General features: G+C 45.4%; 4 protein-coding genes and 1 pseudogene across 6 annotated transcripts in view; 1 reads left to right on the top strand and 4 right to left on the bottom strand.

Moving 5' to 3' along the window:
- Positions 1–9,932: 9,932 nt before the first annotated feature.
- On the bottom strand, positions 9,933–26,245 carry sdc4 (syndecan 4). Of its 2 annotated transcripts, none has more exons than XM_076746273.1 (5): positions 25,969–26,245; positions 13,947–14,187; positions 13,808–13,851; positions 13,445–13,637; positions 9,933–13,292 (listed from the first exon to the last, which is right to left on the bottom strand). In XM_076746273.1, the coding sequence occupies exons 1-5, from the start codon at positions 26,020–26,022 to the stop codon at positions 13,141–13,143; spliced, it is 684 nt and encodes a 227-aa protein (XP_076602388.1). In that variant the 5' UTR covers positions 26,023–26,245; the 3' UTR covers positions 9,933–13,140. The 2 variants fall into 2 exon arrangements, with proteins under 2 accessions (XP_076602388.1, XP_076602378.1); XM_076746263.1 differs by having other exon boundaries at positions 13,947–14,190; positions 25,969–26,154.
- Positions 26,246–42,540: 16,295 nt separating this feature from the next.
- LOC143331411 (zinc-binding protein A33-like) lies at positions 42,541–43,847 on the bottom strand (annotated as a pseudogene).
- Positions 43,848–46,982: 3,135 nt separating this feature from the next.
- On the bottom strand, positions 46,983–48,359 carry LOC143331207 (nuclear factor 7, brain-like). The gene has a single exon (XM_076747883.1). The coding sequence runs from the start codon at positions 48,357–48,359 to the stop codon at positions 46,983–46,985; it is 1,377 nt and encodes a 458-aa protein (XP_076603998.1).
- Positions 48,360–59,857: 11,498 nt separating this feature from the next.
- LOC143331316 (E3 ubiquitin-protein ligase TRIM39-like) lies at positions 59,858–62,445 on the bottom strand. 2 transcript variants are annotated; one of them, XM_076748047.1, is made up of 2 exons: positions 62,426–62,445; positions 59,858–61,223 (listed from the first exon to the last, which is right to left on the bottom strand). In XM_076748047.1, the coding sequence occupies exons 1-2, from the start codon at positions 62,443–62,445 to the stop codon at positions 59,858–59,860; spliced, it is 1,386 nt and encodes a 461-aa protein (XP_076604162.1). The 2 variants fall into 2 exon arrangements, with proteins under 2 accessions (XP_076604162.1, XP_076604171.1); XM_076748056.1 differs by lacking the exon at positions 62,426–62,445 and having other exon boundaries at positions 59,858–61,234.
- Positions 62,446–64,554: 2,109 nt separating this feature from the next.
- Positions 64,555–66,310, top strand: part of gdf5 (growth differentiation factor 5) — a 6,813-nt gene continuing 5,057 nt past the window's right edge. The window contains exon 1 of the mRNA XM_076748910.1: positions 64,555–65,566. Within this exon, the coding sequence (XP_076605025.1) occupies positions 64,690–65,566 (877 nt within the window). The 5' untranslated portion in view covers positions 64,555–64,689. The remainder of the gene's footprint in view (positions 65,567–66,310) is intronic.

Here is a 66,310-nt window from a genome sequence, read left to right as displayed (position 1 = left end):
GCTCAGACGTTAATCATTGTTGTGTAAGGAATGAGCCGTGAACCCACTGCGCAACAGTTTCAGTTCAAGTTCAGTCTGATACTCAAATACCTCCATCGTACAGGAAGTACAGTCGTAAGTTTTCACTGACTGTAGGTTGATTTTCATATAACAGTAAATTATTATTATTATATATTATGTCAAGTTCTATTATTAATGAGCCCATGACTCAAGAGTTACTACAACAGTACAAATACCATTACTACTTCTACTACAACTACTCCTATAACCAGAGAGGGAAGAAGAACTCAGTAGTACTAAGTGCAGAAATGCAAGTTACAAAGGTCATGCATTTAAAATTTTATTTAGTACAAAAAAGTGCAATAAAGTACTTTTACTGTACTGTAAAGCAAGTAAAAGCATCAAAATGTACTTAAAGTACCAACAACAGTACTCCACAATGTGTTCATTACTACGATGCACCTGGTGAAGGTGGAAGTATTCTTAAATACTTGATATACTGCTTGGTGGCACGGTGGCACGGTGGCAACACTGTCGCCTCAGAGCAAGAAGGTCCTGTAAGAAGGTCCCGGGTTCGATTCTCGCTGCGGGCACTGGGATGTGTCCTCCACCATGCCTTCAGTGCTGCTGCTTGAGGAAAAAAAAGGGCCTTTCTGTGTGGAGTTTGCATGTTCTCCCCGTGTTCACCTGGGGTATCCTCCGTAAAACATACCCCCACTAAAAACATGCAAGAAGATCACCACCTGACCAGTGGTGACAAAACGGAACTGGGTCCCCGGGCGCCGCTTGGATGGCAGCCCACCGCTCCTGGTCTGCCGTGGAGGAAGGACGACCAGGATGGGAGAAATGCGGAAGCATGTGCATGTTGTGTGATAATAAAGGGGAATGTCTCCCCCTGATTCTTCTTCTTCTTCTTCTTCTTCTTGGTAGCTTCATCTGTAATAATATATCATACCTGATTAACTGATTTATATTTTGTATTAGTAACTATCGTTGTCATGTAAATGTAAAAAGCACAGTATTTGCTTTCAAAATGCAGTGTAACATAAAAGTAGCATGAACTGGAAAAATGAGGTAAAAGTACCTCAAAATCAAAGTGAAGTCCGGTACTTGAGTAAATGTACTTGGTTAAATGGCCTCAGAGAAAGTTGCTGGATTCATACTTTGAGTTCTTCAGCAGAAAAAGGTCAAAGGAGACGAAGCCGAACAGGAGCTCCCAGTTATTCAAGTATCCTCTGAAACTGGGTTAACTGGCCGAGCTGTCGCCTGTAAAGCTGCTTTAGTGTTTGAGTGAATACTGAAATTTACATGATGTACAGTTGTCCTGTCATCAAAATACTTGACTTTACTCTGTGCTGCTGTAAAACAGAAACATGTACCTGCCTATAGCTGGGTCGTGTCTGCAGGTATCGGCCTGTACCTGCACTGTAACAGCAAGACGGGGAGCCACGCTGCTGTTCGCACTTTAATCTGACACATCTGTGGTTTTTAGCATTTTAAACCTCTCTCTCATTGCTGAAGATTGCACTATATTTCTGGTGTTTTGAGGTCAGAAGCTGCAGATTTTGATACGGTGAATGGAAACATTAAAACATGAAGCTGCACAGAAGTGCTGGACAGACAGTTGATGATCATTTTTACATGTTTGTTTCTCAGTGGGTGAGATAACTTGTTGGTTATTGAACGTCAGAGCTTTGCAATGAGCCATGCTAGCTGTTTCCCCCTGTTTCCAGTCATTATGCTAAGCTAAGATTATCACCTCCTGATGCTAGCATCATATTTAGCATAAAAACATGAGAGTGGTGTCAGTCTTCTAACTCTCAGCAAGAAAGCAGATTTGCTTATTTCCCCAAATGTGGAGCTATTCTTAAATGAATGCATCCACAGTTCTGATATGTTCTCACGCATCTCCTCAACAAAGCCTTGTTTCTTTGTTTCCTTTGAGTTGCTGCGCTGCTCTCCTCAGTGATGATACGCAGCGAGACAAAAACAAAAGTAAAGTCAGGTGCCTTTGAAAACATGTAGTCCTTTTGTCCTTGGCTCATGTGGGGGGGTGTGTGTGCATTATGGGAACACACACCGCAGCTGCCGGCCTCCCTGACTACCAGCCGCCGGACAAAAAAAATTCTTTTCAAAACCAACCTCAGGAACCAGCAGAGAGATGATTAAATTCTCCATGCGAGGAGTTCAAAAGCAATAAAAAATGAAATGAAAACATGGGCGGTGTGCAACACAAAGACCTCATTGTTGCTGGGCAAAGGAATGTGTGTGTATGTGCATGTGCGTGTGTGTGTGTGTGTGTGTGTGTGTGTGTGTGTGTGTAACTGTGGGCAGAGGCAGGGAGGAATTTGAGTTTTTGCATGCAGACAAAAGGTGGCCTATGACGGGGAGAGAGGATGAGGCACAGAGAGGGAAAGAAAGCAAGAAAGAGTCGGACAGACAGAAGCTGTTTCCATTCATGGCTCCAAGCTAACTCATTAGCATACACTGTGTTAGCATTTAGCAAAGTACAGTGACTCGTCTCTAGAACTCCACCAATGAAAGCTTTTTATATCAACACTGACTCACATGGGTAATGTGGAAAAGGCCATTCACAGTGAATTAGGACCTGACTCTTCAACACTACAAATCTTTTTAGCGTCTTTTCGCTCATTGTTTTGGTTTTACAAGCTGTATTTACTGTATGGTTTAGCTCTCGTCGAGCTAACATCCATCTGCAAATAGCTGGATTCAGTAAAAAACGTGACTTTACGAGAGTTTACAGCCGTGTTAGCAGGCCTAGCATGGCTGTTTGTATGCTAACACTTGCTAATCAGTGCTAAACTCAAAGTACATCTGGTGTTAGTCATGTAACAAACTATAAACATGACTGTAAACTGATGTTTCATAATTCCACCATTGATAAAAAACACATTACCTCTGTTTCGGATTGTTTTATTACTTTTCTGCATGTTGTGTTTTAAAAGGACCAGAAAAACATACAGATTTAAACATTCAGCAGTGGGACCCAAACAATGAGGACGTAAAGCCAAAGTCAACAAACCAGAAGCGTGGACGGGAAACAAAGCAGAAAATGAAGATGAATGAGGATCTGAGAGCTTCAGCCTGAATGTGGACGTTACGGGGCAGTGATCGAGTCAGGTATAGAAACACACACACTTATCCATCAGCCTACAAAGTCTGAGCTTGAGCAAACACACACGTACACACGCCCTCATTTCCTGTAATCCCTCGTCACCTGACCTCTGACCTCTGTGAGGGTGTTGACAGATTTAAGACCCCCGACTTCCTCTGTGTCAGTGTGATGTGATTTGTAAAGGTCTCATTCCACAGTTTTGTAAAGACACTTTAAAGAACTATTACATCAAATTAAGCACTAAAAATGTCATGAACATCATTTCTTCTTCTTCTCCTTCAAATATATAAAGGCCGATGGCTCTAAAGTTGTCTTGAGTTTCATGTGACAGGCTGTTTCATCTCCATGAGGAATACCCAAAAACAGAAACACCAAATGTTCGCTCAGTGGAGTGAACAAGCAAATGCAAATTTGGCCGCATATGAGTTATCAAAAACACGGTAATTTGCGATAACAAAGGTTTGACAAAGTCTGAGTTTCCTCTTTAGAGAAATGTGGTCGAGAGAGGACAGCATATTAAATTTATCTGGATTTCCACTGACGCTACTTCCTTTTACTTCATCCTAATACTCAAATAAGAGGAGCAGGAAGAGGGACGACATGTCCAGATACAGTCAAAGGTACAGGAAGCAGTCAAAGTGATGCATGCTGGGTACTTTCTGATGGCAGTGAGGTTAAAAATAGTTTTCACTTTGAAGGGCCGGCAGAACGTTCAACAGGACTGAACTTGTCTGATCCCCAAAAGTGCTTCCAATTCTGCAAAAGAAGTGAAGAAGATGCAGGGAAAAGAGTCGCTGAAGGAGTCTTTAGACTGAACGCAGTGCAAGTCTTTGAGGTGGACACAAACAGGTGGGCTCATATGTGGTTTGAACTGAGGCGAGGATAGGGATGGGTACCTTTCACATCTGAATCGATACGATACCGATACTCGGTACCTGCGAATCGATACCGGTATTTTTCGGTACCTGTTTTTGATACTTTTTTGGGGGGGGATATGTGTTTGGTAATTAAAGTTATTTTGTATATTTAAAAAATAGTCAAAACTTCGGAATTTTGAACGTTTATTCTTCAATAACATCAAGTGAAATAACTCCAACATAGAACTTGAGAAAAATGTGTGTGGGGATAAAGCAAATAACTTAAAAATAAATAGATTCAAAATAAATAACTGTATAAAATGTTTCACATTTGCACCTGCTGCCTGTACAGTAACAAACAACTTTCAAAATAAGTAATCATAATGAGCTAATTGAAGCTGCGTCGTCGTGGTCGTGGTCGTGGTCGTGGTCGTCTACCTTTTTAAAAGGGGCGGTTGTTCTCCTTCCTCGAAGCTGGCTGCAAGTGTCGAGCCGCTGGCTGCAGCAGGCTTGCTGGCGGTAACGTTTAATGCTGACGCCGGGCGAGTAGCTGTGGTAACGTTAGCCTGTGTTTTTAAACTGTCAAAAATCGTGCACTCCTCCGCCTTGAGGAATATTTGGTGTTTAACCAAGTGCTTCCTCAAGTTGGACGTGTTTCCTTTGCTGGCTTTGCACTTCGCATCACAAATGTTGCTCCGCGCGTTGTCGGCATCCAGCTTGGTAAAATGAAGCCAGACTTCGGAGCGCTTGCGGTCCACTGACGTAACCGCGTCACCGAGTCGTCCGCTCTCGCCGACGCATAACGTCATGGTGCGTACAGGGTAAAAAAAAGAAAAAAAAAAAGGTGTGTTCAGGTACCGAAATGTGGTACCGACGGATTTCCCGTGAATCGATACTCGGTACTTCAGCGGGAATTCGGTCTGTACCAAAAAAGTAGCAAAATTCGGTACCCATCCCTAGGCAAGGACACGTCTGCACGCGTCGAAAACGTTTCAGCATGAGTCAAGCTGAATGAATCCACCTTGTGAACTGACAGAGATGTGAGGACACTGTAGCGAAAAGAGAAAAATACCAGAAACTTGAGTTCCTGGTTGAGCTTTTACACTGAAGTCTGACCTGTCACAGTCTGGGTGTCTGCTGTTACTCACCAGCTGCAGCTACCGTCTGTGGTTGTGTTGGTACATCAACTGTTTGTGTCAAATAAACAGCATCTGCAGAAATACACGTGACCCACAGACAAAGAATGACAGTCAGATGATGTCAGAGGAAAAAGCTAATTACCTGGTTGGTCGAGTTATATCAGGCAAACATTTAGAGTCTTACACACGGACATGAAACTCTATCAGCTAAAAACCAAAAATGAATTCTTATTCAAAAAGGTGGAAGCTCAAAATGGAGAAAAATGGCTAACGTTAGCACAGCGGTAAGCTCCCATCGAGTCTCACGAACTTGCATTTTTGTGTAGTTCTAGAAACTTGGCGATGACGTGACTACAGGCCAACTGGTGAACTACCGTGACTGGCAAGCTAACTGCTAACATGCTAGCCCACTGGAACATGATAGTGCTAGTCAGTCATAGTCAGCACTCTGAGTTAGCTAGATTGCTAACAGGAAGAAGAAGTTCACACAGTTTACTGAACTGAGTCTTAGGCTGCTTTCTGCAAACTATCCCGTAAACCATTTCTCCTTTTCAAGCCTTTTATACTCAGAGAAAAGTGGATGGAGCAACATAAGCTAAGCTAATAAACAGTCTTGGATTCTCTGACAGTTTGTTGAGGGATTCGTTCTTTAGAGTACAGTCAGGTTTAACACTAACCCAACCACAGCCCAAAAAACACACACAGAACTAACCTCCTTAAAACATGAAATAATTTCATTTAGTTTGGTGCAGTTTGTTTTTGTAACTTTGTCGGGTTTGCTGTGTGAATCCAGTGCCCGGGGCCAAACCTTCCTCCATGTTTTCCTCGATATAAAGCAAAGAGAAGCAGAGATGAAGGCTGATAAGGAGACACGTTGAAATGTCCTTTGAGATGCTCGGCGGATAAAAGAGAAATGATGGAAGAGCTCAAGGAAAAAACACTCTGCCTGGTGAAACATGTTTTGGAAATTCCCCTAAATGTGTGCGAAGGACAGTGTGTGAACGTGTGTGTATGTGTGCGTGAGCACATGTGAACCGTAAGCCAGAGATTGTCAAAACAAACCGAGATAAGGGAAGAATGTGTGTTGACTGTATGTTAACAGACAGGAGGCTCAGTGTCGATCCGTCCAGTGAAACGACTCAGCAGCTACTGGATGAACTGTGGTCACTCGTGGTCCCCAGAGGATGAATCCTGCTGTCTTTAAGTGATCCTACGATTGTTCCTCTAGTGCCACCTGCTGGCCAAAGCTTTACCTTGTCCAGAAAAATACCTCTATGGACTGGAACTTAGTTTTGTGCAGACATTCATGGCACTCAGAGGATGAATCCTGGTGACTTTGCTGATCCTTTATCTTCATCTATGAGGTTGAAATTTTAGGTTTCTCATTAAAAGTCTTTATAACTGATGGATGGATTATCATGTCATTGGTTCAGACATTCAAGTTTCCCTCAGGATGAATTCACTGGCACACAAATAACTTTCCCCTAATTTCTTCACTGGCACCATCATCAGGGCAAAATCTTAATTTGTCTTAATTTTCTGAGCTGTATTCACTGTGTTTCATGCTAATTAGCAAATCTTAGCACACTGACTGTGCGTTCACACCAAAAGAGGCAAAAGAGGCAAGGACGCCGGAAGTTAATACATTTTCAATGAGAGCCCGGCGTCCTGAGCGGCCAAAGCGTAGCCGCCGTCAGCCGCGCGTCTAGAGCGTCCAAAGCGGCTAAAGCGTCCAAAGCGGCACCAGATGAAAAGTTGAAATTCGGTTAACTTTATGGTAATTAGCTATGACGCGGTTCAGCGGCAACCGGCGGCAACCAATCAGAGTAGAGGTGTCCTTCGCTCGAGCGAGCCCCAAAGAACAACGCATGTAACTTTGTTTCCTAGTTCCGTCATGGATGCCGAGAAATTGATCACTTGTGTGCGGGCACAGCACACATCACAGCGATGTCATCCAAATCCATGATGAGTAGATATGATTTTGAGGGTTAAACGCGCATATTTATAGTCGTCGCAGACCATGTTGATGATACAATAATAACAATTATGAGCGGGAGTTAATTTAATTCGCTAACGGCCTCACCCCATTTCCCCCGTTCTTCCAAAAAAGGAACACTCTTTGGCCACACACACACACACACACACACACGAACTTGACGAACTTGTATGACACCAAACGAAAGACAAGCAGACAACACCACATGCGTAATTGTGCACAGAGATGCTGCAGCTGAGACGTAAGGAGCGCGCATTTGCACCCGTGTGTGTGTGTGTGTGTTAATTAATTAACACAAATGTGTGTGTGTGTGTTAATTAATTAATTAATTGCTTCCTCCTCAATACGTCAATCCGCTCGTGACTAGATGGTGATTTTGATTTATGTTCATGCTCAGAGATTTTTTTTTTCTTCTGTATTTAATGACACACAAAACCTCCCATGCAACTAGGCATGCTTTAAACTGAAGGTGAACAACAGCAAGCAGCACTATGCCGCTGTCAAGAAGTCTGCTTTGCGGCTCCTTTAAATGACTAGCGCGATTTAACTTTGACGTCAGTCACGTGAAGAGCGACCAAAGCGGCTAAAATATTTTGCCGCTTTGGAAGCTGTCCTGTTTCTCGCGCAGCCTCGGGCGTCCTTGCCTCTTTTGCCTCTTTTGGTCTGAACGCACAGTGACACGCAAAACTAAACTGCATGTTAGCATTGTCCTTGTGAACATGCTAGCATGCTGGTGTTAGCATTTAGCTTAAAGTACTGCTGAGTCTAAGTTTCGCAGTGACTCCAACCTTTATTCTTAACCTGAAGCTAAGTCCATTTTAAACTCTGAAGTCGTACCATTAAATAACCCGGTGAGGACCAGATTGTTGGCTCTGCAGAGCCTGAACGAACAATGAGTCCACGGCAGAGTTTTCCCCGTCTGTCCCTCAGGCCAGTGTGGCTCAGCCTGCGGTGGAAGAAGTATTCAGCTCAGTAACAATACCATCCTGCACAAATACTCAAGTAAAAGCTGTTACTGAAAGCACAGAAATAAAATGGCAGTGTGTGTGTGTGTGTGTGTGTGTGTGTGTGTGTGTGAGAGAGCGAGAAATGGGAGTGAAAGACGACATGTGAATATGTGTTTGTGCTGGAATGTATGTGTGCTGTATTCGTCAGTGTTTGGCATCACCTGTGGGTGTGTTTTTCCCCTCAGCAGAGGCCGACAGGCAGCGGCTTGTCTGTTAGCTCAGTATGAATGTCAACAACACACACACACACACACACACACACACACACACACAGAAATCTGGGCCATATTTTTGTTTACTGACCGTATGTGCTTCAGTCTGCTGTACTCTGACTCTTAGGTCTGTGGATCCATCACCAGACGTTCTTCCACCTTTAACTCACAGCTCTTTTCCTCAGGAGCAGCTCGTGTGGTGGAGAGGTTTGATATTCCCTCGTTGTTGTGATCTTTAAAATGTTAAGGATAAACTGTGATTGGTGACTCAGTGTCTTTCTCATGAAAACACGTTTCATATCACACGGAAACAAAAGCTGCTTTTAGCGGTGAACATAACAAAGTACATTTACTCTGAATACTTGATCCTGAACTTTTTACTACGTTTATTTTAAGTTACTCCTTCTATTTTTTACGATCAAACATATGAAGGCTGGATATAATCATTTATTTTACTGCAGCGTTTTTCTGCTGTTACTTTCAATACTTTAAGTACTTTTACTTATAACAGGGTGTTTTTACAGTGTGGATCGGTTATTTTCCTTAAATAAGGGGTCTGAATGCTTCCTCCACCACTGACTGCTTTGATAACCTGAAATCAAAACCCTCCTGTACTTCGTACTGTGTATTTCCACTAAAGGTCCTTCTCTCTCCTTAAACTCAGTTTCTTCTTTCATCGCGTTCGACTTCTGCTGCTGTTTGTCTCCTGTCCTTCTTTTGTGTCCATGACAGCAAACAGCAGACAAAAGGACGCAGGTGAGTCCGGGAACGAGGGACAATGGAGGAAATCTGACACCTGGGATGCCGTCAAAGGGCCTAAAAAGTCACGATGTGGCTTCATACGCTTCGATACTGAGGTTCAGTGGTGGAAGGGAACAAAGTGCGTTCACTCAAGTACTGTGCAAGTACACGCTTGAGGTACTTTACATGAGTATACATTTATTTTAAAACTGTAGTAACTAGTTCATTTGCAAATTTATATAATTAAGACAAAAAAAAACAACAACACAGAAAGCCAAATTTGCTTTAGCCTCATTAGCTTTTAGCTGCTTGTACTGCAGAAGAAGGGAAACATGACATTGTAAAGGCTCGTACAGCCAGTGGTCTGCTAGCAGCAATCATGCTAACAGATTAGCTCACTGGCAGTAGTGCTAGCAGTCGCATGACCCCACACAGGAGATCCTGCTAATGCTAACACGTTTCCTACTGCTGCTGCTTCACATTAAAACACTTCAACTGGACAAACGTGCGGTGGCTTTTATTGTGAAGCTGCCGCAGGATGCAGTGTGTTTTCAGAATGGTGGTTTTGGTCAGTTTGACCATGAGCAGCATCGCCGCGTTAGTTTACGTATAACCAACATAACCGACTGCTTTGAAACTCCTGGCTGAGCTTCATCAGACAGTCTCAGTTTGTTTGGCTGCACTGTGAACCGGTGTTCGTCAGATCAACCTGGACTAAAATGTTGAAGCTAACTTCCTGCCATTTTCTCTCAGCTGTATTTTTTTTAACTTCTAACAAGTCATATGATCGAGAGGCGCTCGGGCGACACAGAACATGAAAACAAATGGACAAAGACGGCGCTTTGAAATGTTAATGTGCATAAAAATAGCTTTATTTCCAATAATAAATCAGAACCTGCATGCAGAAACCAATGATTCATTGGCTTCTCCACTCCAATGGTGATTCACATGTGGTGTTTGTGACATTAAGCAGCAGAACATTCGATTCTCTCCCATGTTCACTGAGCAGACCTGGAGCTGACGACCACCTGAGACGCTTTTAACCTTTTTTCTCCAGCCTGGAAAAATTTCAGTCCCCGGAAAAAGACATATTTAAACAGATAATGTCAAATCTAATCGGAGTGACTCTTCTGAGGTCGAGGTCAGCTGATACCCGCCGACACCCTTCAAACAAGTATCAGTATTTTCTTGATTGTTTTGTTTCTTGGGAGGTAACGACCTTCAACCAGCGTCCAGGCGTTTCAGTGACTGAGCCACTGAGTGCAGGGACCTTGAAAATCCAAATACGTGGTAGCTAATTTATCAGGCTTCATTTCGGCTACAAAGAAATGATTCAAAAAGCAAAAGTGAAGCAGCTCGGGCCGGTAATGAGCCCAGGTCTGCTGCTGACGACATGGCTCATCAGCACAACATCCCCTGAACAACGAGATGAACACCAAGCAATCCTTCTACAGACACAAACACAACAAAAACATAAATACAAAAGCAAAAAAAGTCTAAAAAGATAATAGAAACTCTTACAAAATAAAAAGTTCCAAAACTATTTGCCTCTGAAAATCTCAAACTAGTGTATATAAAACTTTTAAAATCACATATACAACAGCTTAAAAAGGGGGAAACACCCCAACCTGAAAGAAGGCAATAAAATAATTTGACAGTTAAATTAATACCAAAAAAAAAGGGAACAAGTTGATCTACTGAGGAAAAACCCACGATGAGAGGAGGCGAGTTAGTATTAGCATTGGTAGTATCAAAACAGTCTTTTACATTTACAGTAAATCACAAGAACGTTACTGCTGGAAAAACAACAACAAAACAGGAAAAACAATTTGGCATTTAAATATTTGGTAGATATTTCTTGTTGCCAGGATGTGGCTAAGTACCAAGCTAACCTTTTTTTCAGTTTTTTATGTTTATGTGGCGACTATGTACAAATCCTTGGTAGATCAGTGTGTGCTGCTGTGTTCAGCTACGAAATGTGAGCATCAGAGCGGTTCGCCGTGGCTTCAGTGAGTGCTCGTAGACCCCGTCATGAAAATCTAAACTAACCACAAACTGTTGGCGTAGCTTATTGAGAAAGCACCGACCCCACGACTAAAAAAACAACAGAAAGTACTGAGACTACCAGTTTCTCCGATCACAGAGCTTAAACGTTTCACTGGAGCTGTGAATTTAAAGGTTAACGAGGAAGCGTGCACGAGCCTCCGCCGTCAGCCTCGGAAAACAGGCCGAGCTAAAGGGAAAGTTCCACATTTTGGGAAACACGCTTCTTTACTCTCCGAGGATCGACGCCGTCCGCTGCATCAATCAAACAAACGAGATCATCTCGGCTAATTGGTGAGCTTAAAGCAGGACTCAGGTCACATACGTGTCATAGTTTAAACTCAATTTTTAAAGTTGTGACTTTGGCACTTTGTGACATAAACGTGCCTGAAAGTGAATGTAATTGAAAGTGTTACATGTAGTGTTATATTGTCTCTGTGCTTTAACTCTCACAGGGTCAAATCAAAAACCTTATGCTAAGCTAAGCTAAGCTAAGCTAAGCTAAGCTAAGCTAGCTGCAGCTTCATATTTCTCAGACATGAGAGTGGAAAGCTTGTTTCCCAACATGTGGAACCTCCTTTGAGCTCGAATGTTACTGTGAAAGAGGGTCAGCAGCTGCAGCTGAGGCGGCGTTGAACCTTCGCTCGCCTCACACGACCGTGTGTGTGTGTGTGTGTGTGTGTGTGTGAGGAATGTAGGTGTGTCACCTTGTAGGAGCATGTTGGTTTGACTCCAGTCGAGTTCACCATAATAACAGAAAAACAAACCCTGGAGGCACAGCGGTAATTATTATAGTGGTACAACATCTTCCAGGCTTTTGAAGTACTCTCCAAACAGGCAGCAAAACACAACACTTTGCAATGCAAGTGTGTGTGTGTTTGAGTGTGTGTGTGTGTGTGTGTGTGACCTGGGTCATGCAGTATTTGCAAATTCTTCTCCCAGATTAGTTTAGCTTACTTATCTGGCGCTACGTGCCAGACTGATGAGGAGACACAGAAACACAGCAGGAGGTGTGCAGAAAAAGTCTTTTCAGGTTGTTTTAATGAACTCTGCTGCAGCTGAAGGTCACAGGACACCAAGCGGAGGCCTGACAGCGTGTGATCGGCACTTTGTGCAGACGAAAACAGGCAGAAACAGTGATTTGCAAATACTTCTTGACCCTTGTTTGACTGTCTCTTCTCTCACTGTGATTTAGAACAGCGTGAGGATAAAAATTCACGAATATTTCAATTATTAACGTCAGTTCTAACGGATGACACAGCAGAAAGCCGCACAGCATTACACAGTGACGCATGATGTTTCCAATCCAAATCAATTTGAACAACGAACTCAATTCTTTCCCATCGTGAAGGGATCTTTAATAGAAAAAACTCAAATCTCTCTGCGTTACAAGGAGCCGTTTTTTAAAAAAATCTAATAAAAATGTTCACATAAAAGTCATTTGCTACAGCGACGTGAGAAGCTTCAGTCCAAGAGACGGTTCAGAGGACGAGGAGGAGGACAGGAGGAGGACGAGGAGGAGGACAGCAGAGCGGGAGAATAAATAACTGGACTCTAAACGTGTAGCAAACATCATTGCACAGTGTTAGTGTTTTAACTGAAGGCGGGGAAAGGAAGAGGGAGGCGAGGAGACGGAGGAGTCCAACGTCCTCCACGTCCTCCGCGTCCTCGCTTCTGCTGTTTTTCTCTTGACATGGGGACAAAATAATAGAAACACCAGGTGATCGCCGTGTACCGCAGCTGAAAGAGGCTGCTCCAAAGCCTCTGATTGGTTAAGAGAGCACCAATAATATGAGCAGACATCAGGTAGGAGGAGTCAGTCGTCGATTGTGTCGTCGGGGCGTCTCTCCTGATTCGTTATCGAGCGTCACTCCGCTGAAGAAAAGTGAGGAGGAGGAGGTATGGTGATGAGGATGATGATGATGAGGCACTGCTCGGGTTTCAGGGATCGGGGAGTGAGGTGTGTGTTTGTGTGTGTGGCGGTGGGGGAGGGGGGAGGAGGTCAGGGTCTATGCGTAGATCTCTGTGGTGGGGGCTTTCTTGTAGATGGGCTTCTTCCCCAGATCGTAGCTGCCCTCGTCCTTCTTCTTCATGCGGTAGATGAGGAGGAGGATGAGGAGGACGGCGAACATCAGGCCGACGGCGCCGCCCGCGATCAGAGCTGGAAGAGAAGAGGGAGAGCGAGGTGAGACAATGAGGATCAGGACCAGGCGGATCCGGTCACACCTGAGAGGGTTTACATCAGCCAACATAAACCTGATCACACGCGCGGCCACCCAAAACCAGTACGACCAGTTTCAGACTCCCACTGACCTGCCAGGACCTCCGTCTTGTTGAAGATGCTGTCCTCGCTGGCGTGGGACATGAGGACGTTGGACGGGTGCTCCTCGCCGGCCTCGTTCCTCAGCAGAGGGATTTCATTGCTGTTCCTGATGACGTCCACCTCGTTGACGGTCGGCCGCACCGGACGCTCCAGCTCCGGGATCTTGTTGTCGTTCACGTCGGGCTGAGGAAGACGAGGAGTTTGAAAACAGGTCAATGAACTGAACCCTGAGCTTCAACTCAAATACACACAGTGAGAAAGACTTTGATTCAAAGAGCAAAGAAAAGCTCTGACGGCACTGAATGTCGACTGCAGTTCAGTCGGTCAAACCTCAAAATCTGGACGTTTCTCACCTTGACGGACGGCTTGGACTCTCTTCCAGGCGACGCCGTTGTTGCTGTGGAGAGAAGAGTTTTCATTTGATTGTTTTGTCTAAAGATTCGTGAAGAATGTCTCCGCAGCTAAAAGACTTTAATCTGTGTAAAGACCGACCTCCGTCACCAGATCCGGAGAACTCCTCGTACTCGTCCTCGTCGTCGTACAGCGTGTCGGTGTAGTAATCGGTGTCGCCGCCGTCGTCTTCGTCGTACATGTCGTTCTCGTCTTCGTCGTCCGTGAAGCCGAAGTCGGAGCCGTTCGGGGCGTCTCCCGATGACTCCAGGTTGTCACGGTGTGTCAACATGGCGACCGCCTTCGTGGTCTTCATGGGCATCCATGTCTCCGTCTCCCTCACCTGCTGGGACACCAGAGACAGAGTTGACGGGGTTAGAGGGATCACCAAAGTCATGACCATGCATCTTCTGAGCGCCGTGGATCTACGCTCTGAAATTCATGGAAACCCAAACAGTCACTCGCTGACATATTTAGTTCTGGACTAAAGCGGCGGAGCAAACGATGCCTCCCCACGATCGCGTTGGAGAGTTCCTCTGCTCCACCAGCCTTAATAACTGGTAACCGGTCCCCACCTGGAGGTGAAACCACAGGTGAAACCACAGGTGAGACAACAGTCTGCGGTCCTGATCAGCTGCTCAGAGACGCCATCATCTGAATCGCTTTCCAGCTTCAGAGGAAATGATTTCAATTCTTTACCTCAGTGCCGCTGTCAGATATGATGATGGGAAATAAAGACGACCTTTCAGTGACCATGAATCTACACAACGTGAAAAAGATCTGAGAGAACCACGTTTTGTCCGACCAACAGTCCACAAATATTCAGCTTACGATGAAAGTGAAACACGTGAAAACACAAATGTTTCCACCTGAAATGAATGATTAATGAATCAATTAAAAAAGGTTCCACATTTACTAATAACTCAAATAATTGTTAGTTACATCACGAGGGGGGCTTCTCTGAAGCTGCTCAGGGCGCCGCCGTCAGCATGAGGCTGGACGTGACGAGGACGCATCAGCCTCCTTTAATCACATTACAACACTTAATTTCATTGACCATTTGCTCAGTAAGCAGCGTGAATGGGATTAACACACACACACACACACACACACACACCTCCATCAGCCTAATTACACACACACAGTTAATCAGCCACACTAAGCAGAGGGACGGGGAGGTGAAGCGAGGTGAGAAAAGCTGAACAGCAGGTCTCAAACGAGCAGAGCAGCTTCAAAGTCTTTCTGATGTCCAAGGTTTTTTGTCCACACTGAAACGTCCACCTGAACACCTCACACACATCGATCTACCTCAAAGTGCGACAGCAATCGCACAATTCTGGGGGTTTTGGGCTATTGGACAGACAAAACAAGACATCTGAAGACATCAGCTTGAGCTCTCTGAACTTGTTTTTGACTGTTTGTTGATCCATTGATTGAAATAAATGAGCGACGGATGAAGTCATGAAAACAATCATTAGCTGAGTCCACGTGATCTGGAGACCGGACGGATCCCGTGTGGACAGACAGACTGACGACTCGCCGGGCGAAGGAAGACGAGGATCGAGCTGGAAACAAGCCCAGGCGTCCCACCACACACACACACACACACACACACACACACACACACACACAGTCCTCCTCATAATCACTTCCATCTGAGTCTTGTCGGGTCTTAATTTGAAGGGTTAGCTGGCGGCTAAGCCTGCCGACGGCCTCTCACCATTATGTGTGTGTGTTCTCAAATACTTGGCAGAGTAACGCTGTGTGTTTGAAGGTAACCCCCCCCCCCTTTAAAAAGCAGCCGATATGACTGAAGGGAGGGGAGGGGATGCCCCATTGTAGCTTCAAACGGGGGGGGGGTACTTTCCTGTGATTCCTCAAACAAGGTGGGCTCTCGTTCCATCTGTGTTTCCTGTGTTTCCTCAACGTGAATATGTGGACAGATTTTTTCATCCAATCACAGTTCAGAGTTTTTTCAGATGACTTGAGCTGCACCTCCATGTCCTGGCAACTATAGGAGGAACCCCAAAGGTACAAGGACCCCCGGCTGGGGATCAGGGCTCCATTATGTCCTCATTTAAACCCTCTGCATGGACACAGGGGAGCCCTGATCCCGTGTGTGTGTGTGTGTGTGTGTGTGTGTGTGTGTGTGTGTGTGTGTGTGTGTGTGTGTGTGTGGGGGGGGTAAATCCTTAAAATGGTGACTGCTGGCTCTTCATTTCCTCGCTGCCATTCACATGCAGTCGGCTGCTGCTGCGTGCTGGAACAAGCCCACTGACTCACATTATAGGAATCGGGCTCATTCACATGATAATAAGGACTCGATGGCCGACGCAGTGCGGCTCGTTCTGCCGCCATCGTGACTCATGTTCATTCAAACGCTGACACTCAGGCGTGTTTGACACCGTGTGACGCCTCTTCCAGTCAGCTTTCGGCTACGAGCCATGAGGAGGGAACTTCCCTAAAATCTGTAACTTCGACTGTTGCATAACGCGTTAATTTACAGCTCTGTCACTTCTGAATCATTTCTTACTGGTTTCTATGGAAGTTCGATAGATTGATCTTTATCATTTGTGAGTGATTTGGAGGAAATTTGAGAGAAACGATCCTTTTTATTCAAGTACATAAACCATATATTCCTTATGTGTTCTGCTTCGTTGTTTTAAAACCCAAAGTACCACCTGAGTATTGGAGGTCTTCAGCTTCAACACCCATATGTCAATGAACCCTTTCCTCCTGGCTGCCCCTGACCTTTAAAACCCCCCACCATGAAATGTGGACATCCATTTGTGTCCCGCAGAGATGTGCTAAAAGACACTCCACCATTTGCAGCCCAGTGTGCTCTAAAACAACAGCGCGGCGTCTTCCAGGACGACTGAAACGTGTCCCAACAGGCCTCGTTTACTCAGCAGAGGAACGAAGATCACAGGCTGAAGGATTTCTGCCACCGAGTTCACGATCAGACGAGGGGTATTCCATCTTTACTATGTTCTCCAAGGAAGCAAAGCCAGGGTGGGATCCAGGCCAAGTCCTGGTCTGTCTGACAAAAACAAGCTAATGTGGAGCAGCACGGCGGCCGAGCAGGAAGCGTTTCAGCCGACGTGCATCCATTTTACACCAGCCGGCATCTAAACCAGCACAGACCAGAGGAGAGACGGGAGAGAGCGTCCTGGACTGTGGTTACGGAAACAAGTCAACATGGAAATCAGCTCTCACGCCGATTTTACTAAGACTGAACGAGTCCATCATGGCTGCCTGCCGCCGAGCGCTGCACTGCTGTGAACTACAGTAAATGTAATCAATCAGGAATCGATCCAATTGATCAGAAGTGACATCAGAAAACTCCCTGTTGAACTCTACAAAAGCTCTAAATTCACTCACTGGACGTGTAACCAGACACCGACATTATCCGCCAGCATCGGTGCCACATGGAGTCCCAGAGCAGAGACGGTCACGCCCTCATATTAAAGCCCATGTGTTGACGACAAACAGCCTGAACGGCCCCGGTGTGGTTCAGAGGAGGTGAAGCCAACGTCCTGGGACAGAACATGCAGTTCTTCACCACACGGACGCTCTCAACACACATTTCCAAGACTGTGGAGATCCTAAAAGCTCATGATTACCAGCCCTGCTAACCACTGTTTTCAGCAGAAACCAGAGTCTGTCCATTAGGCGCTGAAATATCGTGTCATTAAAGCAAAATCTAAATCTTATTTCACAGCAAACCTCTTGGCTAAATGTTGGTCGACCGCATTGTTTGTCAGCCATTTTAAAAGCCACTCACGAGCCAAACAGATCACCATTTTGTCCTCCCGTCAGTGATTCACGGCCTCATTTATTCCGCCTAATGTGCAACAGCTGATAAGCAGCCGGATGTGGATTAAAGCCAAAGCAAAGATTTCCAGCCAACCCGATGGATTTAATGGAGAGAGGTGGAAAATGATATTTCTGCCGGTGGTAGTCAAACAGTCCGTGTTCAGCACGTCATCCAGATTTGCGCCACAACAAGCAGAAACAAAGGATCACACTGTTTGCAAAGCACGAAGGATCAGTTGGTAAAAACAGATTTATTTTATTTCTGTCTGCATCTCATCATCCCGGCTCGCACAGACTCGTCAGTTAATGTCTGATACGAGCTCACGTCCCTTCGTCTCAGAGCTGCACAAAGCCTTCCCTTGTTTCATGAAAGCCTCTTAATTGCAGAGCTCATTTGGACTCGCTGCGTCAAAGCCAAACACCCACAAGTCTGCAGGCTGAGGCCGTCCACCACGTGACTGGACCAGGTCCCGGCCGACTGACTGAACCCAGGAAACGAGGGAGAACGCTAACAGATCCACTTTAACAGCTCTGCTGTCGAGTCATTCCCCAACCACAGACCACTGTCTCTTTCTCCTCAAACAGAAAACACATCTAAGAGCAGAGACAAGTTCAGATTACAGATGACAAATGGGAAAAGCAGCTAATTGTCAGAAAAAGAAGCTGGAACGAGAGAAAGTTTGGCCTAAAAACAACTGATTAGAAATAAAACTGCAGATTAAGTTGAACTCATCTGTTTGGCTTCGTTCATAAATACGTTTACTGTCGGTCACTGCAGGCAATCAACACTTTTTATTCGCTGATGAGTCGAAATGTTTCCTCTCCGGCTTCCTGAGGTCTTGTCACACACTTCACCCTCAGTCGAGCCTCTTGTCCCATCATGTCCTTGCATCTCGTCTCAGCATGGAGGTCCTAAAAACTTTCCAGATCCCCCCAATTGTCCACGGCGACTGAAAGGCAGTCCGTCAAGACGCCCGCCACCCAGCCTTTGGGCCTGTCCCTTCTATTGACCCCAAACAATGCCGGTGGACTCCTCAAGAGCATATCAATGACCAAGGTAACCGTGGCTAAGCCTCCAGCAGCCTCCCTTCATTAAACTGGGGAAACAATCCCTCCATCTGCCGACACAGAGAGAGGCATCTGGTCCATTCACACGGCGGCGTGGAGGAGGTTCAGAGTATGAAAAGACAGAAAAGACACACCAGCACGCAGGAATGTGCTTCCTTACTCTTTGACATGTCCAACGTCTCTTGACCTTTTCAAGAGAAGCCAATTATTGTTGTTTTTGAACCTTCCTCCTCTTTCATTTGATACCTGCAGATTAACTCAGGAGCGTAAATAAAGTCAGCTGGACGATAAGGTTCAAAATCTGCCTTCACCTCCTGTCCTCTCTCCTCCCTGTCCTCCTCTGCCTCCCCACATGTCACTCCCTCCATTTCCCATCCTGTTTTTCCAGCTTCTCCCCCTCCCCCTCCGGCTGCTGGGGATACTTGAACCGGCAGGATTTGCACCGTGTATTGTGTCGCCTGATCTACTTGTAAGATGCACTTCTGACCCCTGACGTAACACACACACACGCGCACACACACACACACACACACACACTTAGGTGACATGGACCGTGACAGACTCACTTCAGGAGCTCAAGGCCTGACGTTTACGGTATCCAGAGGGCCTTGTAAGGACTGATCTGGGGTCACTGCTTGGTAGAAATCATAAAGGTGATCTTGCAGGTTTGGAGCTCGTGTTTTCTTCAGATCAGCAGCTGCACGAGGCACACACACACACACACACACACACACACACCTACCTACACCCGATCTACAGCGGGAGCTCCACCTACCAGCTCCATGTGAGACTCTATGGCAGACACCAGCAGGGCCGACGCTAACGGCGTGCAGGTGGATGCTGGGCGTTACTACACGCTGAATCGTGGCTGTTCTTTCTTTATCACAACCATTAATACTGCTGTACTGAACTCTGACAATGAACCGGACCGCCTGCTTTCTGTTGGACTCTGGCTCTTTCCAGACTGCTGCAGATGACCGAGGCTGAGCAGACGGGCCAGCTGTGCAGCAGACAGTGTTGATTCAGTCTCTGATGAGCCTAACTGAGTTTTGATGAGCGCCTCCTGAGGGAATGTCCCCGGCCTTATCGTAATGGCCTTTATTGGTCATTTCCTCCCACAGATGAGGCCATCCTGCCACGTCGATTGGATGATTCTCCGTTATTACCAAATCCACGACCGATGGACGAATAAGCCGAAAGCCTGCAGCGAGTCAAAGTGAAGCCACGCCGCTCCAATGTCCTCCCTACTCGACCGGCTCTTTGATGTGACTCCCTGAGGCGAGCGTATCGCCGCTCAGATCAGAGACATTACAGTCCAGCAGACCAAATGTGAGCTACCGAGGAGTTATTATCAGCTCAAAGATCCACTCCAGGCTCCAAATGACAGGAAATAATAAGAAAAAGCCTGGAAAACAGGAAATATCCATCTGAGACGAGCGTTTAATAAAAGCCTGAAATCCTGAAAAGAAGCATGAATATGAATAATGGCTGTAAACAAGTGACTTGTTTAGAGCTTCCAGTGTTTTTGGACATGTGAGAATGTCCCTTCATTCACAGGCTAAGATCAGTCACAAAGACTCATTCATGTCCAACAGGAGATGCTTAAATCGACTCTTTATCCTGCGTAGTTGAGGATCGGCCCAATTTCCAGCTCGTAATACCAGAGAGCGACCTTCACTCCAGCTTCGTTAAAAACATGAAAGGCTCATTTGTGTGTTTGTTGGTTATTTAGAACAGTTTCCTAAACACCGTGAACAAGTCTGCATTTTTTCACACTGATGAGCAGCAGCCATGTTTAATCGCACTCCATCCGGACTCGTGTCTTCATGTCGGTGCTTAATGTTAAACGAGTCGCAGTATGAATAACTGGCGTCAGACTCAAATGGAGATAACAGAAACTCGTTTGGTGTGAACTTCTGGTACTGATCAACCTGCTGAGGACACGGCTCTGCGCTCTGACGTCCACCCGCACAAAGACGAAACGATCAGCGTGCTCATATCAGGCAGTCTGGAGCTCTGTGCGCTGAGGAATGCCTCGGTCCACCACCACATTCCTGTCTCCTCCGCTGTGGAGCCGAGGGACACGCCGAGGCCTCTATGGACAGAACCACGAGGACCGTCCTCAGTTCTGCTGCGACGTCCTGCAGCGATGCCGTTAAAAGCAGGCCGCGGCGCTGCGTCTCGTAGCCCCACCCTCGTACTCATATGCACAATGTATGTTAAAGGAGTCTGGGTTTGGGGGGGGGGTCAAGTGTAGACAGCACAGCATGGGCCCCCGTGCAGTCAAGGGGTGAACATTTCACACACCTCCCTGTGATGTCTGACGGGCAGCAGCAACAGACCTGCGTGAGCTGGAAAACCATCAGCGACACGCCGTTTCTACAAACTACACTTCTTCTTCATGCAAAGAAAAGACAGCGACATCAGCCATGCACACACACTCACACACGCACACTCACACTCACTCACACAAGCGCACGCGCACACACACCCACACACAAACACAAGCGCGTGCGCGCACGTGCACACACACACACCACATCAAAGAGGTACTGTATTATTGAGACGTTTGTCAGGAAGGATTTCTGAGTAAGGGGAAGCCCCCATACCACCCAAAAGCACCTATGATCTGCAGTGTGTGTGTTGCACTGTACGGTACACTGTAAGGCTGAAGAAGAAATCAGGTCAACTTAGATTTGTTGACGGGAAATCGATTTCCAGAGAACATCTAGAGAAATATAAAGAAACAACACGTTTCCCCTCCGTGGAAAGGCTGCAGAAAGCAGCAGAATAAAACAGGCTGAACTGAGATGAAACGTCCCGTCAGCAGCAAATAAACGACCAAAATCAACAACTAATGGTTCCAAAGGTACCAGTCTGCCTCAGTGTGAGACACACACACACACACACACACACACACACACACACACCTCGGTGTGAGTGACGTTTAAGCAGAAACTTTAATTACAGTCTATAACGATGTTTTCCACTTCACTGAGCGTTTCGTCTCCTGGATGTTCAAAAACGCCCGAGAGTTCGTTCAAAAACAAAAGATCTTTAATTTACTGTCACTTCTTTAATAAGTCACTTCTTAATTTTCTGTTAAACATTGTCCAGGTTTATGTAGAACACATGAAAACAGGTCACGCTCGTCTGAGACTGTTTCTGTTAATGTGTGAAGGTCTCCTGAAAGAGTCACATCCTGTCACATCACAGCGAGAGACATTAAGTCCACATTATTGGGATGTCTGATTTGGCTGCCCTGCCTTCGGGTGGAGCTTTTTGATTATTGCATTTCATGCTCACGCCCTCCAGTTTTCAAGTCAGATACATCTGTTCTGCTCTGGGAAAAAAGCTCTGAGTGCATCGGCGCGGCGGTGGCTTCAGGCCTGGAACAGCCATCTGTCAGAGTACGACAGGGCGTCCTGGGACAGCGAGGCGGGGGCTGCAGGGCCGACATCAAACGGCCTCACCCCAGGCCCAATGGAAACACAGCGAGGCTCATGTTCCATGTTCTTCCACGGCCCTCTGTGTTTTACTGGTCGGCCACAAAGCCACAGCAGCTTTTCTTTTCAAGAAAGGGGAGGTGGCGGTGGAGAGCGGCGGCGTGTTAAGCTTCACGTTTCCCAGGCTGTCGCTGTAAATAAGACGGCGCTGCTGGTCACTTTCTTCTCTGATGAAAGAAAATACGCTCATAAAAACACCTGTAAGGCTGAAATGACTCGTTAATCAACGGGTCCAGAGAGACGGTGATGCTGTCAGAGAGTAAATGCGGGGACGTGAAAGGGTTGAAATGTGTGTGCACAGGAGGTTTGATAAAGTTCGGTTCAAAGGACTAATGCAAAGAATCAATCAGCAGCAGGCCTTCACGTCCACGCTGAGTTTAAACAGAGCGCGGCTTCAGGAAAAGAGGCAGAAAGGCTGGATGAAAGTGATATAAGCAGAACAGGAGGGGTGTTCGGCTCCTGCCCTAAATGTATTCATATAGTTCAAGTTACGACTGCCAGAATATGTAGTGGTTGAAAGGGGTGGGGGCAGAGGGGCGGGTGGGGGGAACCAGATTCTCGACCGCTCTCCATCACAGGCAGGAAGGACAAAAACCTCCTCTCTCTGTGCCAACATTCCTCGGCCCAAAAGGGATTTTATAGACCAGCGGACAGCAATGCAGGAACCATTATTACATCCTAGTGATACTATTTATCATGCCCCCCCCCCCCCCCCCTCCCTGCATTCTTTTGAGCAGGCAGGCTTTCAGAGCACCCCATCATGCAAAACAGACAAAAAACACTGGCTCATTCTGGTGCAAATGATTGGGAGCCAAATGCAAAACCAGTGACGTTCCAACAAGATGTAACAAATGGAACCAGGCCCAAAGCTCCAAAGGCAACAAGCTGAGGTTTGGTGGCGCAACACGGATTAACTCCCTGGTTCACCGCAGCAACTGCCACCACGAGCAGGTTTGGTGAACGAAGGTGGTCTGACGTCGCTAATCAAAATGAAAACCACAGAGAGACTGAGGGCAGCCTCTCAGCCTCTGTACTTATCTCCCTCCTTCACCTTCAGCGATACTCCGTCATGGTGGACTTGTGTTGCCATACATGGGCAGAAACTGCTGAGGTCAATGGAAAAAAGGCACGAATTTGTTTGGCCTGGTCTATTTTGGACAAACTGATAAAACCGTAAAGGAGGCCCGAGTGCGGCCGCTGCTCAGCGTGTCTGAAAGAAAGAGAAACGGTCGACCGCGGCACTGAAAGACTTTTAGTAAACGAAACAGTAACTTCCCACAATTAGAGCGTTATTAGTCTCTTGGCAGGCAGCTGATTAAAAAGCCAACTCCTGATAAAAAAACATTCCAATCATGCCAGTGCTTCCAAAAAGCCCTTTCTGCATTCAGAGCATGCTCCATTGTCAGGTAGCAGAACATTGTTATCGATTAGCTGGGAACGCCAAACCCACATGCCAATAATGACCTCGGTGGGTAGAAAGAAGAAAAGGCTGCGGGGAGGTGGAGGGGAGGATTGTCATCGCTCAGAGGCTAAGTATCCATCAAAGGAAAGTGCAGGAGAAAAGCCGCCGAGGCCTACCCAAGAATGACAAGTGACCACAGAGCCAGCGAGGGAGAGGAGGAACGAGCGAGGAGACGCACTGACGGTGCTTCACGAGGCTGAAATGTGGAGCTCGGTTAAGGTGAAGATGACAGAAAGAGCACATTCTGGTGGGAAAGCTGTAGGTGTATCCACGCTAGGCTAGGCTAGAGGAAAGGAGCGTCCCCTGTGAAAAGGCCCCAGGGCCCTATTGAGATCCCTCCAAGTGTGCAAAATCCCCAAGAGGGCCGGTCAAGGTCACCAAAGGTCACATTCCAGAGGGGAAACCAAAGAAGAAGAAGAAGAAGAAGAGTGAGGAGGAGGCAGTGGGGCGACGGCGAGACGGGCCGAGCGAGCAGAAGCTACATGGCTCTGAGGAATGTGGCAGGTTGTAAAGGAGAGGTGGATCTGACAGCGGCCTGGGGGGACACCAAGTCCAGCTCTGCGGTCCAGGATTGGGGTCCTCAGTGGTTCCGGCTCCTCACAGAGTCACAACACGTCACAGAGCAGCAGGTGACGTTCACGTCTATGAAAGCTTTTTAATCTATTATTCAGGCCTCCACCCTGCAAGGAGGTAAAGTCACTGTGCTACTGCCATTCACACCATTTGTACTGACCAACTGGGCTGACTGGGGGGGGGGGGGTGCATGTGTTGTGTTTGTGTGTGGGTGGCATCCAAACAGCCTGTTTTAGCACTCCAGCACACACAATAAGAAGACAGCTCACAAAAGGCGTATAATGAGAGGTTAGACATAAATGACAGCCTCCTCGCTGGAACCACTGGTCTGTTCATCAACCAGAAATAATGTTTTAGAGGAAAATATACTCATTCCTGCACAATGCTCACCGTGCAAAGACAAGCAATAAAAGCCACAAAGCCATCACCTTGATATCAAGTTTTTTACTGCATAATAAACGTCTGTCAGGCTGTAAACGTTTATGTGTTCAGTTCTGCACGCAGGGACACGAATTCAGGCCCGAACACACAACAAACTCAGCTAAATTTAAAGCTGCACGAAAGGTACAAAGTACAGCTACTGACCAAATGTGTCTGCGAAATAAACCAGACTAATGCATAATCCCTATTCACACACACACACACACACACACACACACACACACACACACACACCCCTTGGGTCAAAGCATGTCATTCAGGTGTTTGAATAACCTGTATTGGATGAATAGTTAAGGAAGCAGCCGAATAAAGGTGTCAACCACATGCAGAACAACAGTCTGAAAGCTGGAGAAGAACACTGCGACGCCCCCACAGGCACGAGCTTTACAATGCAAACGAAATCCAAACAGATCAATCAGGACAGGTCACACCCTGAAAATACCTGCAGCACACAAGTTAGCAAACCTCACCTGGAGAGCCTGCAGCCACAGAAAAGTCAGCCACAGCGAGGCTCCCCAGCACAAACCTGCAGGCATGAAATCAACCTTTGGCTTTCCGCAAACCGCCAGCCATAGTGGGGCGTTCACTGACAAATGGAAATCAACACGTCTGATTTTAGATGCCAACAGAAGAATAACTCATTTAGGGTCTTTGCACGATTGAAAATTAAGAAGTTGTCAATTTCTGCACCAGCAGTCTTATGGAGAAAAAAAGCCACTAAAACAACAGCACATGGGGGTCTGCTGACTAACTAACCTACAGTCTGATCGGGGGAGGGGGCGGCGGCTAAATCTCAGCTTTCTTTTAATTGATCACAGAGCCATTCGTGTAAAAACAAAAGAGCTGGTCGAGCCATCAGGGGCAGGAAAAGTGACTTGAGTGAGTCCAGACACCCCCCACCTGGGCCCCATACTGGAAAATGGCAGCAGGCTGTCGATGCCCCAACCACCGCTCACTCACTGGAAGCTAGCAGTGAAGCTAGCAGGCTAACAACACCGCGGCTCTGTGAACCATCTCATCGATCAACTGTGCTCACAACCAAACTGTTCTGAGTTCAGATGAGACGAAACAAATCGATCAACCGTTCCGCGAAAACGGTCCCGTTAAATCACAGCTGCGCGAGATGCGTTCAGGGCCAGTCCCCAACCGTAAACCAGCAGCTTCGTTAGCTAACGCCGCCGCCGCGACCGACGACAAAAGTTGTCAGAGTTGTACCGTAAATCAAACCGCTGTCAGAAATGTTCGTAGGACAACTTACCGACTCTGAGAAAACGGAGGCAGATAAAATCAACACGAGGCAGAGGGCGAGCATGTTGTCCTTTCAGCTCAAACTTTCAAAGAAGTCTTGAAAGAAAAGTTGCGTTGAACGTCGGTTTCGCGGCGGTTTCACACTAAACCAGAGCGGTGAGTGAGTGTCTTCAGGCAGTTTTCTGTCCCAGTATAATCCCAACACACACGCAGGTTAGAAACTGTCCACCTTTACACCTTCTCTGTCTCTCCTGTCTCTGTTCTCTCCGATCCGGTTCGTCTTCACTGAGGCTTCACGGTTCATCCGCTCTAAATATTTCGGACGCACTAACTCTCCCCCAACTCTCCTCCAATCAGCGACGAGCTGTGACGTCGCGCTCCCTACCTTCTCCACAATTTACGGTAAAAGTCCGTCACATTCAACAGGTTGGCCCGCCCCTTGACAACCAAAGCGTCAAGTTGCCCGGATGTGGCTAAGACAAAACACCGACGGGGCTTCGAAATAAAAGCATAAACCAATTTACGGAAGTTCAACGATTGTCAACGCAGCGTTTAAGTGTTACTTAGCACGTTGTTCATTATAAACATTTGAGAAGTACAAAAAGTCGTCTCAGAATACATGTGGGCATAATATGATGCCCAGTTTTGAATATCTGACACAGTTTTGTTCTGTTTAATTATAGCAGTTGGCGACACGGGGGCATTGGAGATGTTATGGTCATATATCTAGTCTCTATATTCATTTTTTATTAAATCCAATTAATATTTTTATTTGGTCTTTAGTTATTGTATTTCGATGTTTTCTTTTTGTGATCTATCGGTCTGTACATCTGGCTTCAAAAAGGTATGTGGCATACAGAAAACAGCACACTCGGTATGAAAAGTATGGAAGTTCACAGACATCATCTCAGTGGTTTATTTCAGAAAAGTCTCCTTACAGCGGACATCTGTTATTGTTTGTCTTCATTGATGACCTGATAAGAAGCTAATAATGGATCATTTATAACATTCCGTTTGCCAATAAGCAGCAGGGTGTGTTCTCCCACAGTGTGAGGTTTCCCCACAGGATAATCTTGAGTTAATAGTGAGTAATAGTTTTTGACAACATTGTGGGTGTCCATAAACTTTTAACCCTTACATGGATGTATATGTAAATGCCATACTTCAGCCAACAGCCCGCACTGGTCAGTGGAGTCAAAGTATTAGAAACCTGACTAGTCTCTATAGTCATTTACGTTAAATACCACAGAAGTTATAAAGCAGGAAGTAACGTAAACACCAACAGTCCTCTGAATGTTTTAACATGAGCATGAAGTCATCTGGTTTCAGCATGTCGGGCTTTGTTTGTGGAAACGGGAAGTCGGCTGCCTGCAGGCTTCTCTGCTGCTTCATGGAAATTCTTCGAGTGACGACATCTTCCGGTAAAAGTCCTCTCTCTGTCCGTGTTTTCCCCTCTTTCGCTTTCCTCCCTCCTTTCCTCCCTCCCTCCTCTTTCCACCCCCCTCCTCTTTCCTCCCTCCTTTCCTCCCTCCTCCTCTTTCCTCCCTCCTTCTCTCTCCAGGCTTTACGGCGTTCCCGTTTCCACATGATTTCACTTTATCTTGGAAACATCAGTCACTCTTTTCATTTTCCACGTTACTTTACGACGATGTTGCCTCATCGATGTTTTCACTTTTCCTGGGTCTGTTGATGAAACCAGCTGCTGTGAAGTTTTGTGAATACTCAATAGGTGGAGGTTATGAGTGTACGTTAGAGTGAGAGTACACCCTTCACTCAAGTAAAAGTACTGTAAGAACACTCTGCTACAAGTAAAAGTCATGCATTGAAGATGTTATTGAAGTTTAAGTATGTGAGTATAATCCGGAAAATGTACTTTAAGTATTGAAAGTTAAAGTACTCAGTGCAGTAAAGTGTCCCCTGAGTCTGTTGTCCTCTTGTCTCTGGTCTTTAGATCATTGTGTCTCTGTGTCTGCTGTCCTCTTGTCTCTGGTCTCTGTAGATCATTGTGTCTCTGTGTCTGCTGTCCTCTTGTCTCTGGTCTCTGTAGATCAGTGTGTCTCTGTGTCTGCTGTCCTCTTGTCTCTGGTCTCTGTAGATCAGTGTGTCTCTGTGTCTGTTGTCCTCTTGTCTCTGGTCTCTGTAGATCATGGTGTCTCCTCATTCATGTCTCAGCAGGATGTTCCTGTTGGAGTTGGTTGAGGTGGAGCTCATTTTAACTCCAACTAATGATTCTTTTCATTCTGGATCAATCTGCTGATCATTTCCTCCATCAATCGATCGATCGTTTGCTTTGGAAACATTGTGAAAATAGTGAGAAATGTGGTCACAATGAGCTCAAAGTGACGCCTTCACCATGTTTGTTTGGTCCAAACAGTCCAAAGCTCCACATGATTCCAAACACATTCAGATCATTGAGATCATTGAGAGGAAAAGCAGCAAATCAAACGTGAGAAGATCGAACATCAGATGATCCCACAGGACAAATGATTTAAAAACCAGTTAACTTTCTGCTACTTGACTAATTGTTCCATCTGTGCTGTTTATAACAAAACATTTAAGAAATAAATAAAGACGTGTCTTTAATACACATACACACGTTGCTTTTCATCCATTGCCTCCATGATTCACTTCAGTTTTAATGAAATTCGTCTCATTATTCTAATCAATATTTGATCCTTTATTTCAGGAGGCATTACACCGAATGATATAAAGAAAACAAAATCTGGACTCATAGAAATTCAACATCCTGAGACGATTAACAGCACAGAAAAACAGACAACAGGATGGTTTGTTTCTTCTTCCCTTTTCTTCCAGGTGAATTACTGAAGAATTTCAGGTCTCTAAAATCACTTTTCAGATGAGCTCGTCAAACCGGCGGACGCATCAACCAGTGACGAGGTCTTCCATTTGGATTAAAAGGTCACAAAGCAAACATGTGTGTCGGTTATTCAGTGATACACATCCACAGTGAGTACACAGTAATACAGTACACCTACACACACACACACACACACACACACACACACACACACACACAGGATCATAACGTGGGGATTTTCTGCTCTTTCATGTATCTTTGCTGTGTCATTAAACACCAGAGGATGGAGTAACACAAAGATAACACACACACACACACACACACACACACACACACACACACACACATGCACGCACGCACACACACACACACACACACACACACACACACACACACACAGATAAAAGATAAGGTGAATCTAAAAAAACCCCAGACAAAGACATATTGTCTGTGTGTGTGTGTGTGTGTGTGTGTGTGTGTGTGTGTGTGTGTGTGAATGGCTCTTTGTATTTACATTTGCTTTAAATGTTCACAGCCAGCAGAGTCACATGCTGGTTACACACATGAAGGCAAATTAAGTGTCAGTATCACTGAGCATGTGTACTGTGTGTACTGTGTGTACTGCGTGTACTGTGTGTACTGCGTGTACTGTGCAGTGGTGGAAGAAGTGCTCAGATCTTTTTTTTAGAAATGTTTTATACATAAAGCATTCATTGAAGGTGACCTTCCTTCAGCCACCTAAAACATGCTTTACCTGATGTTTGAGGTTGTTAGCATTAGCAGGATAGCTAGCATGATGGCTCAGTGGTTAGCACTTATTCATTCTTGATTAATTAATGTGTTCATCTCTTTAATGTTGCAGCTGGTTAAGGTGGAGCAAAGTTGAGCACTCTGCAAACTGCTTAATCTGTGATCATAGGCTACATCATAATTTACTGAGGATTAGATTTTGTGTTGTTAATGATCTGAATTTGTGGAGGATTTAGTCACTAAAACTTTAGGAATACAGAGTAGTGAAAAGTACATGATTACACAATAGTAATCATGTACTTTTGATATAACAGTGCAGTACTTCCCTCCAACATGTAGAAGTGAAAGATAACATAAAATGGAAACTCTCAAGTACAAGTAAAATTGTACTTGAGCACAGTACTTGATTAATGTACTTAGTTACTCTCCACCACAGGTATTGTTTGTATGTGTGTGCTTCTTGGTTGTTATATTTAGCAGCTGAAGTTAAACGAGGTCACGTCATGAAGGAACTGTTGCTGGTGTGTTGTTTGTGCTCCAAAGAGGAAGTAGGAGTTTCCAGCTGCTGCTTTAACTCACCTGGCTGCCCACACCTGCTCACCTCAGGTGTGCAGAAGCAGAGGACTTTCCCCAGTCGCACTGTTTTATATAACAAACCTTTACAAAGGACAACATCCTTCGTGTGAGTTATGGCTGGCTTTGTTGATGAGTTAGAAATCAGGTATGTTGGCGTACCAGGCTAAATGAAAGAGCCCTGCACACCATCACAGCCGTTTCCAATTACTGATCAGACGTCTCAGGTTGAAGCTGGATGGAGCGACAGAACTGCTGCTGCTGTAACGTTCAGTGTTCCATGACGTCACAAAACTCTGGACCAATGAGAACTAGAACACGCTGTCCTGCAGCAGAACTGACGGACGACGAAGAGAAAGTTAATCAAGGTGTAAACACACATAATCAATGAAGGAAACCTGTGGTTGACTGGGCTCTCTGCTCGTGCTCGACAACTTAAAGTCCCACATGAACAAATGTGTAAGTGACAAAAGTGGCTCTCAGTTAGCAAACTGTAATATGAAAGACCTCGTTGGGTCAGTTTATTATTTTTATTTTTTCAAAACAAAAGATATATAGTGCTTCACATTAAAAGCATTAAACATCCAACAAGCAGGACGTAAACAGCAAAACTGAATTTACAAAACATCAGTTTCAGAAAGTGAGGGAGTAAAAGTGAGTACAGTGTTCACAAATTAATATCCAACTGCTTCCTCTGCCATGAAAGGCCTGGTTTATGGTTTTTCTGAACAATATGAGCCATGGAGCAGCAGGTGGAGCAGCAGGTGGAGCAGCGGGTGCGACAAACGTGATTCTGAGCTGTCAGATTAAAGAATATTTTCAATGTTTCTCTGGTGGAGGCAGTTTGTTGTACCCAGAAAGTAATAACTACCTGAGTATGACTAAACCCTGAAAGGGAACATCAGCACGCGAGGGAAAGTGTTTGTTTTTGTAATAAAGGTCTCATGATACCACAGAGAAGTGAAATCCAGCTGCATCAGCTCATCAGCTCAAAGGCCGAAAACCACAAAGTTACGCTCAAAATAAATGTTCATATTTCCACTGAAAGTCATGATCAGTGTTGAAACGGGAACTGAAAGTGTTCATCCAGACGGGGATTTCACTTCTGTACATGTTTAGAAAGAACGAAGGTTAAATCAAAAGAACAGAAGTGAAGAAGGTGGCGAGAGGAACGACCAGAGCGAGTAACAGGAACTGAATCACGAGGGCTGGAATCATCAGAACTGGAGCCCAAGAATAAACATTTATGACTCAAAGAAAGATCAGGGAGAGTTTTATCAGGTGGCTGATCGCAGCGTTTCAGTTTGGTCTGAGCGGAATCTCCAGTGTGAGCAAACACGAAGGCGTGAGGCCGCACAGCTGCTTTGAGCTCAATGCAAGCAACTTCATTCATTTCACTCAAAGCTGCAAATGCGAAGCTCGTGGTGGCGCTAGAGGACGAGTCAGATCAGTGAATGTCTGTACAAGATGACGTGCAAATCCAGCGAGGAGATGATGAGGCGTTTCACAGGGTTCGTGAAAACTTCGAGCGACTGGTGGTTCCAGAGGAAAAGTCACGTGAGTCTGTAGGATTCGTCCTCAGGAGACCACGAATGCACGTACACAACTTCACGGCAGTCCATATGAAAGCAGCTGAGATCTTCCAGTCCGGACGCTGCTCGCATGGCTAAAAAGAAACTGCTAATTCTGAAAGTGTTAAAGCGTCATGAGCTGCGAAGGTTGACTCAGGAGTGCCGTGCTGACAAGGATGAGAGGGCAGGTTTTACAAGACGCAGCTTTACAAAGCTATAAACTGGAAATAAAAGCTCAGTGACACCACAGAAGAAGAGTGACCTCTGAACCGCAGCCAGAGACCACGAGCCTGAAGACCACGAGCCTGAAGACCACGAGCCTGAAGACCATGAGGTGCACTTTAAAGTTTGAAAGCAGCTCTTTTAGTTGAATTTTATCCCTTTTTCAGACTGAGTCATATCAAACATGTGACTCAACACCGAGACTTGTCGTGGTTTCACGTCACGCTGAAAAAAAAAAGCCTCGGTCAGAGTAAAATGGACTCACCGAATGATGAGGAGCTGCGGCAGAACTCCACTTTAAAGCCTCAAACTGTTCAGTCTGAGGTCTGTTTGTGTGTTAACGTGCAGCAGGGCTGGTTTTGCTGATGTGTCAGCGCCCCCTGCTGATCTACAGGGACACAACAAGTATGCTCAGATGAGCTGAGGATGAAACTTTTGACTATTTATTTATGTAAAACATTATTATTCTCGTCATTAATATTATCATTATGTCATGACAGTTTCATATTATACCCAATCAAAAGCATTTTGCACACATACCAGTCCATGTATAACTATATATCCCACATACGCTGTGTTGACTGTGTTGATTGGGATTTTTAGATAATTGGTTTTGCATTATATGACATTTATGCACACTGGTTTTCTGTGAATAGCGTTGATGATTTGTTATCTGTATATTCTGATTTTTTTAAATTAATTTTACCTTTATCATGTTTCGTCGTCTGTATATATTTTTTCTAGTCATAACTTGTTCTTGTCCACCTGATTGATCTTGTCTTGCTGTAATTTTCATTCAAAGCATCAATGCAGCAGTGTCTAAATACTCCACTGCAAGTAAAAAAGCTTCAGCAAACTTTTATTTTGTTGAATTAATCTGATCTTAAACTAAATGCTGCTGAGATAGAAAAGCAGAGTTTGATCAGTTTCTGTGTTTGATCAGTTTGGAGGTGAGATGAGTTCAGCAGCTGCTCAGAGGGACGGAGGAGGACACGGTGTTGTCCTCAGACTCATTTCAGAGACGCCCTCTCTGCCTGCAGGTGGCGCTCTGCTCTCACATTCGCAGCCGTGTGCCTGTCGGACACAGCAAACACAGCCCGGCCCTCAGAGGAGGTGAAGCTGCTGTGTGTCTCAGCTGGTTTCACAGATGATCTGATGTTATAAAAATATCTGTAAACTAGTCCAAAACCAAATCAATTGATCATTTCAGTCCAAGTCCAGTGCAGACCTCAAACATCATGTGTGTTGTTATTTGTTCTTTTAACAGAAAAATGAGGTTTTTGTCTTTCTTTTTATTCTGTTCCACAGTTTTATTTCATTACATCCTGCAGCGTTGAAGAAAACATGTTCTTATGAAACAAAAACAGACAAAAAGAGCTTTGAAAATCAAAATGTCAAAAACCAAAATAACCCCAATAAAAGTGTTAATGTGAAAATCAAAATGATGCAATAACATTTCATAATAACGACTTACGTTTTAATAATTTATCACCTTATCATTAATGCTCATAAAACAATTACAATTTGACAAAATGTTCTTTTGGTTTTAACCGTCAGAGAATTTGACTTCATGTGTTTCTTCCTTTTTTAAGTCCACCTTTTTATTTTTGTGTATTTTATTATTTAATGATTTGGGGCTCAGATATTCTTCCTTTTCTGTGACTTTACATCTTCAAGCTCCTCTCTTTGATTCTTATTATCATGATGTGACACTGAAGAAATAATGAAGTCAGGAGCTGTGAGGACTTTTCTTTCTGTAGTATGACAGCAGGACACTGTGGGCTCCTGGTCTGAGACAGCAGGCTGGATTTCCTGTGAGATTTCCTGTTTGTTGATCGATAATCAATCTAAATCTAACTGCAAGTCAATTGTAATGACTAGAAAAGCCACATTTTGATGATCTTTTCCATAAAGAATCTACTTAGAAAGTCCTGCAAAGCGGATTTGTGCACAACATGAAGAATAGAAAAGTATTTATTATTCTGAGAGGTGGGATTAAATGGAAATCAGCCTACTCTGTTTTTAGGGTTGCATACTAGTACTGGTAATCAAAACATAGTAATTGTACTCATCAGAGTATTTGTGGTAGTAGATGTCCTCAGTAATATGAACTGGACAGCTGAAGCAGCAGCGGTCGTGATGGTGGTATAAATACAGCAGTCGGAGTACAAGCTTTACATTTCTAACTTTACTCAGCATTTTTTAAAGGAATACTTAAGGTAGTAATTAACTCTTAATTAACAGCTCAACAGGTAACCTTGTTGTTACTTTTAACCCGCGGAGTCATTAAATGTCTGTGTAAGTGCAGCTCTGCAGGCTCGCCCTCGGACCCTGAGTGTGAACACATGCAGACAGATGTAAACTTCAGCCAGTCCTGCGTAACTCAACCCCGAAGTTTGCCAGAACAGATCCATCATCATTTACGTCCCACTGAGCGCTGTTTGTCCCGCCGGCTCCCCGCCTGCTGAAGGTCAGAGCATAAGAGACTGTTTAGTGGCTCTGAGCTGCGTATGAAAGGCCGGCCTTGACCGCCAGAGCGAGGGGCTGAGAGGAAATGAGCGTGAAATGAATGTCACATTGAAATCAAAGGCAGGGAAGATAAATGGGAGAGGTGGTTGGAAATCACCTGGACCGGGGGCGAGAGAGACACACAGAGAGCGATGGACGGAGGGACGGAGGGACGGACGGACGGACGGACGGACGGACGGATGGATGGAGGGAGGAGTAATTATTAGTGATTGAGCAGCTTCCCCTCGTGTTTCATTAGGAGTGGGCCGCTCACACACAATCTCCTCTCTGTTGGGCCGTGCCAGAGCCCGGCAACTCCGGTTTATTTGACCATCTGAAATCTTAACAGTTAATACCTGTATATTTCCAGCATAATATTGTCTCTGGCCAAGATTGCCAGAAAACGTATCCCCGTGAAAATAAACGGCTGCGCTCGCCTGCCAGGTAACACAAGGGCCATGTGCTGAGAAAGGAGGGAGGGGGGTCAGACAGGTGAGGTGAAGAGAGCATGAACAAGACAGCAGGAGAAGAGCAGCGAGGTGAAATGTGGGCTGAAAGGTGAGTATTTAAAAGGCCAAAATTACCTTTAATACTGCAGGATGTGTGGACGCTGCCAGGGTTACCGATCAGAGCTGATTACCTCGACACATGCGAGAGCTCCGGCTTTGGAAACTCACAAAAAACGCTGTCCAGAGATGCAAAATAAATGTTATGTTCAGGAAGTTAAGTCTGACTTTTTGATATTAACACAAACATCAGGCCTTTGATCACTCCTACGCCCCATGAAGACACTCAGTGTTGTAGCAGTGCTAACAAAATAGCTTCATAGTTGGCTGTAGTCAAGTTTCCTTCTAAGTGAAGGACAGATTTTAACAAACTTTCCTGAAAATCTGCAGAGAGAAATGCAAATGAATGCTAACGAGCTAATTCCCCCGATGCTGCTTTTAAAACAGCAAAGAAGAAGAAGAGGACACAACGAGATGACGTCATTCAATGATCTGCAGTCAAAGCTGAAACGATGGACGACACTTCTGTTAGCTTTATGTATGAGTGTGAGGAAGGCTACAGCCTCCTCATCCTCCACTCAGATCTGATGTCTTCAGCGTTTCACTGGAAGCGACGAGCGACGCTGACGTCACGTGTTTCATGTACGTCAGCGTTTGTCTCCAGCGCAGTTTGTTACGTTTTGTTTTTATCGATATTTTTCCTCCTCAACATTTCAACTTGTGAGGTTTTTTATTCTCCAGGACCAGTAGCTTGATGTTTTACATATAAGTTCTTTATGCTAAGAGTCTTTATGCTAAGCTAAGCTAACCAGCTGCCGGAGGTATTGCTTCATGTTTACTGTGCAGACAGAGCGGTGTTGACCCGCTCATGTTTGTGACTGTATAAGAAAGCAAACGTATTTCCCAGATTGTCAAAGTGTTCCTTTAAATGACGACCTCGGCAGTCTTTACTCGAGCAGCGCTTCACCGGCGCTGGCCTCACTAATCCTCTGTGAAAACACAGAAACACCTGCACACACGCTGCCATTCTTCATCATCGTGTTACCGAGCTCCGCCCGCCTGCACTCGCCTCCACATTTCCACAGTGCGTCAAAGGAAAGGGGAGCCGCGGAAGGTGATAGGCTACAATCATCATCATCACCATCATCATCATCATCAGAAAGCGCACACACATGCGGGGAGGTGTTTACACACACAGTTTATCAGGAGCCAGAGTGGGTTTTTCTTTTCCCCCGGGCTGGCAGGCTGCAGGGAGGAGGAGAGCTAAAAGTCAACATTTCCAGGGTGAAGGTAAATGACGGCGCTGCAGCCTCAAACCACAGGCACGTTAAGCAAACACCTGTGGCTCAGGTGGAAAAGCAAGGCCTCTCTGGCCGACAGAAGGGCCTCTTTCTCCCAGGATCAACCCTCTCAGCATATGGCCACTTGACACTACGGGAGCTTAAGGGTGAAAGCTGTCATTTTATTGGCCAATGGCGGGACAGACTTTCAACCCTCTGATGTCTGAAGTGGAAGAATCTGCAGAAACCGCTCGTCACTGTGGAGCTTTAACGAAGGATTTCATATTAAATGTCGATGATGTTTTCTCCAGTTGTCACCTTATAAAGCAGAAGCTCTTTTTAAAAAGTGTCGCTGCTGCACTTTTGTTGTTGTGATGTCCACAGCAGTCAGTGTACTCAGCGAGTCACATTTATCCTATAATGTCTCATGTTTGTTGCACCTGCAGGTTGTGAAACCTCCACCTTGATAATAATAAAGGTACAGGATGCTGCCTTGAGGACGGCCTGTGGAGTAAGTACACTACTGCAGTAACTGTACTTCCACCTGTGGCCTGTAGCTGTACCCGTCCCTTCAGCAGCTGAGATCCAGGTCGTGTCAGTTTGGCCAAACATATATATATATGTGAGATATGCTCACAAATAGGAGCGTTCATGTTCCCAGGAGACACATTTTGACCTTTTACACTGTGCCAAGCAACACGTGTTCTGCTGATCCCCAGAGACTGAGGTGATTCAGGTCCTGGGAGGTCTGCAGCAGGAGCAGCAGGACTACGAAGACACAGAGACTAAAGTTAGTCTCAGTAGTAAGTCGCAAAGAGTTAAATACAAGGCAGCAGCACAGAAACACCAACCGGCCAACGAGAGTCTGATCCGGCAGAGTCTTTGCAGGAGGCTTGATTACAGGATGAGATGCAGCTGGTGGCGCTCTGCTCCGGCGTCAGCACACCTGCCTCCACTCAGACAATCACACAGGCAGAGAGACCTGCGTCCACCGTGTCTCCGATGTGTCCAGCTGACCGCTTGTGTTCAGCTTTCATTACTGCCAGCGGACCCTCTGCTCGAAGGTCAAAGGGCCTCATGCACAGATATTAAGCGTTGCCAGATTTGTTTCACACAGCTAACAGACAGCAAAAAAATGCTGATGTGTTCTTGTTCCTGCTACGTCCTTGGAAAGACGTCTTCTTGCCATTAGCTTCAACACTACAAATAATATGTGGTCAAATTCATTTAACTCAGGCCTATTTTTCCTTCAATCAATCAGTTTTTACTGTCACCAAAGGAGGAAATCTGGTTTAAGCTCCTCTTTAACACAAAAGAAAAACTTGTATCTGTGTGAAATGATGAACTTTTGGTGGAGATGGTCTTCAGACCTCTTTAGCAGCTGAAGGTTTTTGTGTCCTGAAGAGTTTTTGTTCCAAAATATCTCATAATTTGTCAGATTTGATGGTTGAGCTCCTACAACCCGAGAATCCATCCTGTCAGACCTGACGTTTGGCGCTTGTGGCCGAACTGCAGTCGTTTGGACCAATCAGATCCCCTGAGGAACTTCTGGTGGGTGTGGTTTAGGTGTGTCACACATGTCAAGACACTGAACCAAAACCTCTGATTTCACCTGCTAAGAAAAAAGCTAACAATGTGATTTGTGTGTGTGTTTTTGTGGACAAAAGTCTTTATTTGACTCCAGTGTGATTAATTTATTGTTTAAATTGATGATTGTATGACCAGGCTCTCAGCAGCTCCATTGATCAGGGCTTACAGCTCCTGATATTGTTCGTATTACTGCCGAATATCACATTTAATCAAACATCTGTCTGATTGTACGTTTATTTCTTCCTGTGCTCCAATCGAACGTTTTTTCCAGCGCTGCGCTCACTGTGAGGGTCACCACTGAAGGTTTCCAGTTCACCTCCCGCGTCCAGACCTGTCACAGTTTCCATGTTTGAGCCCAGTCCCTCCAGCCTCTGCTCTCTTTCTGCGCCTCTCTGCAGTCTCAGGTCGGCCTTGGCCCTGAACTGGGCTTAACTGGTTCTCCAGCCCCTCACCACCACCTCCACCGCCTCCTCCTCCACCCCGGAGAGCATTTTCTGCGAGCGATGAAGAAACCAATAAACAGACGCTCGCAGTGATCCGTGTCACATTGTTTGGCCCACCTGCAACCTGTAAACTCCTCACCACGGACTGGATGTTCTCAATTTGTTCCACGGAGAGGCCCTGGCTTATACTAGCCTAAAGGGGGCACTGGAAGAGCATCTGGTCAGCATACAGCAGCACGCTCACCGGCTCTGGCTTCAGTTTCAAGTCAATTAACGAGTCCTAGAAAAAGAAGGAGACGGGGAGCAGAACTTCTGTCAGAGAGCGGGGCAGATCAGGGAACACTGGAGGGCTGAAGGAGCTCTTGGTGGTGTCATTTCCGAGAAGTGGGGAACTTAGTTCAAGTCGAATAACTGGAGAAAACCTCGTAGGACTCAAATCATAACAACAGAGATCAACCTTCATGTGCTGTGAATACATGAACATAAAAATACTCCGGTCCTGCGTCTTAGTATTATCTAAGTATTATCAGCAGAATGTACTCAAAATGTCAAAGTACTCTGATTCGATGTGACATTACTAGATTGTTAATAATAAGCATCAATGCCACAGCAGTATTTTACTGCTGGAGCTGCTTTACAGACAGACAGCTTGTTTAGTCCAGTGGTGCGCAACCCAGGGGTCGGGTCCCCCAAAGGGTCACCAGATACATCAGAGGGGTCGTGAGATGGTTAAAAGGAGAGGAAATGAAATTATCATACACTAATTTAAATGAATATTTTGAGGGAAATTAGACTTCTTTGAGCCTCAGTTATTTAAATGAAACCAACATCAACCAACCAGAGGTTCAGAGCGGAAATGACTGTTTGATGGAACTGCAAACTCACAGAAACTGCTTTTTGGAAGTGGTCTCAAGGCACTGCTGCTTCAGTCTTAATGGATGCATTCTACTTTTATATTTTTAATTTAACATCTTAATCTAAAAAGTAACCAGAAGATGTCAAATAAATGCAATGATGTATGAAGTGCAATGTTTCCTGCTGTAGAAGTATAAAGTAGCTGGAAATGGATCCAGGTGCTGAAAGTATCTAACAGAGTGAAGCATCAATATAACTTGGATTTAAGCAACATTTGTAAGTGGTTCTAACCTTCGCATGCAGTGTCTTGTTTATGTGATGAAGTGAGCCGCCTGATGACACACGCTGACACGCAGGAGCGTTCACACACAAACCAACATCCTGATGCACAAACGCCATCTTCTTCTGGTTTGATCAAAGCGATGTTTAACAGAGTGACACCTGGTGAACACGCACAGGATTACATGTACACAAACACACAAGCACACATGCATGTGCACGCAGTCCTAACTCAGAGCAGATGACGTGAGGCTGAAGTCAGGGGAAGCGACATGAAGGAACCAGGGACAATTATTCGGGTCCTAAAGGGACAGTTCACCAAAACAAGCTGTAAATGAGCTGTAAACAAGGAAATCTGTTGGTTTTCTTCTCGGCCGCTGCTCCAAACCCTCCTGAAGGTGGATGAAACCCTGCCAGGTCAGACAGGAAACACATGAAAAGCTTTATCTGAATCACTATTTATTTCATAAAAATGTCAAAAAAAAAAAGCTTTTCTGTTGTAATATCAAAGATCGTATGAGTCTAACAGCCATGAACACAGAGTTTCTGGTTTCCTGTAAACAGGATTAAGAGATTACAGCCATGTTAGCAACATTTTGCACAGCACTAAACACAAAGTCCATCTGAGGCCGACTGAACCAAAGTATTGACCAAATTTACATTTTAATAGAGCGCCATCATCAGGCGTTTTCTTATATGTCCAATACTTTGGTTTAAACTCAGAAACACCTCCGCTGACCTCAGCTTGGCTTTCTGTATTCGAGCACTCACCAAATGTTAGCATGCTAACACGCTAAACTAATCAGTGGTAAACATTGTACCTTCTAAATACCAACATTCAGCTCAAATGCTTAAATTCAGCCTGAGCTGCCGACGTGTCTGTGGACTCGTAGTGTTGTTCGAATGAAACCCACCGCTGGGATGAAATATCTTTATGACGACGTTAAAACACACAAACAGCGATTGTGCACAGACAGACGACGCACTGCTGGGTTTGCCTGCTCGTCTGACAAAACTGCACTGACCGAACTGCTGGAATAAATGAACGAGGAGCCCGAACAGCAGATTTATGTACATCAGCAAATATCAGAAACATGTACATGGATGAAAACATATGAAACACAACTATTTTTGTAACTTTAATTATAGTGGAAACATTACGTTAGTGGACTCTGTGAGTAATATTTCCAATTTTTTAGTAAAAGACTAAAATCAGCCCACACATCTGTCCAGCCAAACCATGAATATTCTATATTTCCTGCCATCTAAACAAACTTTCTTCCTTTCCCCCGATGGTGTGATGTTGTATAAACACAGTCTCAGCGACAGCAGGACGTGTCTCCAGGCACTGGCTCCTGGTTATGGAAGGAGGTGGCTGGGAACAAATTGACTCTTTATTTTATTGGTCTAACCTCACGGCAGACGCTGTCTCGCTGTGCGGTTTCAGCAGTGTCACTCAGCCCTGTCTGTCTAAATATCAGCAGAGCAGCCTACGCAGCCGTCTCCCTCGCTGAGTTATTCCTGTCGACGCATGAAGGACGGGGGCGGACAACAGAGCGCAGGGCACATTCAGACAAAGGCTGCAGGGAATATGGCTTTTAACTGTCGATTCCAAAGAACTGACTCACTCAGGATTATCTAATCAGAGGAGGGGAATACGAACACTGACTGTCTGCTCAGAGTCAGATGTCACAAATTGCAGTTTTACCCAGAAACAGATGCCTAATGAACTGCAGTGCAGTGAAACTTGGTTTTGAAGGTTCAGCTCTGGCTGGACGTTTAAATCAACCTGGTTTTAAACATCGCTAAGACAACCAAAATGATAACTGGCTTTGGGAGAGGTGAGCTGGTCGTCTCTCACCGGCCACATGATTAACAAGGCCCAGCAGAGGCTTCAGAAGTCCATGGCTGCTGTGGAGAGCGTCCTCACCTTCTCCATCACAGTGCAGAAACAAAACCACCCTTCAGAGGACACGGATGTGCTCACAGCGTCTTCAGTCATTGCCCAAGAAAATGATGACTGAGAGATCAATCACCAATCCACAATGAAACAATCAATAACAGCCTGATATATAATCAGAGCACATATACAATTGATAACTTCATGTGTGTTGGGCAAAAGGCAACTTGAGCTATCAGCTGTTGGACCACAGACCAAAGAGCCAATCATCAACAGGAATCTTCCTCTGGAAAGCAGAAATATTGAACGAAATTTAATGAAATCTGTCCATTTTACTTCATGGAAACTTTGACGTGATGGTGACATTAAACGAAAAGGCCATACCTGCGTCCTTGTGCTGACTCGATTGCCAATGACTTCCAAAGCGACACGTCACCGTTGGAGAGTAGTGGACCTTTGTGGTCACATGGTTGACATACATCTTGGGTGGATTTGGGTTAAATGAAGTACGTTACTGTTGTGTACGTTCTGTCACTTAAGATAAGTCAACGCTGACTTTTGGTTTCAAACAGGACGTGAACAGCCGTCTCCTGGGTAAATGTCCTGTGTTTGTTTTGGCCATCCATCCACCACACCTTTGTCCACATGTGGACTTTCTTGCTCTTTATACTACATCACCTGACTTCCTCCTTTGCTCTCGTCTTATTTACTGTGGCCACTGGAAACACTGATCTTGTTTGGAAACTTTCTAACCTGGACAAGAATTTAAAATGAAGGTTGTTGGATCTGAACAAAGACTGGTCACTTAGTTATTGATAAATTCATTGTTTTTTCATTATTTGGACCCATCAGCTTCCACAAAGTGGTTGCAGGTCTTCATGGCTTCACACACACAAGTCCAAGTAATAAAGATTAGACGATTTCAACTGACACTGTACTGATGAGAAACAAAACCCCAAATGAACCATAAAATCTGAAACTAAGTGAAACAGTTTTTCATCAGACACAAAATAAAACACACAGTCAAACGAAATAAGAAAAGAAAGAAAATACAATGACAAAATAACAAAAATGAACAGATCTTTGGAATAATGATAACGAGGCAGCAGTCGGAGCAGGTGCAGCTGAACTGGTTCAATTCACTGACTTTTCCCTTGAAGAAATAAACATCACAAATATAACCGTCCTCTTCATCTCTGCCTGCTCTGGTTCACTGTCACACGGACCTTCAGTGGTAACATCTTCAATGGGACTTTATCCAGAGTGTCAATATATGGAAACATCCTCTCAGTGAAAGTGTGTGTGAAGGTGTGTATGTGTGTGTTAGTATCAGGATCAGAGAAGGACAGCTGTCCTCTGTCCCAGTCCAGATTCACTCTGATCCTCTGAGGCTTCCTCTGCACTCGCAGAACAGTGGATGGATCTGATTGTGAACGTGCTGCGTACTGACCTCCAAAAAACCTTATTCTCCACAATCCAGAATGAGTGACTCCCTTCCTCTGGACAGACTCTGCTAACACACCCAGACACCAGCCTGTACTGCCTCTGACCTCCACATCCCAACTGTGAGTCCCTGAGTTAAAGCCCTGAGAGCCCAGCACAGAGGTGTACAAGTCAAACCTCTCTGGATTGTCAGGAAGCTGCTGTCTCTGTCCTCCTCGTCTCACACTGGTCAGATCTTCAGACAGGATGAGTTGTGGATAAACAGAGTTTGGGTCCAGAATCACAGGACTGTATGAGACCATCTCCTTCATCTTGTTCCAGATGTTGAAGGTCAGGTTGCCCAGGTGTTTGGCCACGTCAATCAGAGCTCCTGAGACCAGCTGTGGATCATCCAGCAGAAGGCGCTGCTGGACTCTTTCCACTGCAGCCTTGTAGCTCTGCAGGAATGAGACGTCTTCAGCTCTCAGCTCCTCCTCTGTGGCTCTGACTGTGTCTGAAAGAGCTGATATGTCTCTGCTCACATCCTCCATCTTCTGCTTCATTATCTGACTCTTCTGCTCCTCTTCCTCCCTCAGTGCAGCTACTCTGGTCTCCTCTTCCTCTTGTAGAAACTGGTGAAGCTTCTTAAACTGCTCTTTAATCTGCGTCTCTGTGTGTTCTGCCTGGACCTTCACGTGTTCTGCTGTTTGATCAAACTTCACTTTAACTTCTTCATAAACCTTTAACTTCTTCTTTAAGGGCTCCAGAGTTTCCTGAAGCATCTTCTTGTGTTGCCGTGCAGCTTCATCGATGGGTCTGAATCTGTGGTCGCTGTGTTTTTCTGAATCTCTGCAGACGAGACAAACTGGCTGCTGATGGTCCAGACAGAAGAGTTTGAGTTTCTCAGAGTGCAGACTGCAGAGAGCCTCTGAAGCTCTCTGATCTCTCTCCAACAAGAAGGCCTCACACAGGTTCTTTAACACCAGACTTACAGGTGGTTCCTCTCTGGACAATTGTCGCTTACAAACTGGACACTCACGTGTTTCCTTCTGTCTCCACCAGGTCTTCAGACAGTCTTTACAGAAGCTGTGGCTACATGACAGAACAACAGGATCTCTGAAGATGTTGTGACAGACCGAACAGGTGAGATCCTCCTCTGATCTGGAAGCCATTTTGTCTCAGAGTGAAGCTGAAGACAGCAGACAGACAGTACAGTCAGTCATGGCCTCCCTCCCCCTCTCTGACAGAACTGAAATCTACTTCCGCTTTGCTCTTTTCTCTCAGCTGAGCAGCATTGTTTTGCCTGCACCTCAGGCAAAACAGTGCAGCCTGGCTGCGAACCAACAGCATTTGTAGATCCAGTATCACAGCAATTCTCACATCCCTTCACTGGCACCCCATGAAGTATGGAATAGAGACACTGCTTTCTTGCTTTCCTGATCAAGGTCTTTCAAAAACTTCTCAAAATCCTTCTTTTCTGACTTACCTTATGTGTAAAAATGCTGTTGTTTACTTTTTTCTGTATCTTTATAACTTTGTTTGAAAAGAATAGAGAAATACATTTTACTCACTTTGAGTCCTGTTTTCAGTCAAACTCGCCCTCAGCTTGTGGAGTGTCAGCAGGTTGAAGCAGCAGTGATGAAGTTTTCAACTTTTCCCTCCTGTAGCTGAAGTCACTCAGAGGAAGTTGTTAGTTTAGCGTGAAGGTAAATCATTTTCTGTGTTTCAGTCAGTCTGTCTGTCTTTAGTGAGGAAGGAGAACAAGCTTTTCAGTGGTCACAGGTGAGGCGTGAAGCTTTGTCGCTCCACCTCTTTTAAATGCTGCCACCTCTCATGCAAAACAAGGGTGTGTTTCATTCCCAAACATTGATTCATTACAGGATATGTTGACTGATACTGTGCAGTAGGGAGATATATAATAACTGGGGGGTGATTTTAAACATTTAGAACATATTGAAATATTTTTAGTAAATATATCGACCTACAGTTTACTTTCTGAAAACATATGCAACAGCTGAAATCTTATTGTGATGAATGAAGACTTCAATAGAGTGTCGAAATGTACCGTTCTCCTGTGTTCCCCCAGGATTCTGTTATCTGTTCTCTCAGGTCAACTGCCCTTGTGTTCAGGGTGTCTGTGCTTCTTGGGGCTTGGTACCCAATCTCGTTTTTCAGGGATGCAGATGTCATCCCTGCACTGACCTGTCCTCCTAGCTCCCCCTTGCCGTAGCATCTTTGTACCGTGGATGAGTCACATTGTACCTCATCAGTCTCTAATTGTGAAAGTAGGTTGTTCTTACGGATATTAGAGCCCTGAGTCACAAGTTGCCAACTTCTCGTTAGGGTGTCCTGGTTCCCCTACACACACACACACACACACACACACACACACACACACACACATATATATGCACAAGAGGTCAAAGACAAACAAACAAACAAAAACTATTCTGCTGCATAAACAGGCACCATTTTTTTAATGATTTCAGTGAAAATTTAGGGACAGTCGTGTTGACCATGAGCATTAAATTCTCAATCCTTAAAAACTGACTCAAATTCCTTCACAGTAATCAGCTCTGACAAAGTCCTTCTATACGTTATTCCAGGAACAAAGGGCAGCACATTTAAAACTTTTTTTTTGGCTACTTCTGTTGTAACTCTGTGACCGACATCTGTAGAATAATGTGAGAGTGCAGACCATATAGATTTTGGATTTTACAGATGAACAAAGGTAAGAAAGAACCAGCCGAAGGAGAGATTGATATGAAAAGCCAACCAATGTGAAAGTCTGGGGACGTACAGAGATGACCTTTTAGCAGCAGCGTCCAGAAAACAGTGGTGCTTGAGATTTCTACAGCCAGTTATAAAACGTAAAGCACAATGGTATAAAGTATCTGACTTTTCAGACAGTGGTCAATGAAGGTACAAAAAGATGCAGAGATCAAACATTTCCTTGCTGTGGTGGCAAAACAAGATTTATTCCTAAATAAAGACAGTGTATGATTGGAATGTGTGATTGGAATGACAAGCTCTGATCAACACTAATACCCACAGACTTAGAGCTGTACTTACAGCATTTGTTATGAGCATTTCAATGTCGATCCCTCAAGCAGTTGAGATCTTTGGAAGATTAGATGTAAACTTTTTGTCATTTGAAAACAGCATGATTTTTGATTTAGTTAAATAGAACTGAAGAACATCAAATGCAGACTGCAGAGATTAAAGAGCTTTTGCTGCTGAAGGGGCTGAGCAATAGATAACTGCATCATCTGCATAAAATGGAATAAAGCATTTCATAAATATTATTTACATATGTGGAGAACAGTAGTGGTCCTCGTATGGAACCCTGGGGCACACCTTTTGATACAGGGAGGAAGGAGGAGAAGAACCAGCACAGTGGACATGCCCGGAGAGGCCAATATTGTAGAGTCCATCTATCTTGGACGTCCAGATTTTAACCAAATATCAAACACACTGAAATAAAATTTTCTGGTTCTCACGTAGAGGCTACGTTGTGGGTGCACAGATAAATTCATCGCTCTACGATCTTTAACTCACTCTCATTGTCTCGCTGTTTTTCTCTACAGTCAAAGATCTGAAATGAAAGCACTGAAAACACACAGTACACTGTGCAGGTTTAAAAGTACTTTAATGAACAAATATAAACACGTGTGATCATAGGTTGACATGACTTTGGTAGGAGGTGTAAAAGTTTTAGGTTATTTTTAACACTGTTTAAATAAAGGTTCAGTGCAACTTTTCAGTCTGCAGAAAATCTTCATGCTTTATTTCGTCACAGCTGTAACTTTGACAGAAGCAGAAGGTGTTTAAACATTGAGATACCAAGAAAACCAAGAAAAGACGATAATTTATGTTGATGAACGACAGGAATTAATCTACATTCAGTGTTAATGTTAATTCATGTTCTGAACTCACCAACATCACATGAAGCCTGAACCCACACTGACACATCCACCTTAAACATGAGCTGTCCACCTTAAATAGAATGTGTCCTGTGATGAAATGAGGACCAGCAGAATTCAACTGATGGAAACTGAATGAAAACACTTTTACAGACAGAATCACCTCAGCTTCATCACATCAAACAGAGAATTGTTCATATATTTAGGAAAATACAAAACATAAAAATATGAACTGTGAAACAGATTTTACTCAAACTTTATGGTCTGGGCAGGAGTTTAAAATGAACAATGATTGGCTGCTCAAACACTCAGTTATTGATAGACTGATTCTGTTTTCTTTATTTGGATCCATCAGCTTCCACAAAGTTGTTGATGGTCTTCATGTCAGACCTTCAGTGGTAATATCTTCAATGGGACTTTATCTATAGTGTCAATACATGGAAACATCCTCTCAGTGAAAGTGTGTGTGAAGGTGTGTATGTGTGTGTTAGTATCAGGATCAGAGAAGGACAGCTGTCCTCTGTCCCAGTCCAGATTCACTCTGATCCTCCGAGGCTTCTTTTGCACCTGGAGAGCAGTGGGTGGATCTGATTGTGAGTATGCTGAGTACTGACCTCCAAAAAACCTTATTCTCCAGAATCCAGACTGTATGTCTCCCTTCCTCTGGACAGATGCTGCTAACACACCCAGACACCACCCTCGACGGTCTCCAACCTCCACATCCCAGCTGTGAGTCCCTGAGTTAAAGCCCTCAGAGCCCAGGACAGACCAGCGTTTATTAAACCTCTCTGGATTGTCAGGAAGTTTCTGTCTCTGTCCACCTCCGTATCTCACACTGGTCAGATCTTCAGACAGGATGAGTTTTGGATGAGCAGTGTTTGGGTCCAGAATCACAGGACTGTATGAGACCGTCTCCTTCATCTTGTTCCAGATGTTGAAGGTCAGGTTGCCCAGGTGTTTGGCCACATCAATCAGAGCTCCTGAGGGCAGCTGTGGATCATCCAGCAGGGGGCGCTGCTGGACTCTTTCCACTGCAGCCTTGTAGCTCTGCAGGAATGAGACGTCTTCAGCTCTCAGCTCCTCCTCTGTGGCTCTGACTGTGTCTGAAAGAGCTGATATCTCTCTGCTCAGATCCTCCATCTTCTGCTTCATTATCTGACTCTTCTGCTCCTCTTCCTCCCTCAGTGCAGCCACTCTGACCTCCTCTTCCTCTTGTAGAAACTGGTGAAGCTTCTTAAACTGCTCTTTAATCTGCGTCTCTGTGTGTTCAGCCTGGACCTTCACGTGTTCTGCTGTTTGATCAAACTCCTCTTTAACTTCTTCATAAAACTTTAACTTCTCCTTTAAGGGCTCCAGAGTTTCCTGAAGCATCTTCTTGTGTTGTCGTGCAGCTTCATCGATGGGTCTGAATCTGTGGTCGCTGTGTTTTTCTGAATCTCTGCAGACGAGACAAACTGGCTGCTGATGGTCCAGACAGAAGAGTTTGAGTTTCTCAGAGTGCAGACTGCAGAGAGCCTCTGAAGCTCTCTGATCTCTCTGCTGTAAGAAGGTCTCACACAGGTTTCTTAACACCAGACTTACAGGTGGTTCGTCTCTGGAAGATCTTCTCTTACAAACTGGACACTCACGTGTTTCCTTCTGTCTCCACCAGATCTTCAGACAGTCTTTACAGAAGCTGTGGCTACATGACAGAACAACAGGATCTCTGAAGACGTCGTGACAGACCGAACATGTGAGATCCTCCTCTGATCTGGAAGCCATTTTGTCTCAGAGTGAAGCTGAAAACAGCAGACAGACAGTACAGTCAGTCATGGCCTCCCTCCCCCTCTCTGACATAACTGAAATCTACTTTCACTTTGCTCTTTTCTCTCAGCTGAGCAGCATTGTCCTGCCTGCACCTCAGGCCAAACAGTGCAGCCTGGCTGCGAACCAACAGCATTTGTAGATCCAGTATCACAGCAATTCTCACATCCCTTCATTGGCACCCCATGAAGTATGGAACAGAGACACTGCTTTTTGCATACAAGACCCCACATGGTCTTACCCTTCATCCATTTCTGAACATTTGCAATCTTACTCCACCTCTCGGCCACTCAGATCACCTGATCAAGGTCTTTCAAAAACTTCTCAAAATCCTTCTTTTCTGACTTGCCTTATGTGTAAAAAGGCTGTTGTTTATTTTTTTCTATATCTTTATAACTTTGTTTGAAAAGAATAGAGAAATACATTTTACTCACTTTGAGTCCTGTTTTCAGTCAAACTCGCCCTCAGCTTGTGGAGTGTCAGCAGGTTGAAGCAGCAGTGATGAAGTTTTCAACTTTTCCCTCCTGTAGCTGAAGTCACTCAGAGGAAGTTGTTAGTTTGGCGTGAAGGTAAATCATTTTCTGTGTTTCAGTCGGTCTGTCTGTCTTTAGTGAGGAAGGAGAACAAGCTTTTCAGTGGTCTCAGGTGAGGTGTGAAGCTTTGTCGCTCCACCTCTTTTAAATGCTGCCACTTCTCATGGAAAACAAGGGTGTGTTTCATTCCCAAACATTGATTCATTTCAGGATATGTTGACTGATATGAGCTGAAATCTAACTGTAATGAATAAACACATCAGCAGCATAGCAACTGCACCGTTCTTAGGCAAGGCAAGGCAAATTTATTTGTATAGCACAATTCATACACCAGGCAATTCAAAGAGCTTGACAGAAGCATAAAAATACATTAAAATCATACATTTCAAAGAAAGAAAGAAAGAGATTAGAAGAGAATAGAAAAATAAAAATAAAATACAATTAAAGGAACATTAAAAACAGAAGCCAGTAAAAGACAATAATTTAGCATTTAAGACAATAATTTAGCATTTAAAATGATTACTTTAAGTAAAAGCTGTAGCAAATAATGTTTTCAACCCTGATTAAATGAGCTGCTGGTTGGTGCAGACCTCAGGTGTGCAGGGAGAGTGTTCCACAGGTGAGGAGCATAATAACTGAAAGCTGCTTCACTTTGTTTGGTTCTGGGAACACACAGTAGACCTGTCCCTGATGACCTGAGAGGTCTGGATACTTCATATGGAGTTAATAAATCTAAAATATATTTCGGTCCTAGACCATTTAATGCCGTGGGGTTGGGGCTCGCAGGCGAGCGCCTGGTGGCCGGGTCTTTGCCCACGGGACCCGGCCGGGCTCAGCCCGAAGGAGCGACGTGGGCCCACCTTCCCGTAGGCCCACCACCCGCAGGAAGGACCAGAAGGGGCCGGTGCTTTGCGTTTTGGGTGGCAGTCGTGGGCGGGGGCCCCGACGACCCAAACCCTGGACAGCGACTCTGGTTATGGGGACATGGAATGTCACCTCGCTGGGGGGGAAGGAGCCGGAGCTAGTGCGGGAGGTTGAGCGGTACCGACTAGAGATAGTCGGACTCACCTCCATGCACAGTTCGGGCTCTGGAACCCAACTCCTTGAGAGAGGCTGGACTCTCTTCTACTCTGGAGTTGCCCGCGGTGAGAGGCGGCGAGCTGGTGTGGGCTTGCTTATAGCCCCCCAGCTCAGCCGTCATGTGTTGGAGTTCTCCCCGCTGAGCGAGAGGGTCGCTTCCCTGCGCCTTCGGGTCGGGGACAGGTCTCTCACTGTTGTTTCGGCCTATGGGCCAAACGGCAGTGCAGAGTACCCGGCCTTCTTGGAGTCCCTGGGAGGGGTACTGGAAAGTGCTCCAACCCGGGACTCCATCGTTGTGCTGGGGGACTTCAATGCCCACGTGGGTAGCGACAGTGATACCTGGAGGGGCGTGATTGGGAGGAACGGCCTCCCCGATCTGAACCTGAGTGGTGTTCTGTTGTTGGACTTCTGTGCTAGTCATAGTTTGTCAATAACGAACACCATGTTCAAGCATAAGGCTGTCCATCAGTGCACGTGGCACCAGGACACCCTAGGTCGGAGGTCAATGATCGACTTTGTAGTCGTATCATCTGACCTTCGGCGGTATGTCTTGGACACTCGGGTGAAGAGAGGGGCTGAGCTGTCAACTGATCACCACCTCTTGGTGAGTTGGATCCGCTGGCAGGGGAGGAAGCGGGACAGACTTGGCAGACCCAAACGTACTGTGAGGGTCTGTTGGGAACGTCTGGCGGAACCCGCTGTCAGGGAGGTGTTCAACTCCCACCTCCGGGAGAGCTTCGACCAGATTCCGAGGGAGGTTGGAAACATTGAGTCCGAATGGACCATGTTCTCCACTTCCATTGTTGATGCAGCCGTCCATAGCTGTGGCCGTAAAGTCGCCGGTGCCTGTCGTGGCGGCAATCCCCGAACCCGGTGGTGGACACCGGAAGTAAGGGATGCCGTCAAGCTGAAGAAGGAGTCCTATCGGGCTTGGTTGGCTCATAGGACTCCTGAGGCAGCTGACGGGTACCGTCAGGCTAAGCGGGCAGCAGCTCGGGTGGTTGTAGAAGCAAAAACTCGGGTCTGGGAGGAGTTCGGGGAGGCCATGGAGGAGGACTACCGGTCGGCCTCGAAGAAATTCTGGCAAACCGTTCAGCGCCTCAGGAGGGGGAAGCAGCTCTCCATTAATACTGTTTACAGTGGAGGTGGGGAGCTGCTGACCTCGACTCGGGATATTGGCGGGCGGTGGAAGGAATACTTCGAGGATCTCCTCAATTCCACTGTCATGTCTTCTGCAGAGGAAGCAGAGACTGGAGACTTGGAGGTCGATTCGTCCATCACCCGGGCTGAAGTCACTGAGGTAGTCTGCAAGCTCCTCGGTGGCAAAGCTCCGGGGGTGGACGAGATCCGCCCTGAGTACCTCAAGTCACTGGATGTTGCAGGGCTGTCCTGGTTGACACGCCTCTGCAACATCGCATGGCAGTTGGGGACGGTGCCTTTGGACTGGCAGACTGGGGTGGTGGTCCCTCTGTTTAAAAAGGGGGACCGGAGGGTGTGTTCCAACTATCGGGGGATCACACTCCTCAGCCTCCCTGGGAGGCTCCCTATTCCAGGGTACTGGAGAGGAGAATCCGGCCGATAGTCCAACCTCGGATTCAGGAGGAACAATGCGGTTTTCGTCCCGGCCGTTGAACACTGGACCAGCTCTATACCTTCCACAGGGTGCTTGAGGGTTCATGGGAGTTTGCCCAACCAGTCCACATGTGTTTTGTGGACTTGGAGAAGGCATTCGACCGTGTCCCTCGCGTCATTCTGTGGGAGGTGGTCCGGGAGTATGGGATTGGAGGCCCTCTGCAGGGTGGCGGGGCACTCCCTTAGAGATAGGGTGAGGAGCTCTGTCACCCGGGAGGAGCTCAGAGTAGAGTCGCTGCTCCTCCACATCGAGAGGAGTCAGCTGAGGTGGCTCGGGCATCTGTACCGGATGCCCCCTGGATGCCTCCCTAGGGAGGTGTTCCAGGCATGCCCCACCGGGAGGAGGCCCCGGGGAAGACCCAGGACACGCTGGAGTGACTATGTCACTCGGCTGGCCTGGGAACGCCTCGGGGTCCCCCCGGATGAGCTGGAGGAAGTGTCCGGGGAGAGGGAAGTTTGGGCGTCCCTGCTCAGACTGCTGCCCCCGCGACCCGGCCCCGGATAAGCGGGTGGAAATGGATGGATGGATGGATGGACCATTTAATGCTTTGTAGACCAACAGTAAGATTTTAAAGTCTATTCTTTGACTCACAGGAAGCCAATGCAGTGATCTGAGGACTGGTGTAATATGGTCCTTTTTTCTGGTGTTTGTAAGGACTCGTGCAGCAGCATTTGGAATCAGCTGTAGTTGCCTAATTGATTTTTTGTTTAGACCAGTAAAGACTCCATTGCAATAGTCCAACCTACTGAAAATAAATGCATGAACCAGTTATTCCATGTCTTCTTTGGACAGACATCCCTTAATTCTGATTACATTTTTCAGGTGGTAGTAGGCTGATTTGGTAATGAGCTTTAACTGGCTGTTAAAATTCAGGTCAGAATCAATAATTACACCAAGATTTCTGGCTTTATCTGTTGTTGTCAGTGACATGGAATTAAGGTGAGCACTGATCTTTGACCTTTCATTTTTGGGGCCAAATACAATCACTTTTGTCTTATCTGCATTAAGCTGAAGGAAATTCTGGCACATCCACTCATTGATTTGATGAATACACTCACTCAGTGAAAGTAAGGGACGGTAGTCATGTGATGACACAGAAATATAAAGTTGTGTATCATCTGCGTAAGTATGATAAGAAATATTATGTTGCTCCTTAATCTGAGCTAGGGGCAACATGTAGATATTGAAAAGAAGTGGTCCGAGAATGGACCCTTGTGGCACCCCACACATCATCTTCTGTCGTTCAGACACATGCTCACCAATTGACACAAAGTAGTCTCTATCTTGTAAGTAAGACTTGAACCAGTGTAGCACAGTGCCAGTAAGTCCCACCCACTTTTCCAGTCTGTCAAGCAGTATGTCCTGATCAACTGTATCAAAGGCAGCACTGAGATCTAATAATACTTAGACTGAGGCTTTGGAAGCATCATTATTCAGATGTATGTCATTTAAAACTTTGATAAGTACAGTCTCAGTGCTGTGGTGTGGACGAAATCCAGACTGAAATGCATTAAAAAGATTGTTCTGCATCATGAAAGCATGCATTTGTTGAAAAACAACCCTTTCAATAATTTTTCCTAGAAAGGGAAGATTTGATATTGGCCTGTAGTTACTTATCGCTGAAGCATCCAGATTAGTCTTTTTTAGGAGAGGTTTTATTACTGCAGTTTTCAAGGCCTGGGGAAAGTGACCAGACTGAAGAGAATTATTTATTATCTGCAACACATCTGGAGCTATGCAATTAAAGACATTTTTAAAAAAGTTTGTTGGCAGAGTATCAAGGCAGCATGTTGTGGATTTTAACTGTGATACAGTTTCTGTCAGCCTTGTATGATCTAGAAGGTTAAAGTGTGCTAGATTAACTGGAGAACAAGAAGGCACGGATGGACTTATCATGTTGCCTGAGCTGGAGCTGCACACTGTTTGTCTTATCCTTGAAATTTTATCTGTAAAAAAGGCTGCAAATTCATTGCATGACTTGGCTTCCTTCCTGATAAAACCTTTTGTCTTAACTGGGGCGATGGAGTCAATAATAGCCATAACTTTGGAACTGAAACTATTTACAAGGTCATCAGTTGAAGCTGAGGGCAGTGTTGGTGATGGTGTAAAACACTGATTGAAGACTGCACAGGTGTTATCATTAATATAACGTTCATTAAACAAAATGGCGACTCCACCTCCTCTCTTATGCATTCTTACTTCACTTATGAAACGGAAGTTCGGAGGGGCTGACTCATTGAGAACTGCTGCGCTGTTATCTTGTCCTAACCAAGTTTTAGTTAAAAACATAAAATCAAGCCTGTGCTTGATGATAAAGTCATTGATTAAGAATGATTTGCCTGCCAAAGACCTAACATTTAAAAGGGCTAACTTAAATGTGCTAAAAAGTCCAACATCCCCATGTTTTAGAACATACTGTGGCTGACGTGGAATACATGTTAAATTCGATGATGTGATGTTTCTGGAGAGATGGGCCGATCTTCTCCTCCTACCTACTGAGACATGAATCACTGCTTCCGGCACAATGGGCCCTGGCTTTTCCTTGGAAAAGTCAGGCATAACATTTGCCTTAAAAGCTGGACCCGGAACACATCAGTTACCAACACAAATAGGTGGCTGTGCTGGGCTCTTACTAGGGGACTGGAGTAGGTTCAGATCAAGCCGTGGAGGGGGTGGAGGTGGTGCCCGTCAGCGCTGTGGTGGTGGAGGGGGACAGGGTGGTTGTAGGGGGCGGGGTGGAATTTGGGGGGACAGGATCCCAGATGGCCGAGGGGTAAGTCTGATACCCGCGCTGACAAGTTTGTTCATTCGGTCAGTAAACTCCAGCAGGGGGGAGGATGGTGATGGGATACCCAGTGAAGATGATGAGCTGGATGGAGTTTGGGCAGTTGGAGATGGTGACCTAGGTGGAGTTTTAGTGGTTGGAGATGGTGACCTAGGTGGAGTTTTAGTGGTTGGAGTCAGTGAATCCTCACGAGCAGTGGCCCCTGGCGGAGGACATGAGGCATCCTCCTTTTTGCTCTGGCATCCTTCATGGTTAGAGCATACAGGCGGGGGGAGAGTTGGTTCTCCTTCATGTTTTGGTGTTTGCTGCTTTTGTTTGGATTCCTCTTGTCTCTTGTCCTTGGGAGTGGGAACAGTGTTACGCAGGAAGAAAGATAGGTTGGAGGCAAAAAGTTTTACTCCTGACTTGTTTAGGGAAAGTCCATCTCCTTTGAAAAAATGTCTGCGGTCCCAGAAAAAGTTGAAATTGTCAATAAAATGCACTGAGTGGACATCACACGCAGTTGAACGCCATCTGTTTACTACCAATAATCTGCTGAATCTCTCTCCTCCTCCTCTGACTGGTGGTAAAGGCCCACTGAAGAAGACCTCAGCATTCAGAGAGCTCACTGCATTTAGCAGTTTACCTAAATCTCGTTTGAGCACTTCAGATTGTCGTTTCGCAATATCATTTGCCCCTGTGTGCAGTGCAAGGTATTTCAAAGTTGGAATTTCTGCAACAAGACTGAGGATTCTGTCGGTCATGTTGGAGACTGTATCATCTGGAAAGCACAATACTTTCGTGTTTCTGCTGTACATGCTTCCCACGTCTTTAATAGTAGCTTTCCGTGTAGCTTTCTAGCTTCTGACTTCCTGTCAGGCCTTACCCTTCTCTGTGAGTCCGAGGAGTTATCCAGGTTTTCAGTTGGAGATCCAGGGTCCTGCAGTAGTGGAGCAAACCGATTTTGTAACTGCACACTAGCTGGTTTGGGAGTTTTGTTGCTCACCTTCCCTTTAGCTTTTATCCACAGCTGTGCCTTACTCTGCACAGGTGTTGAGGAGGATGATAACGCAGGCCAGCCTGTCGCATCACAGATCTCTGGGCGCTGGGCTCTACCTGTTGGACGTCTCCCCATATCAGCTGATTTACTCTTGGGCTTTGCCCCGAGAGCATTCCAGGGAGGACTGATACAGGCAGATTTATTACCCGGTACACAGCCCTTTAGTTTCGTGGGAGCTGTATCAGAGCTAATTAGCTGGATGTTAGCATTCTCCAGCCCGCTGTTTTGAGTCAGCGGCAAAGTGCTGTCATTTCCGCAAGGTCCGTTCACTTCTGCGTTTATTCCCAGACGCTGAACTTTAGTTTCCAACACTGCAACCTGCTGCAGAAGTTTGTAGAGGTCATCTGTGGAGAAAGGAGGCATCTTGGTGCTAGTTAGTTAGCTTTAGCTGCCAGCAGGCTTTTTCTGTTGGTAGGCCGTAGCAGGCTTTTTCTGTCAGTAGGCCAGAGCAGAGTGTATCCGTACACCTTTTGATACAGGGAGGAAGGAGGAGAAGAACCAGCACAGTGGACATGCCCGGAACGGCCAACATTGTAGAGTCCATCTATCTTGAACGTCCAGATTTTAACCAAATATCAAACACACTGAAATAAAAGTTTCTAGATCTCACTGAGCGGCTACGTTGTGGGTACACAGATAACTTCATAACTCTACGATCATTAACTCACTCTCACTGTTTTTCTCTACAGTCAAAGATCTGAAATGAAAGCACTGAAAACACACATTCACTGTGCAGGTTTAAAAGTACTTTAATGAACAAATATAAACACGTGTGATCATAGGTTGACATGACTTTGGTAGGAAGTGTAAAAGTTTTAGGTTACTGTCAACTTTACAACATGCACAGTATTACACCTCTTATGTTCCTGACTCTCTTGCCTGGACCTCTTCTTGTTCAAAGTTAAAAACAGAAATGTACCCTGAAGTTCTTTAGTTAGTACCACAAGCTAAAAAAGAGGAACGACCTTCAGGTCTTGGTGAGCAGGATATGAAATAAATCACAGAGGACTGATGAAATGATGCAGAACTCATGAATCCATCTTCATCCAAGCTTCCAGCTCTGTTTCTCATTGGTCAGACTGCATCCCAAAAAAGTACCTGGTATCTAACAGTACCACAGTATAAATGTATGGTTCCTAGATTGTTACCTCCTCATTTCCAAACTTTACCTTGTACCTACATGTATGTATCAGTACATACTGTTCTGGTACAAACAATGACACTGCAGGTTATGAAGAATTAGAGCGTGCCTCACCAAACGTTCAGCCACTCTATTCTGCTCTTTCAAGAAATAAAGGACTACATTCAGTCTAACATGAACAATTTCCAGCTCCACTGGTCCAGTTCAGCAGATGTCAACACACGACAAATGAGGAGCGATCAATAACACGATAGCAGGAGGCGAAACAGGCTGTTACCACTTTAAACATTTATTCATGAAATGTGTTAATGTATCTTTTATTGTTTGTCGTCACAGCTGTAACTTTGACAGAAGCAGAAGGTGTTTAATCATCGAGATTAAATCTGAATCTGATTCAGCCCAAATCATTGCTGGATATGTCGTCTGAACGCTGACAGTGTCCAACAGGCTTTTGCCTCAGCTATGTTTCTGATCATAGATTGAACGTGGTGGAGTTACAACATGACTTAACAGAATCCCAGGACTGATCTGGGAATGGGGGCCTGGAACATTGACTACATTTACATGCAGTCAAAAACCCTTTCAAAACTGGAATATCAGCAATAACCTGGTTGCGCACGGCCATGGAAACATCTTGAATAACCGGAATATGCTCATGTTCCGGTTTTTAAAAACCGGAATATGACCCCTGTGTTGTGGTCTCGAGTTCTGTGCATGTTTTTGTCGTCTGCCGGTATTCCCCCCCTCCTCCTCTCTGTTCTCCCTTTCTCCTCTCACTCTCCTACTCTGCAGCGCTGGAGTGTGGAAGGAGGCAGGACCGATCTCCGTGCCCTATCCAGGAGACACACCTGAGCGGCATCAGGTGATCAGCCGCGGCCTACTTCAGCCAGCTCATCCACCTGCTCAGTGCCGGAAGATTTCCTAGCTCTGCGCACACGTGCCTCGCCACACTGTTTTGCCTTGCCTCCTTCCTCGCTTCCAGCTCCAGTGTGTTTTCGAGTGTTTTGTTACTTTTTCTATTTCGAGCCGTTTTTCCCTGTCCAGGTGATTTTTGGTTTCTTATATTTTTCGAGTATTCCCCGCAGTGGTGACTTTGTGTTTGCCTTAGATAGTTTTGAGATCCTCAGTTCCTGTTTTGAGCCTGCCTTGCCTTTTTCCCACGTAGTGGAGATTTTCGTGTTTTTTTTGCTTTGTACTTTGTGAGTTCAATAAACTGTGTTCAACCTGTCTCTGCATCCGGGGTCCTGGCCGTGTTTTTGACTCACGTATCCTAACACCCTGGGTTACTCCTTTTCTAACCCGAATTTATGGTCATGTATACGCGTATCGGAATATCCCCATCGAACAGAACATTAATTTGTGTTCTGCGCATGTTCTATTCGTAAGGAGTCTTGGTCTTTTGAGTGCAGGAACTACTTGTTGAAAACATGGCGAAACGGAGGACACCACACTTTTGGAGCGAGGAGGAGACAAGTCACCTCGTAAGTGTGGTGAAAGACATGAATATCATGTCTTTTGTAGATGGTAGAAAGTACCGGGATAGTGAGATACACAAGAAGGTGAGCGAAAAGTTACGAAGCTGAAATGACGCGCATTGCGTCATGACGTTCTCCGTGCGTCGACACGTTGTCCGTGCATCACTGTTTTGATCGGGATATCCCAATTGATTATAATTACCATGTATACAGGAATAACCCTGTTTGCTCACGCATGTAAACAGATTATTCCGAATGTTTCAGAAACCGGAATATTGACCATAACCCGAATATTGACTGCATGTAAACATAGTCATTGAGGGAAGGGGTGATGTGCAATATTGCTGCAGAGTGTTGTATTTACCACGAGGGGTGCCGCTGAATGTGTGTTGAAGTACTGTGGAATCATGCAGTGAAGGGGTACCCTGGAATATGGCAGGAAAGGGAAACACTGGAACGGTTAACCTGGAATATCATGGAAAAGGTGAACAATGGAAGGAACAATGTTCCAGAATACTCATAATATGTCCTGTGCAGATCAGACATACCTGTAATCAGGGACGGGCAGTGTTCCTGCTCAACAAATTCACATTTAAAATACAAGATTTAGTATTTTTATCCAGATATGTTAGTGTTCTGTATTTTTGTTATTTTAAAAATACTAAAAATACCTTCCTCCAAACCATCCATGTGTCGACGTCACATTCATGCAAACTGACACAGCGACGGCTGCTAGTTTGCCCGGGCTCGTCTGAGAGGCATGAGGGTGGAGCAGGAGGTGGATGAAATGTGTTGGTTGGTGTATTTCTAACAAGTATAACAAAAATGGAACATTTTCTAACACTTGCCATCGCATTTGAGTTAATTGTTGGCAGACGTTTGTCCCCTTTTATCTTTTTTAACTAGGTTAACTGTGTACAGTGGCGAGGTGCCCTGAAAGCTAACGTTAGCTGTGATAAAACTTCACCATCTGGTTTTATACCAGCAAATATTATTAGTTACTATTATTAAATTATGAAGAATTAGAGCGTGCCTCACCAGACGTTCAGCCACTCTATTCTGCTCTTTCAAGAAATAAAGGACTACATTCAGTCTAATATGAACAATTTCCAGCTCCACTGGTCCAGTTCAGCAGATGTCAGCACACCACAAATGATGAGCGATCAATAACACGATAGCAGGAGGCGAAACAGGCTGTTACCACTTTAAACATTTATTCATGAAATGTGTTAATGTATCTTTTATTGTTTGTCGTCACAGCTGTAACTTTGACAGAAGCAGAAGGTGTTTAATCATCGAGATTAAATCTGAAAACCAAGAAAAGACGATAATTTATGTTGATGAACGACAGGAATTAATCTACATTCAGTGTTAATGTTAATTCATGTTCTGAACTCACCAACATCACATGAAGCCTGAACCCACACTGACACATCCACCTTAAACATGAGCTGTCCACCTTAAATAGAATGTGTCCTGTGATGAAATGATGACCAGCAGAATTCAACTGATGGAAACTGAATGAAAACACTTTTACAGACAGAATCACCTCAGCTTCATCACATCAAACAGAGAATTGTTCATATATTTAGGAAAATACAAAACATGAAAATATCAAATGTGAAACAGATTTTACTCAAACTTTATGGTCTGGACAGGAGTTTAAAATGAACAATGATTGGCTGCTCAAACACTCAGTTATTGATAGACTGATTCTGTTTTCTTTATTTGGATCCATCAGCTTCCACAAAGTTGTTGATGGTCTTCATGTCAGACCTTCAGTGATAATATCTTCAATGGGACTTTATCTACAGTGTTAATACATGGAAACATCCTCTCAGTGAAAGTGTGTGTGAAGGTGTGTATGTGTGTGTTAGTATCAGGATCAGAGAAGGACAGCTGTCCTCTGTTCCAGTCCAGATTCACTCTGATCCTCCAAGGCTTCCTCTGCACTCGCAGAAATGTGGATGGACCTGAATGTGAATGTGCTGAGTACTGAGCTTCAGAAAACCCTATTCTCCAGAATCCAGACTCTTTGAGTCCCTTCCTCTGGGCAGACTTTGCTAACACACCCAAAAACCAAAATGTACTGTCTCCAACCTCCACATCCCACCTGTGAGTCCCTGAGTTAAAGCCCTCAGAGCCCAGAACAGACCCGTATCTATCAAACCTCTCTGGATTGTCAGGAAGCTGCTGTCTCTGTCCACCTCTGTATCTCACACTGGTCAGATCTTCAGACAGGATGAGATCTGGATGAGCAGTGTTTGGGTCCAGAATCACAGGACTGTATGAGACCATCACCTTCATCTTGTTCCAGATGTTGAAGGTCAGGTTGCCCAGGTGTTTGGCCACGTCAATCAGAGCTCCTGAGGGCAGCTGTGGATCATCCAGCAGAAGGCGCTGCTGGACTCTTTCCACTGCAGCCTTGCACCTCTGCAGGAATGAGACGTCTTCAGCTCTCAGCTCCTCCTCTGTGGCTCTGACTGTGTCTGAAAGAGCTGATATCTCTCTGCTCACATCCTCCATCTTCTGCTTTATTATCTGACTCTTCTGCCGCTCTTCCTTCCTCAGTGCAGCCACTCTGGCCTCCTCTTCCTTTTTTAGAAACTGGTGAAGCTTCTTAAACTGCTCCTTAATCTGCGTCTCTGTGTGTTCTGCCTGGACCTTCACATGTTCTGCTGTTTGATCAAACTTCTCTTTAACTTCTTCATAAACCTTTAACTTCTCCTTTAAGGGCTCCAGAGTTTCCTGAAGCATCCACTTGTGTTGTTGTGCAGCTTCATCGATGGGTCTGAATCTGTGGTCGCTGTGTTTTTCTGAATCTCTGCAGACGAGACAAACTGGCTGCTGATGGTTCAGACAGAAGAGTTTGAGTTTCTCAGAGTGCAGACTGCAGAGAGCCTCTGAAGATCTCTGATCTCTCTGCTGTAAGAAGGTCTCACACAGGTTCTTCAACACCAGGTTTAAAGGTGGTTCTTCCCTTGAAGATCTTCTCTTACAAACTGGACACTCACGTCTTTCCTTCTGTCTCCACCAGGTCTTCAGACAGTCTTTACAGAAGCTGTGGCTACATGACAGAAGAACAGGATCTCTGAAGACGTCGTGACAGACCGAACAGGTGAGATCTACGTCTGATCTGGAAGCCATTTTGTCTCAGAGTGAAGCTGAAAACAGCAGACAGACAGTACAGTCAGTCATGGCTCCTCTCCCTCCTCTGCTAGCTTCACTGAAATTTACTTTCACTTTGAGTTCTGCTTTAGTCAAACTCACCTTCAGTGTGACGACTGTCAGCAGGCTGAAGCTGCAGGGCTGTAGGTGTGTTGTAGTTTTCTGTCCTGAAGCTGAAGTCACTCAGAGGAGGTTTTTTGGTCTGAAGGTGAATCTGATTGTCTCTTTCTCAGTCTGTGTCTCTGTTTGAGAGGAAGTAGAACAACATCGTCCTGGTTTATCACAGGTGAGTCACAGGTGTATGTTTCAGTCCAAAGTATCGATTTATTGCTGCATATGTCGCCTGCACGCTGATAGTGTGCAGATACTATGATCATAGTATGAATGTCATTTTATTGTGGTGGAGTTAATCATTTCAAGAAGTTGAGGTTTGGACATAATCAGCAGGTTAATAATTACCATATTAATCCCTGATGACAATAATGACTTGTTGCAGTCTGTCCTGTATCAGACTGCAACTAATGATTATTTACACCAGTGAATGAATGAATGAAGTTTCTGCTGCTGAAAGGTTACTGTGCAGAAAACTGTTTCAGGGAACAAAACGGCCTTTTCTCTAGCGCCACCCTCAGGCTAAACATTAACTTTAAGGATAGCTAAGGTGTCTCTCCATGTTCCATAAAGTCAGTTTTAGCTTCACAGGACTGCCTGTATAGCTGTAAACCGTGTATTATCCAGTCACTAGTGTTCATCCATCATGCCCTCATACAGAACTCCAGTGAAAGACAGACTGAGAGCGAAGGGAAGGGAAGTGGAGAGGGACAGAGAGGGATGGAGAAACACTGCACCACAACACCAGCTCTCCTTACAAACCACCAGAGACCCTCCTCTACTGCCAAATCTCCAGATCTGAACCCAAGCTTTCTGGCTGCTAATTATTCCTCGAGCTTAGTCGAAACTAAATTTATGACACGAAGCTGGCGCTGCTCGTGGCATCATAAAGTAAACTGGCAAAGAGTTTCAGAATGAACACCAAGGCCCCCCATCCTCCAGCGAAGGAAGGGAAATTAAAAAGAGGAGAATGGAAACGTGGACGTCCACAGATGAGCCGTTACTTTCCTGCTTTGTTTGTATTTCCTGTCTCTTCTTCTCTGAGGCTGAGAGATGAACCTGCAGGTTGAGGCTGACATCACCAGAGAAAGGTTCAGCTGTTTCAGCGAAATGCTGAGCGGTAACCTCCAGGGCTGAAAAATGAAGCCAAAGCAGAGGTGCCAAAGACTGCAGTTCCTTAAATGGCCACATGAGGCTGACTCCAAGAACCAGTCAATCCCATAGACCCCCATATGAAAATGTCCAACTTCACAGGTGAAATAATCATCTTTACAGGCTGGTGCTTTTAGTCTCTGTGTCTAGTTTCCTCGTTCATGACAACAGTACGATGGATGAATGTTTATATAACTCACTTGTTAAAATTATAATAAAGCTTAAAGTTTTGTATAATTATGGTCACGGCTGCTTTGACAGCAAGCTGCTAGCTTTCAGCAACCAGGCTCACCTCAGCTCCACCCATGCTCCACCTCTTTATCCGTGTCTGGGTTAGCCGAGAAGCTGGTGGAGTCAGGCGCTACCAAGATGGCGACAGCGTCACGATGACGTTCAGAAAGCTGTGGTGACTTCTTCTTCTCCAGTTCGTAAATATTCTACAGTTCACTCGACTACAGTTATCTAAGCCTCCAAATGAGCATTTTACAGTCAAAGCAGTTCATTAAATTGGCTCCACTAAGACATTAATTTATCAGGAACAATTCTCCAATAATAAAATGTAAAGGACACACACACACACACACACACACACACACACACACACACACACCATTGTGTGCTGCTGCTGTATTTTATCTACTAACTTAATATTCAATATATTGAATATATTTTGAAATCCTGGTGGAGAAGCTCTATTCGTTCAGTTTGAGATGTGCTTTACTCAGCACCAACAGACTGTTTTGATCCAGTGTTATTATATTTATTCCTGTTGGGTTATTTACCCAAATTAAAACATCATTTTGACACAGAGTTACACACAACAAGCTCATTTTCAACCAGTCACAAATGAACTGTTGGCTGTACAAATGTCACGCACATGAGATTCAGAACAGACGTGTAGTAAAAATCAGAAAGAAACAGTGACGTGAAAATAAGACAGAGGGACAGCAGATAATAAACAGTGACAGAAATACGACAGAAATAACACATCAGCGACTTCAACAGTAACACAGCGACACGTTGTCTTTGCTGTGCTGAGCCAGATTTTAAGAAGTCCAAAAATAAAAATACTGGAGGCTAAAAAATACCCATCATGTGTTCTTTTTTTAATTGTAGAATATTAAGTCCCCCCTTGTTGCTAAACCCCCCAAATCTCCAGAAGATATAAAGAGGACATGACCTCATAACAAAGGATGACGAGTTCAAGTAACTGTACTTTAACTTCAGTAACATTTTCAGTTCAGGACATATACTGAACTTGTAATGAAGTATTTTTAAATTGTGGTACTACCTACTACTTTTTCTTCTCCCAACACTTTGGTACCTGTGCCTGTGACAGTGGGCTACCCTGACATCACCTGACACCCCCCCACCCTTTTGTTTTTAGACAGTGGAAGCTTCAAGTGACATAATGCATGTTTTGTGGGGAGGGGGCTGCTCTGAGCCCCGCAGTGTTACAGCTTGAGTGAGTCACTGGTGGAAAGAGCGGAGGAAGATTTGAGAAGAAATATTGCTGCTAAATGAGTTTGGACAGCATGACATCACGGGGTAATTAAAACAGCTTTCTGGAATTCCGTTTCCAATTCCTGCGCTCAGGTTTGTTGGAGGATTTCTTCGAGCACCTGCAGGCTGGTGTGTGAGTGAAATATTTTCACTGGACGGAGTTCAAGCTTTGAAGGGAAAGAGAAAAAAAAACGGAGGCAGCGGCATTACGCCATTCTTGCCTCTCTTGGAGGAAAAAAGTGGGATTTAAAGAAGTTTCTTACAAGATATCCAGCAGAATGGTGCCGTGGAGTGTTTGATGCAAGTCCGCTTTCTCTGCCTTCTCTTGGATTTCCGTCACAGACGGATCTCTCCAGCACTATGGTTCTTACGCACGACGGATGGGAGATTAAGAGTTTGCAGGATTTGTTTCTCCAACTTCTAAAACTCACTTGTAGTCCACATTTTTTCTTTTACAGCCTCGCATATGTCTGTAGCCTATTTCAGAAGGGAGAGGCACTTTTTATTCATTTCACCTCTGGCGGAGCGCAGAGTAAACTCAGAGGATGAAAGACTCGGACCCCGCAGGACTGCTCCCGCTTCCTTTTTGAAGCAAACTGGTCGATTCATTCTGAACACACTGCGGTTTAATACAATGACGGCCTGGCAGAAGGCAACAGGGCTTTAGGATGAAAGTTGTGAAGCGTCTTTCTCTTCTGCTCAGCTGCTGGACTCTCATTTACCTGGATCCCGTCCTCGGTTCACTTCGCACCAGACAGACCGAGCACCACCGTCACCGGCTTGGAGAGGCAGCAGAGCGCGCGGCAGGCGGCGGGGAAGGAGAGCAAGCCCACCGGCGGACCGGCGGAGGCGTCGGTGTGTCCACACCAGCTGCGGGCAGGCCACCGGTGACCGCTTCAGGGACGTGGAAACCCGCACCGGTGAGTCCAGCGAGGATTACGCGGATCCGCGCCGGCCCGCCGTTAATCAAGGGTGAAACGAGCGTCACTAAAAGCAAATTTACAGCAGCGACATCTGCGTCCTCATCTCGCAGCGGGGTCTCCCCGGTGAACCGCGCGCAGCTGCAGCAGCAACAACGGGACAGAGCGGTCAGCTTGGGGCGCAAAGAGGCTGTGCGCTCCTGGCTGCCCGGCGGGGATGGTCACGTTAAAGCGCACGCTCCTGCGGCTTTTAGCGCACATGCAGTAGGGAAAGGAGTCGGGACTTCGGATGTTGGAGGGGGAAGGGTTGGCTCACCGGGGAAACATTTTGGGAAAGTTGCTTCCAGAGCGAGTGCAGTTGCTTCAGTGCGCACCGGACCCCCCCAAAGAGCCATCGGGGCGCCCAAGCAGCAGCAGAACGCGGGTCCGGTGGCGCTGCGGGGGACCAGCATCAAGGGCCCGAAACTGAGCGACAGAGAAGCGCATCACAAACAGCCGCTGGTCGTTCCTCACGACTACATGCTGTCGCTGTACTGGTCTCTCTCCAGCGGGGACCTGAACAGAAGCGCGCTGCATGAAGCGGGTCTGGCCAACACCATCACCAGCTTCGTGGATAAAGGACAAGGTAAACACCACCAACTCTTCTCTCTTCCATCTTTGACTTAGCTGCACAGTCACACAAGAAGGCTCCATGTAAGGTTTCATCGGGGGATTATTTCATGACATCTTTCTGAGGAATTTGTAAAACCACGTTTATATTAAGTTACAAAGACAATGTATTAGATCATCTATTGCAAAGTTAGACTCACCAGATGGAATAAACCTTCGTACTTCTCAAAAATGATCTCATACATTTGGAGTATTTCTGTGGTACAAGCCCTTTCTGGTCATACAGACATGTCATGTCTCCTCCACTGCCTCAGGATGCATGTTAGCATTACAGCCTGAGAGTGAAGCTGCATCACCCAATGATTGTTTTTCCTTACTTTTGAAATCCATTTTGGTCACTAATATTGTTTTTAATATATGACTAATGGCAGAGAAGCAGTGGTGCTGATTGAGTGATTTTTTAATAAGAAATTTGGATCGAAGAGCTGTGCTGAGAGGAACCAAAGGCTGTGACATAGGAGAAACTAAAAGGGGGATGATGTCTGATTCCTGGGCTGGAAGTGACAGACTGGAGGTCAACCACCAGTCTGGAGGTTATAGAGGAGGGCGGCAGGGCTGTAAATTGTCTAAATGTAGGCATGTCTGTGCTCGGGAGTCCATGAGGTAAGAGAGTCAGAGCATCTGGAGGGGAGTCAGGAAGGTCAGCTGCTCCCACACATCCATACAGAGGGAATGATGGGAAAAGAGATGACTCTGTTAG

Source organism: Chaetodon auriga, chromosome 2 (assembly GCF_051107435.1).
Source record: "Chaetodon auriga isolate fChaAug3 chromosome 2, fChaAug3.hap1, whole genome shotgun sequence".
Taxonomy (NCBI): domain Eukaryota; kingdom Metazoa; phylum Chordata; class Actinopteri; order Chaetodontiformes; family Chaetodontidae; genus Chaetodon; species Chaetodon auriga.
This window is presented reverse-complemented; position numbering and strand designations above follow the sequence as displayed.

Bases quoted from the DNA above. Each gene is read 5' to 3' on its own strand.
- sdc4 (XM_076746263.1), bottom strand. From the start codon at position 26,022: ATGCTCGCCCTCTGCCTCGTGTTGATTTTATCTGCCTCCGTTTTCTCA. The intron at 13,852-13,946 runs GTCGGTCTTTAC...TTCTCTCCACAG, and splicing joins CTCCGGATCTGGTGACGGAG to CAACAACGGCGTCGCCTGGA. The intron at 13,638-13,807 runs GTGAGAAACGTC...CGTCTTCCTCAG, and splicing joins AGTCCAAGCCGTCCGTCAAG to CCCGACGTGAACGACAACAA.
- LOC143331207 (XM_076747883.1), bottom strand. From the start codon at position 48,359: ATGGCTTCCAGATCAGAGGAGGATCTCACATGTTCGGTCTGTCACGAC.
- LOC143331316 (XM_076748047.1), bottom strand. From the start codon at position 62,445: ATGTCAGCCTCAACCTGCAG. The intron at 61,224-62,425 runs GTTCATCTCTCA...AATGGCTTCCAG, and splicing joins ATGTCAGCCTCAACCTGCAG to ATCAGACGTAGATCTCACCT.